The sequence below is a fragment of the Nicotiana tabacum genome, chromosome 22, assembly GCF_000715075.1.
Source record: "Nicotiana tabacum cultivar K326 chromosome 22, ASM71507v2, whole genome shotgun sequence".
Classification (NCBI taxonomy): Eukaryota; Viridiplantae; Streptophyta; class Magnoliopsida; order Solanales; family Solanaceae; genus Nicotiana; species Nicotiana tabacum.
Genome location: NC_134101.1, coordinates 68519064 through 68591152, shown reverse-complemented (window position 1 = coordinate 68591152; position 72089 = coordinate 68519064). Strand labels below are relative to the sequence as shown.

The following is a 72089-nucleotide window of genomic DNA, read 5'->3' as shown; positions in this document are numbered from 1 at the left end:
CTCCACTATGCTGCAACAGAATTGGTATATTTTCCATAATTATACAGATCTGAAGTTATAACTACTTTTATGTACAAAATCAAATCTCTACAGTGCAAATTTCAACAGTGTTGACGTTAATTACTGAATTTCAACAGAATATTTTTCGAACTCAAATCAGCTGTTATGATTCAAACCTCCCGATCTCCAAGTCTTCAAACTGAGAACAGAATTTTGAGCAGAATTTTGAGAACTCAAAATTCAGAAGTTTGAGCGCTAAGTTTCTGTAATCTGCGAAATCAAAATCGGAACAATACGATGCGAATTTGAGCATCAAAAGTTTCAGCATCTTCGAAAGTCAAATCAGTTACTAAAATTCTAACAGATTGATACTACTGCAAAATTTAAGCAGAAAAAGTCGAATTTGAAAGAGAAATCAGTATCTTAGCTTTGTTTTTCACGCTTGCGATCTTCACGATTCTGTGATGCTGGTGGAAATCAGCATTTTCACGATTCTGTGATGCTGGCTAATTTTTGTGAAATTCTGCCAAATTTGAGCAGCTTTTTCGTTTTTATAGGTAGGATATTAGCGTAGGTAGTTATTTTGAGATACTTTATTTGTTTATTAAATGGGTAGGGGATTGTAATTATTTAATGGGTAGAATTCTTTTATGGGTAGAGCAGGATAAATATTTTTATTTTTATGGGTAGTCCTATCTTTTTTCCCCTCGAGAAATAGAATATGTATTAATCAAACCCAGTAGTCAACGACTTAGCGGTACATAGTCCAATGAAGCCTCATTGATAATCCACACAGGAAACTTGTCAAACCAAGAAATTTCATTATGTAGTGACAAAAAAAAACTTAGCTAACTTATAACTACAAGTAATAAACCGCCTACTGATCCATACAACATTATTCACCTCCCATGAAGGACCTATATATGCTTCCATTTAACATTTGAACCATTGTTGAAAGATCTATTATTACACATGCAACTGACACAATTCTTAATTCGCCCTTGTTAAAAGAAATTTTAAGTTTATCCATTGATGTGTAAAAGGTTTTTAATTAATGCTCACTGTGATTTGGTGAATTCAAACAGGTTTTATCATTTTTTCTAAATTATCAATCTTTGTTTAGTGTAAATATTTGCGTGCAATCGCCTTTTATTTAACTGATTTGTTTTTAGTCACATGGCCTAGTTGACCAAAAGAAAGGAGCACACGAGAAGTGTAAAAATTTTCATAAAAATTGTTTTCCTTCGTACCAAACACACCCACAGTCTTTCTTTGTCGTTTTACATGTAACATGAACCACCTTACTTAGTTGCCCACCTTACTGAGAAATATCTTTAATATATTATACATGAATAATTTCCTTACACTAGAATAGTCATACAACCACTAAATTCCATGCAAGTATATCATGAATATGTATACATGCTATTAGAAAAAAGAGGATAAGAGGAAAAAAAAAGAAAGTCAAAACTGCTATAAATATTTTAGAAGTATATACAAAAATAAATTCATAAGATGGTCATACATTATCGGATTGGTTTTATTTTTAATTTTTAATACCAAATCAATGAAATCCAATTAATTCATATTTTATGATGAATCACCGTATAGATGAAGACTATAAATTACGACTTTATAAAATTGAATAAAACCAAAGTACATACTCGTTGATTAGGTATTAATTTTTAGATTTTTGCTGAACGCCCCCAACAAATGACACATTATCTATGTAAGTTGGGCAACAACCCAGGTTGATTTAAATGGGGTTTTCATAATTAGTCATTTTTAAAATTCGCCCCTTAAAAAATTACATTATGTACGTTATACACTTTCGAGGTATATAATTCACATTTTGTATACCTTAATGGCATCCAACTGTAAGAATAATTAAATCACGCTATTATACCATTAAGTTATACAACATGTGAATTGCATACTTTATAAATATTTTTTCCTAAATAGTTATGGTGTTATAAAACAATAAAAGAAGAAGAAGAGTATTGCAGAGAAAAGTAAAGAAACGTCATTTTTATTGATTTGGAATGAATTACAATGGAATAGAACCCCTCTATTTATAGGAAAAAAGTGACTTAGCTAGTCACCAAGTAATAAACCCTAAAATCTCTCTAAAATATAGACATTCACCTTAAATACAATTCTATTTATAATACTCCCCCTTGAATGTCTATTTTGGCTATAACATAGTGTCACGACCCAAGCCGATGGGCCGCGACGGGCACCCGGTACCTTACTCAACCGAGTACCAACGTAACGTATCTTTCTTATTACATCATCATATACACGTGATATACTGTGATGACCCAAAAGGTCATCTTATGTTTTAGAACTCGAATCTGCGCTTTAAGCCTTAAAAATCTCATTTTTACCCTTCTCGATTTACGTGCGCAGTCCGGACATGTTTCCAGAAAGCTTTTATGTTGAAAACTAATGAAAATAAGAATTTTTGCCTTAAAAGTTAATTTTAGTTGATTTCGGTCAATATTTTTGGTAAACAGGCCCGGATCCATATTTTGACGGTCTCAGTGGGTCTGCATCGAATTATGGGACCTGGGCGTATGCCCGGAATCAAATTCAGAGGTCCCTAGCTTGAGTTATGAATTTTTGATGAAAATTAAAAGTCTGAAAATTAATTATTTTTAAGAATTGATTGATGTTTGGCATTATGAGTACCGGGTCCGTATTTTAATTCCGGAGCCCGATACATATTCATTATGATATTTAAGACTTGTATGTAAAATTTGGTGAGAAACGGAGTTGATTTGACATGATTCGGACCTTCGGTTGAGAAAATAGTAACTTTAAAGTGTTCTCGAGAAATTCATTTGATTTGGTGCTAAATTTAGAGTTCTAAGTGTTATTTTAGCGATTTGATCGCGCGAGCAGGTCTGTATGATATTTTTAGACTTATGTGCATGTTTGGTTTGGAGCCCCGAGGGCTCGGGTGAGTTTCAGATAGGCCACGGGATGTTTTGGACTTGGGAAAAATCTGATTTTTTGCAGATTCTGGTGTCTGGCATATCCTTCTTCGCGTTCGCGAAGAGTAAACTGATGAGGCCGGGATTTCTTCTTCGTGAACGCGAAGCGATGGGGGCGTTACCCTTCGCGAACACGACAAGCCCATCGCGAACGCGTAGTGTTAGGCACTGGGGAGGGGGAGTCAGCCTTTTCTTCATCGCGAACGCGAACACTGTCTCGCGAACGCGAAGACCAAGGAAGGGTAGCTGACACGAACACGATCACTGTCTCGCGAACGCGAAGGCTTGGTAGCCTATACTCTTCGCGAATGCGACAGTGCTCTCGCGAACGCGATGAACACTATCGCCCAGCAATTAATAGAATCCAAACACGATATTTAGCCAAAAATTCATTTTTCTCAAAAACCAAACGGTGTGAGGCGATTTTTCAAGAGTCATTTCTTCCCTAAAGTATTGATAAGTGATTCTAAACTATTTTTTTTCAATTACCCATTACATTTCTTGAATTATCAACCTAAAATCTAGAGTTTTCATGGTAGATTTAGGGGTTAGGTTAAAAACTAGGGGTTTCGGGAATTTAGAGATTTAGACCTCGATTTGAGGTCGGATTCCAAAATAAAATATATATTCGGGCTCGGGGGTGAATGGGTAAATAGATTTTGGTCCGAACCTCGGGTTTTAACCAAGCGGGCCTGGGGTCAATTTTTGACTTTTTGGAGGAAAATTTGAAAAATTTAATTTTTGCAATATAATTAATTCCTTTAGCAATATTTGATATTATTGAGTCATTTTTGAATAGATACGAGTGATTTGGAGATGAATTCTAAAGGAAAAGCTGTGATTGAAAATTACGTGGCTTTCGGAGCGAGGTAAGTGTCGTGTCTAACTTTGGCTTGAGGAAATAGGTATTATGTGTTCATTTGCTACGTGTTTGGTTGTTAAATACGATATATAGGTGAGGTGACGAGCATCTATGCGTCGTTGTCGAGTCATAACATGCGAGTAAAATTTTATTCTTATCTATTTTGTAGCCTTAAATTCTACTATCCATGCTTAGCGGGTTATTTGAAATGTTGGGTTATATCTGGTTTCACTGAGATTTGGTAACTTTCAAATATTGATTCAAGGTTGAGGTTACATTGTGCTATTGATTATGGGTAAAATACTGATTTCTTTGTGATACTCCTATCTATCCGTTGTTATTGATTCTGTGATTTGTGAGGAGGAGTGTAAAGCACGAAGGGTGATATCGTGAATGCATTATTTATATTGTGAGAAAAAGTGTAAAAGCACGAAGGGTGATACCGTGTATATTATGAGAGGTTTAATGCACGAAGGGTAATGTCGTGTCGTTCTATTTATTTATTCGGTGAGGTTGAGAGTAAACGCACGAAGGGTAATGTCGTGCAGTTTTCCTTTGCTATTTTATTTGCTCAATTCGTTTAAGGATTTTCGGTTTAATTCTGTCTTTTTATTATTCTCACTCTTTATATTGTATTCCCCCACTGTATGTCCCCTTCCCATTATTTCTGCGTTATTTCTTTATTTACTGTTATTGCCACTAGCATGATTATACTGTTCTGGTTATATGTGGGTGTCTTGTCCTAGCCTCGTCACTACTTTACCGAGGTTAGACTCGATACTTACCAGTACATGGGGTCGGTTGTACTGATGCTGCACTCTGCACTTTTTGTGCAGATTTTGGTACCGGCTCAGGTTGATTGAGATTTTGCTATTGGTCCGCTGTTCGGAGACTCAAGGTAGATCTTTCGGTGTTCACAGACCTTGAAGTCCCAGTCTATCTTTTATGTCCTATTGTTTTCTTTATTCAGACAGTTGTATTTCTTTCAGACTATTACTTGTAGTAAATTCTAGAATGCTCGTGAATTGTGACTCCATATCCAGGTGGTAGTAATTAATACAGTTTTATAATATTCATCACTTATTATATTTTATCTTAGTTAATTATTGTTATTTACTGAATGGAAATAAGGAATTGGTTTAATGATTCTCTAACATTGGCTTGCCTAGCAAGTAAAATGTTAGGCGCCATCACGGTCCCGTCGGTGGTAAATTTTGGGTCGTGACAGTTGGTATTAGAGCACTAGGTTGCCTAAGTCTCACGGTTCACGAGCAAGCTTAGTAGAGTCTGGAGGATCGGTGCGTAGACGTCCGTGCTTATCTTCCAAAGGCTATGAAGTTAAGGAACAAGTTTCACTTCTATTCTTCTCTGTCGTGCAATTTTGCTTTCTCAATACTGATTGAAATCTTCTACTCTTATTCTCTCACAGATGGAGAGAACATGTACCGCTTCCTCAGCTGAGCAGCAGCCAGAACCTCCAGTGGCAGCTCCTACGCGGGGCAGAAGTCGAGGTCGAGGCCGTGCCAGAGGCCGAGGCAGGAGCAGGAGCAGCCCCAGCAGTGGAGCCTCAGATAGAGCTTGACGAGGAGGTTCCAGCCCAGACTGTTCCTGCCGGACCAGCTCAGGTTCCGGAGGGGTTCATTGCTACCCCAGTACTTCAAGACGCTTTGGTCCGTTTGGCGGGCCTTATGGAGAGTGTGGCCCAGACTGGCGCATTTCTCATGGCACCAGCAGTCTCTCAGGCTGGAAGAGGAGCCTAGACTCCCACCACTCCTGCTCCTGAGCAGATAGCTCCCCAGTATCAGGCTCCAGCAGCTCAGCCAGTCGGATTAGTTCAGCCGGTTATTACGGCACATGTTGGAGATGGGCGAGCTATGTCTTCTGAGGATTTATGGAGATTGGATAGGTTTATCAAGCTCTTTCCTATTCACTTCAGTGGTGCTCCTTCAGAGGATCCCCAAGAGTATCTTGACAGCTGTCGCGAGGTTTTACGGAACATGGGTATAGTGGAGACCAATGGGGTCGATTTTGCTGCATTTCAGATGACTGGTTCCGCCAAGAAATGATGGAGAGATTACTTGTTGACTAGACCAGTTGGGTCGCCTGCTCTTACTTGGGACCAGTTCTCTCAGCTCTTCATAGAGAAGTTTCTGCCTATCACATTGAGAGAGGAGCATCACCGTCAGTTTGAGCGTCTTCAGCAGGGCAGTATGACTATTACTCAGTATGAGGCCCGTTTTGTGGATTTGGCCTGTTATGCTATTCTTTTGCTTCCCACTGAGAGAGAGAGGGTGAGGAGGTTTATTGATGGACTTGCTCAGCCTATCAGATTGCAGATGGCTAAGGAGACTGAGAGTGAGATTTCTTTTCAGGCGGCTGCTAATGTCACCAGAAGAGTCGAAATAGTTCTTACTCAGGGAGGTCAGGGGTCTGACAAGAGACCTCGTCATTCCGGTGAGTTCAGCGTTGCCTCATCTAGAGGCAGGAGTACTTTTGGTAGAGCCATCCTCCCAGGCCGTTTCATTCAGCGCTCCAGGCATCCCACGGTGCCTCAGGTGGTCGTGGCCCTCAGATGCATTATTTCGACCAGTTAGCCTACAGTGCACCACCAGCCCCTATTAGTGCACCTCCACTCCAGAGTCATCAGGGTGGTTATTCAGGTCGACAGGGTTAGTTTTAGGGTCAGCAATCACAACAGCCGAGGTTATTTATACTTATGGTGATCCGAGGCACGTTGCTAGATTTTGCCCTCGGGTAACGGGCAATTCACAGCATCAGAGTTCTCGTGCCATGGTTCCGGCACCAGTTGCTGCACCACCTACTCAGCCAGCCAGAGGCAGGGGTAAGGCAGCCAGAGGTAGAGGCCTGACTGTTAGAGGTGGAGGTCAGGCCGTTAGAGGTGGAGACCATCCAGTTAGAGGCCATCCCAGGGACGTAGATCAGGGTGGTAGGCCCCAGCCCCGGTGTTATGCTTTCCCAGCCAGGCCTGAGGCTGAGTCATCTGATGTTGTTATCATAGGTACTGTTTCAGTTTGCAGTAGAGATGCTTCAATTCTATTTGATCCGGGATCTACTTACTCCTATGTGTCATCCTATTTTACTTCCTATTTAGTTGTGCCCCGTGATTCTTTGAGTGCTCCTATGTATGTGTCCACACCAGTGGGAGATGCTATTATTGTAGATCGTGTTTATCGTTCGTGTGTGGTCACTATTGGGAGTCTTGAGACTCGTGTAGATCTTTTACTTCTCGACATGGTTGATTTTGATGTCATACTGGGTATGGTTGGCTGTCACCTTATCATGCTATATTAGATTGTCACACCAAGACGGTGACCTTAGCCTTGCAGGGGTTGCCTCGATTAGAGTGGAGAGGGAATCTTGGCCATTCTGCCAGCAGGGTTATCTCTTATGTGAAGGCTCGGCATATGGTCGAGAAGGGGTGTCTAGCTTATTTGGCTTATGTCCACGATTCTAGTGCGGGGGTTCCTTCCATGGATTCAGTGCCGGTTGTTCGTGAGTTTCCAGAGGTGTTTCCTGCAGACCTACCGGGGATACCACCCGACAGGGATATTGATCTCTGCATTGATTTGGCTCCGGGCACTCAACCCATTTCCATTCCTCCATACCGCATGGCCCCGTCGGAGTTGAAAGAATTAAAGGAGCAGTTGCAAGATTTGCTTGATAAGGGCTTCATTAGACCTAGTGTCTTGCCCTGGGGTGCACCTCTGTTGTTTGTGAAGAAGAAAGATGGATCGATAAGGATGTGTATAGATTATCCGCAGTTGAATAAAGTCACTATCAAAAACAAGTATCTAATGCCGAGGATTGGTGATTTATTTGATCAGCTTCAGGGTGCCCAGGTGTTTTCGAAGATTGATTTGAGATCTGACTACCATCAGTTGAGGATTAGGGCATCCGATGTCCCTAAGACAGCTTTTGGGACTCGGTACGGGCATTTCAAGTTTCTAGTGATGTCATTTGGGCTGAGAAATGCCCCAGCAGCATTCATGGATTTGATGAACCGGGTGTTCAAGCCCTACTTGGATTCCTTTGTGGTTGTGTTTATTGATGATATCTTGATCTATCTCACAGTCGAGAGGAGCATGAGCAGCACCTTCAGATCATTCTTCAGACTCTGAGAGACAACCAGTTATATGCTAAGTTCTCAAAATGCAAGTTTTGGTTGAGTTCAGTTGCTTTCTTGGGTCACGTTGTATCAATAGAGGGTATTCAGGTGGATCCTAAGAAGATTGAGGAAGTTCAGAACTGGCCTAGACCCACATCAGCTACAGAGATCCGTACTTTCCTGGGTTTGGCGGGCTATTACCCTCGATTTGTTGAGGGGTTTTCATCTATAGCAGCCCCGTTGACCAGATTAACCCAGAAGGGTGCCCCGTTCAGGTGGTTAGACGAGTGTGAAGTGAGCTTTCAGAAGCTCAAGACAGCTTTGACTAAGGCACCGGTATTGGTGTTACCCACAGGTTCAGGATCTTATACAGTATATTATGACGCATCTCGTATTGGTCTGGGTGCGGTGTTGATGCAGGGTGGCAAGGTTATTGCATATGCTTCGCGGCAGCTGAAGGTTCACGAGAAGAATTACCCTGTTCATGATCTAGAGCTGGAAGCCATTGTTCACGCACTGAAGATTTGGAGGCACTATCTTTACGGCGTGCCATATGAGGTATTCACTGATTATCGGAGCTTGCAGTATTTGTTCAAGCAGAAGGAACTCAATTTGAGGCAGAGGAGGTGGCTGGAGCTATTGAAAGACTATGATATCACTATATTGTTCCATCCGGGAAAGGCCAATGTGGTGGCCGATGCATTGAGTAGAAAAGCAGTGAGTATGGGCAGCCTTGCTTATATTCCAGTTGGTGAGAGACCACTAGCATTGGAGGTTCAGGCCCTGGCCAACCAATTCGTGAAGGTTAGATTTTTCTGAGCCTAGCCGGGTCTTAGCTTGTACAGTTGCTCGGTCTTCTTTGTTTGAGCGCATCAGAGATCGGCAGGATGACGATCCTCATTTACTTGTCCTTAGAGACACAGTGTGGCACGGTGGTGCCAAGCAGGTTACTGTTGGAGATGACAGAGTTTTGAGGATGCAGGGTCATATTTGTGTGCCTAATGTGGATGGACTTCGTGAGGGACTAGGCTTACTTGTTGAGGATTATAGCTTACTGCGGCTCAGACTTTTTGGGTTGAACAATGCATAGGCAAGTAAAGAAAAAAAATTTCCGAAAAAGTGCGTTTATACGGTCCATTATGCGACCGCATAATCACTCTACGGGCCGCATAATGGTCGCAGAAGTGAGCAAGAAAGGGGCCATTCTGGAAGCAGCTATGCGATCGACTATGCGATCGCATAACTGTTATGCGGTGCATTATGCGACCGCATAATAGTTATGCGGACCGCATAGTGACCGCATACACAGACAGTTCTTTTGGCTATTTTGTAACCAATTATACGACCACTATGCGGTCCGCATATCCATTATGCGGTCGAATATGCGACCACAGAACCGTTCCGGAGCTTCATTTTTGGGTTTTTAAAACCCGACCTTATTTCATTAAATACACCCTTTGGGCTATTTTTGAGACATAATTTGATATTTTAGAGTGTGAGAGAGTACCCTAGAGTGAGAAGGTATTCTTCAATAATTGTTCTTCAACTCTTGCTCAAGGTTTGGAAGATTAAGAAGGGAAACTCACTAGGTCTTCATCCTAGAGGTAAGATTCTACACCCTAAACCCTAATTTCAAAATTTTCTGAAAATGGGTAATTAGCAAGATAATTTTTGGGCATAAGAGTTGATTGTTTTACATGCATGTGTTATCAAAGGGTGTAGGAAGATTGTTGAGCTAAATATGGTAAAGATTGGGTTGTGGGATGATGGAATCCTTCATAAAAAGGACATTGAAATCTTATGCACACCTACTGTTTGATAAAATGCCCAAGTGAGCTAAAACCATGATCATCTTCCTAATTTTGATTAAATTTGTTATATTTCTACAATAGATTAAAGTTGCTAAGAATTCCGAAATATTTTAGAGTTTAAGGAAGCTCAATTGAGGTATGTTGGCTAAACTCTTCTCTTAGAATTGAATCACATGATATTCATGAAAAACATGTAAGTCCCGAGAGGCTCATTATAAAATTGGTTGTTGTAAGTCCAGAGCGGTTCATTATAAAATTAGCTATTCCGAGTAAGATTGGGTTGAACGATATATATATATTCGACAAGTATCTCAAATGCTTTATTCATGTTATGTTATCAATTGAGGATGTGTTAAAATATGGTTGTGCATTAATAATGTTTCGACTTCAAGTCAAGTTCAAACGAAGGCTATTATGCCAAATTTTGTGAAATATCTCTATGTGCCTTAGACTCTAAATTGCTCACATGTGTACTACATACCTTGATTTGAATTGTATTTGTTGTTGTTGTTGATGATGATGATATTTGAAATTGAAAAGGTGAGAAGGAAATACTGAATATGGCCAACGTGCCAAGATTGATCTTATAATTATGGCCATTATTGCTACTGAAATGAAAAGATATGAAAGTAATATGAAATGCGATGATTGATATAAAAAGGTTGATGTCTCGATTAAGACAACCTAGCCGATCGGGTCGTGATCGGACACCATGCCGCACACATGGTGGTGATTGTGCTGGAAATTATAATTGAAATGGTAATTGTGGTTGATGTCTTAGATGAGATAGCCTAGCCGATCGGGTCGTGATTGGACTCCATGTTAAGAGTACGGTGGTACTGGTTTTTATGAATATTGGTTTGTGAATAATGGTATTATGGACAATGGTATATCGATACTAAAAATCTCCCAATGTGAGATATGGAAATTTATTTGAACAGTGTCTTGATCCTAAATTGAGGTTTGATGTTGATTAAATCTTCCTTTGATATTATGATAATCTTGTTTGTATTATTTATCATTCTATTGAAAGGATGTTTAGTTATATATATTAGTGCTATTCGACAGTACTAACGTTCCTTTTGCCGGGGGCGCTACATCTTTCAATGGATGCAGGTGGTTCCACAGCAAGAGATATTGGTCAGTGATAACAGTGCACCTTCTTCCCAGTTGACTTGGTGAGCCCTACTTCATTTCGGGGTCATGAATCTTTTGTACTTTGTGTATTCTGTTTGAGGTATAGCCGGGGTCTTGTTGCCGGCATTATCATTGTACTCTTCTTTATCTATAGAGGCTCCGTGGACATAGTATGGATTGTGTATTGGTGCTGGGAAAGTCAAATATATTATGTTATGGTTGTATTACTTATCCCATTTGAGACTTTAAAATGATGGAAACTATTGGTAATGAATTGGTATTGTGGACATGATCACGTTTTGTTTAATTAATGAAAATATGTATTATCTTCATTCGTGGATGAGTTTAGGTAGAAGAAAATCTAACAGGCTTGCTCGGTCGGGTTCACTCAGTTGAGCGTCGATCGCGCTCCTCGATTTTGGGGCGTGATATTACTGTTGGAGATGACGGAGTTTTGAGGATGCATGGTCGTATTTGTGTGCCTAATGTGGATGGGCTTCGTGAGTTAATCCTTGAGGAGGCTCACAGTTCTCGGTATTCTATTCACCCGGGCACTGCCAAGATGTATCAGGACTTGCGGTAGCATCATTGGTGGGGGAGGATGAAGAAAGATATAGTTGCTTACGTGGCTCGGTGCTTGAATTGTCAGCAGGTGAAATATGAGCATCAGAAACCCGGTGGTTTGCTTCAGCAGATGGAGATTCCTGAGTGGAAGTGGGAGCGTATCACTATGGACATTGTTGTTGGACTCCCACAGACTCAGAGGAAGTTCGACGCCGTGTGGGTTATTGTGGACAGACTGACTAAGTCAGCGCATTTCATTCTTGTGGCAGTTACCTATTCCTCGGAGCAGTTGGCATAGATTTACATTCGTGAGATCGTTCGTCTTCACGGTGTGCCCGTGTCTATTATTTCTGATCGAGGTACGCAGTTTACCTTGCACTTTTGGAGGGCAGTTCAACGTGAGTTGGGTACGCGAGTTGAGTTGATCACAACATTTCATCCTCAGACGGACGGGCAATCCGAGCGTACTATTCAGATCTTGGAGGATATGCTCTGCGCTTGCGTTATAGACTTCGGGGGATCGTGGGATCAATTCTTGCCCCTTGCAGAGTTCGCCTACAACAACAGCTATCATTCGAGCATTCAGATGGCTCCCTATGAGGCATTATATAGTAGGCAGTGTCGGTCGCCAATTGGGTGGTTCGAGCCGGGAGAGGCTCGATTGTTGGGCAAATACTTAGTACAGGATGCGTTGGATAAGGTCAAGATTATTCAAGATCGACTTCGCACAGCTCAGTCCAGGCAGAAGAATTATACCGACCGTAGAGTTCGTGATGTTTTATTCACGGTCGGAGAGAGAGTGTTACTTCGGGTATCACCCATGAAGGGTATAATGAGGTTCGGGAAGAAGGGCAAGTTGAACCCTAGGTATATCGGACCTTTTGAGATTCTGGAGAGAGTGGGAGAGGTGGCTTACAGGCTTGTGTTGCCACCTAGTTTAGCAACTGTTCATCTGGTATTCCATGTGTCCATGCTTCGAAAGTATCACGGTGATCCGTCCCATGTGTTAGATTTCAGCTCTGTCCAGTTGGACAAGGATTTGACTTACGAGGAGGAGCTGGTGGCAATTCTAGCCCGGCAAGTTCGCCAGTTGAGATCAAAGAGTTACCCTTCAGTTCGATTGTAGTGGAGAGGTCAGCCTATTGAGGAAGCTACTTGGGAGTCCGAGTCCGATATGTGGAGTAGATATCCCCACCTTTTCACCAGCTCAGGTACTTTTCTATGTCTGTTCGAGGACGAACGGTTGTTTTAGAGGTGGAGAATGTGATGACCTAAAAGGTCATCTTATGTTTTAGAACTCGAATATGCGCTCTTAAGCCTTAAAAATCTGATTTTTACCCTCCTCGGTTTACGTGTGCAGTCCGGGCATGTTTCCAGAAAGCTTTTATGTTGAAAACTAACGAAAATAAGAATTTTTGCCTTAAAAATTGATTTTAGTTAACTTCGATCAACATTTTTGGTAAACAGGCTCGGATCCATGTTTTGACGATCCCGGTGGGTCCGTATCGAATTATAGGACCTGGGCATATGCCCGGAATCGAATTCGGAGGTCCCTAACTTGAGTTATGAATTTTTGATGAAAATTAAAAGTCTAAAAATTAATTGTTTTTAAGAATTGATTGATGTTTGGAATTGTGAGTACCGGATCCGTATTTTGGTTCCGGAGCCCGGTACAGGTTCATTATGATATTTAAGACTTGTCTGTAAAATTTGGTGAGAAACGGAGTTGATTTGACGTGATTCGGACCTTCTGTTGAGAAAAAAATAACTTTAAAGTGTTCTCGAGAATTTCATTTGATTTGGTGCTAAATTTAGAGTTCTAGGTGTTATTTTGGTGATTTGATCGTGTGAGCAGGTCCGTATGATATTTTTAGACTTGTGGGCATGTTTGGTTTGGAGCCCCGAGGGCTCGGGAGAGTTTCGGATAAGCCATAAGATGTTTTGGACTTGGGAAAAAACTGGTTTTCTGTAGATTCTGGTGCCTGGCATATCCTTCTTCGCGTTCGCAAAGAGTAAATTGATGAGGCCGGGATTTCTTCTTCGCGAACGCGAAGGCTTGGTCGCGAACACAAAGCGATGGGGGCGTTACCCTTCGCGAACGCGTAGTGTTAGGCACTGGGGAGGGGGAGTCAACCTTTTCTTCATCGCGAACGCGAAGACCAGGGAAGGGTAGCCTACGCGAACGTGATCACTGTCTCGCGAACGCGAAGTCTTGGCAGCCTATACTCTTCGCGAACGCGACAGTGCTCTCGCGAGCGCGATGAACACTGTCGCCCAGCACTTAACAGAATCCAAACACGGGATTTAGCCAAAAATTCATTTTTCTCAAAAACCAAATGGTGTGAGGTGATTTTTCAAGAGTCATTTCTTCCCCAAAGTATTGGTAAGTGATTCTAAACCATTTTCTTTCAATTACCTATTACATTTCTTGAATTATCAACCTAAAATCTAGAGTTTTGATGGTAGAATTAGGGGTTAGGGTAAAAACTGGGGATTTCGGGAATTTGGAGATTTAGACCTCGATTTGAGGTCGGATTCCAAAATAAAATACATATTCGAGCTCGGGGGTGAATGGGTAAATGGATTTTAGTCCAAACTTCGGGTTTTGACCAAGCAGGCCCGAGGTCAATTTTTGACTTTTTGGAGGAAAATTTGGGAAATTTAATTTATGCAATATAATTGATTCCTTTAGCAATATTTGATATTATTGAGTCATTTTTGAATAGATACGAGTAATTTGGAGGTGAATTCCAAAGAAAAAGCTGTGATTGAGCATTAAGTGGCATTCAGAGCGAGGTAAGTGTCGTGTCTAACTTTGGCTTGAGGGAATAGGTATTATGTGTTCATTTGCTACGTGTTTGTTTGTTAAATACGATGTATAGGTGAGGTGACGAGCATCTATGCGTCGTTATCGGGTCATACCATGCGAGTGAAATTCTATTCTTATCTATTTTGTAGCCTTAAATTCTACTATCCATGCTTAGTGGGTTATTTGAAATGTTGGGTGACTTATATCTGGTTTCACTGAGATTTGGTAACTTTCGAATATTGATTCAAGGTTAAGGTTACATTGTGCTATTGATTATGGGTAAAATACTGGTTTCTTTGTGATACTCATATCTATCTGTTGTTATTGATTATGTGATTTGTGAGGAGTGTAAAGCACGAAGGGTGATGCCGTGTATGCATTATTTATATTGTGAGGAAGAGTGTAAAAGCACGAATGGTGATGCCGTGTATATTATGAGAGGTTTAACGCATGAAGGGTGATGTCGTGCCGTTCTATTTATTTATTTGGTGAGGCTGAGAGTAAAAGCAAGAAGGGTGATGCCGTGCCGTTGTAATTATTTATTTGGTAAGGCTGAGAGTAAAAGCACGAAGGGTGATGCTGTGCCGTTCTATTTATTTATTCGGTGAGGTTGAGAGTAAAAGCATGAAGGGTGATGCCGTACAGTTTTCCTTTGCTGTTTTATTTGCTCAATTCGTTTAAGGATTTTCAGTTTAATTCTGTCTTTTCATTATTTTCACTCTTTATATTGTATTCCCCCACTGTATGTCTCATTCCCATTATTTCTGCGCTATTTCTTTATTTACTGTTATTGCCACTAGCATGATTATACTGTTCAGGTTATATGTGGGTGTCTTGTCCTAGCCTCATCACTACTTCGCCGAGGTTAGGCTCGACACTTACCAGTACATGGGGTCAGTTGTACTGATGCTGCACTCTGCACTTTCTGTGTAGATTTTGTTACCGGCTCAGGTTGATCGATATTTTTCTATTGGTCCGCTGTCCGGAGACTCAAGGTAGATCTGTCGGCGTTCACATACATTGAAGTCCCTGTCTATCTTTTATGTCCTACTATTTTATTTCATTCAGACAGTTATATTTCTTTCAGACTATTACTTGTAGTAAATTCTAAAATGCTCGTGAATTGTGACTCCAGATCCGGGTGGTAGTAATTAATACAGTTTTATAATATTCCGCACTTATTATATTTCATCATAGTTAATTATTGTTATGTACTGAATAGAAATAAGAAATTGGTTTAATGATTCACTAACGTTGGGTAGCCTAGCAAGTGAAATGTTAGTCGCTATCACGGCCCCGTCGGTGGGAAATTTCGGGTCGTGACACATACGGGCCTAATAGTCCAACATTATCATTTATAAACTCAAAACATAGGCCGACAAGGCCGTACAATCTTTCACGTACACGACATATGTCTACAAGCCTCTAAGAGTACATAAATGTCATAAAGGTCGGAACAGAGCCCCGCCATACTAATCATTACATGTCCTAATCATACTAACCACATCAGCAATTCCGGAACAAATGGAGTGCATCAACATCTTCCGATGAGCTGATCGCCTACTTAGAGGACTCCCGACCTGTCTATCGAGACCTGCGGGCATGAAACGCAGCGTCCCCAAGCAAAAGGGATGTCAGTACAAATAATGTACCGAGTATGTAAGGCACATAAATAAGTACATAACAGACCTGGAAGAAATATAGAGTAAATAACTCAACCTGTAAGTCTGGATAACTCTGTAAATCATGAAATACTCATAGTGTCATGCATATGCGTGTGAATGCCATGTCGTGCATAGGTACATATTTCATAACATCATCAAGCCTTTGAGGGCATCCCAATATATCATCTCGGCCACTGTGGGCAAAATCATCAATGTATACCAGCTGATCAGGTGGTGGTGCGTATATAACGCTGTAACCTTTTCCCATATCCCATATAGATAAAATAATTATATATGCATATATAACGCTATCTGGTCATGGGCCAATGTACATATATAAATGCATGAAATGCATAAGAAATATGTTAATAAGATTTCTCAGAATGTCATAAAAATCAATATGCCTTTCGGATAAACTTTATCAAATATGTATTTTTCTGAGACTCATGAACAGACGATAGAACAATGAGACATATGGGAATTCAAGAACATAGGCATCTCTAATACTTTTATGAATAGAGTCATTTATGATAATTGTGCATTTGCTCATTTCGTTTGTGTCGTATAGATCATGCCAAAAAGAAAGAAGGGATAGCCTTAACATACCTGGAGTAGGAAAAATCTGTATAATATTCTTGGAAAAGGTTTCACCATACTCTTTTAGAACCACAAAATTTTTACGATGTTAAGCTTCTAATAATTCTCGTTAGAATTATTTGGTGTAGGAATTTGTTGAAGAATCAAAATCACGTTGCTAATGTTTTGTAGGAATTTCCACAAAATTGGTAACAATTTCTAACAAAGTCACTTTGCTAATCTCCAAACCTCACGTCTGATGTGTGTTTGAGAATGAAAAGTGTTGCTTTTTATTTAAGATCCTAGAATTTAGGTGTCTTGAAATTGATAAGTTAGGTTGCCACCTAATGTAATGACTTAAAGAGCCATACATATGATTTAAGGGGTGCTGCCACGTGAATCCCCCCTTACTTATCCAATTATCCACCTCTTTTTATTAATTAGTTCATTAATTCCCCCACTAGTCCAATAATTAACCAATTACCGACATAATTAAGAATTATCCCAAATTACATAAAATACTACTCACTTTTAATGTACTTTATAAACCTTACTATCATAGCCATATGATACCTTGTATGGAAGTCCATAAATACCAGGTATTTTAGCTCGTACCGTATTTTATCGCAAGATGTCAAACTTCGACGAAATTCATTTCCTTCGATTCTCTTGCCCTCTTACCTTTACGAATTTATTTATCACTTGTTTGAAATAGCGTAATACTTATAATCTCGAAACAATCTCATTCCCCAGCTTACGTCGATTAACTTACGACGAAACTTTAACGTACGAAGATACGGGATGTAATATCTCATTTTCGAGCTTATATAAACTTACTTATGGCGTACTTCCATGTACGAAAACATGGGGTGTAACATCATTCCCCCTTTTGGAACATTCGTCCTCGAATGTTGACTGATGCACTTATCATTCTCATAACCCATAGCTCTTGCGAATACTTTAATACTCTTCTTGCCATTTAGGCAACTGTTCTTTGAATAAATCCAAATGCCAAGGCATTCCCCCCCCCCCCCCCCCAGGCCTCTTTCTTGTACCACGGTCTGTGGTCGAAATTCTTCCAATCTCGTAATTCTTGCTAGCTTCTGTCATGCAGCCTGTACGACTTTTTCCTTGTATGTGTGCCTATGTGACTCTTCTCTCCTCTTTCCTCCGGCTTTTAGCCAATCTCTAGGCCTCATTTCGCAAACATATACAGAGCTTGATAAAATGTCCCTCTAGGCATCTGTAGGTATACTGAAGTTCTTCGCTCGGTACTTTGTCGAACTTACGAATATTGTTATACCTTATTTCATAGATCCGTTTATCCATTCGTATGACTTTACTGCATCTAGGTAGGTCATACTATACCATAACTCTTACTTTGATTTATCGTTACTGAGGTCTGCTACCGAACTCCAGGTTACTTTCGTTACTTATCCCAATATGACTCATCTTACATGGGTATTTTAATCCCGTACAATTCATGAAATCCTCTTCAAGTCATTACTCCATCGAAGGCACATTCTCATCTCAATATTCCGCGTAATCTTTCTTGGGTTATTTCCTTTGCCTTAACTTACGTCTCGCACTGGCTCCTTATTTATTAATAACAGCTCGGGCAAGAACCCTTACTTCCTCTCCTTGACGTCGTGCTTGCACAATATTCTGGAATCATAGCATATCTATAGGATTTGGATAAGTGCCATCTCATTCCTTTTTTTATTTTTATCGCATTCTTCCTTTACCATTCCATAGTCACTAGAACCACTTAATTCCGACTTAATGTCACATCACTCTATATTTCCCCCTTTAGGGGAGTACTAAGAGCTGAAGCCCCGAGGATCTACCTATAGATGTTTTACCTCTTCATCTTTGGCATCGTTTCACAACATCAATGTCCCTTACTCGCCGTGTGGCAATCCTTCTGTACCAAGGATAACAAATTCTCTTACTCGTAATGGTGACACTTAGTGCATCTGGCATATACAATCCCTTAAGCTTAACTTTGTTCATATTGCTTGTTTTTAGGGAAGCGTCTTCCTGAATGACCATTCTCTGAATTTCTCATGAATCGTCTTCTGTTGTCCATACTATTATCGCCGCAACGCAAATCTGAAATTTTCATGATGCTGACTATTATCAAGTCACTCAGTCCCTAATTCATGTTTAGTTTATCTTGTTCACCAGCCCATACTGATTTCTATTATTCTGGGGTCTAACTTTTCCTTCTGGTAGTTACGTCGGAGTCACGAACTTATTTTTCCAAGTGAGGATATGACTTTATGGCCTATACTCTTTTGTTGTCCCAAGACCTGTCATCTCTCGTTTTTCCCTTCACTTGACTATAGACTCTGTAATACTATCATTTTTTTGATCTACCATTGTCATCCATGTACCACATTTTACTGATACTGCTCCATTAACCCTCTTCTTATTTTCCTGCTAACATTTCTGTCTATCACTTTATTCTAAAAACTCGAACAAAATATTCTTTTGCTTTTAGCCCCTCTTGCTCCATCTATTGGCTTCTCGAATTGCCTAACATTCTCTTTCTTTCAGAGATGGGAGCCACACTAAGGTAATGTTTATCCCTTTTAGGCTTCCAGTGCTTATCTTTGTAGTACTCATATCTAGCTGTACTATTTTAGGGTGCACCATCGAGGTGTCTCACAAGGAGATCCATTACCACGTTTGCACTATCCTTCGGAAATATCAACTAACTTTACCAATCCATCCACTATTTTGGGTTACTCTATCTCCAGTCGTATCCTGATAACTCGTCCTTCTCTTAAACTATGTCTGTTAGCTCCCATATGACATAACTGAGATCAGTGTGGCCGAATGTACATACATCTGTCACTGTTGAAAGTAACTCAAAATGCTTATATCTCCCTCCATGAATGGTAGATAATGATAATCTTTATTAACTGGGTACCTCGTACCCTTCTTCATCTTGCTTCTTTTACTTCTTGAAACTTGTATTTATCTTCTCAATCTCTTATTGTCTTTCACCATAAAGGTGGATAAATATTCTTGCCTTAAAGTTCCTTATCAAGAGGCTTACACGTCTTAGTATACATATGATCTGCTGAATACCTCATATTTATCCATCATAAGCATGATGCAAAAATTGAGTTCCTCTGACTCAACTCTTCCATAGCTATATCTCTTACCAACCGTTTTTCTGGATGTGGGCATCGTTGTATTACGAATAAGATAGAAGCTCAGAACTTGAATTCTTATAAATGAGCTCTACCACACGATCTAGAGTAAGAAGAAAGAGTGACAGTCTTAAATGCCCTGTAGCCTCCTGCTTATAAGTGTGGTGCACGACACACCCATAAACAAGACTCTACTAGACACGGCTTATAGACTCCCTAGGACAGAACTGCTCTGATACCACTTTTGTCACTACCCAAGCCGATGGGCCGCGACGGGCACCCGGTTCCTTACTCAACCGAGTACCAACGTAACGTATCTTTCTTATTACATCATCATATACACGTGACATACGGGCCTAATAGGCCAACATCATCATTTATAAACTCAAAACATAGGCCGACAAGGCCATACAATCTTTCACATACACGACATATATCTACAAGCCTCTAAGAGTACATAAATGTCATAAAGGTCGGTACAGGGGGCCGCCATACTAATCAGTACATGTCCTAATCATACTGACCACATAAGCAATTCCGGAACAAATGGAGTGCACCAACATCTTCCGCTGAGCTGATCGCCTACTTAGAGGACTCTCGACCTGTCTATCGAGATCTACGGGCATGAAACGTAGCGTCCCCAGGAAATAGGGACGTCAGTACGAATAGTGTACCGAGTATGTAAGGCACATAAATAAGTACATAACAGACCTGGAAGAAATATAGAGTAAATGAATCAACCTGTAAGTCTGGATAACTCTGTAAATCATGAAATACTCATAGTGTCATGCATATGCGTATGAATATCATGTCGTGCATAGTTACATATTTCATAACATCATCAGGCCTCTGAGGGCATCACATCATATTATCTCGGCCACTGTGGGCAAATCATCAATGTATACCAGCTGATCAGGTGGTGGTGCGTATATAACGCCGTAACCTTTTCCCATATCCCATATACATATAATATACATATATACGCATATATAACGTAATCTGGTCATGTGTCAATGTACATGAATGCAATGCATGAGAAATACGTCAATGAAAATATATAAATGTATGAAATGCATAAGAAAAACGTTAATAAGATTTCTCGGAATGTCATAAAAATCAATATGCCTTTCGGATAAACTTTATCAAATACGTATTTTTCTGAGACCCATGAACAGACGATAGAACAATGAGACATATGGGAATTCAAGAACATAGGCATCTCTAATACTTTTATGAATAGAGTCATATATGAGAATTGTGCATTTGCTCGTTTCGTTTGTGTCATATAGATCATGCCAAAAAGAAAGAAGGGATAGCCTTAACATACCTGGAGTAGGAAAAAATTTGTATGATATTCTTGAAAAAGGTTGCACCGTACTCTTTTAGAAACGCAATTTTTTACGTTGTTAAGCTTCTAATAATTCTCGTTGAAATTATTTGGTGTAGGAATTGGTTGAAGAATCAAAATCATGTTGCTAATGTTTTGTAGGAATTTCCACGAAATTTGTAACAATTTGTAACAAAGTCACTTTGCTAATCTCCAAACCTCACGTCTGATGTGTGTTTGAGAATGAAAAGTGTTGCTTTTTATTTAAGATCCTAGAATTTAGGTGTCTTGAAATTGATAAGTTACGTTGCCACCTAATATAGTGACTTAAATAGTCATACATATGATTTAAGGGGTGCTGCCACGTGAACCCCCCTTACTTATCCAATTATCCACCTTTTTTTCTTAATTAATTCATTAATTCCCCCACTAGTTTAATAATTAATCAATTACCCACATAATTAAGAATTATCCCAAATTACATAAAATACTGCTCACTTTTAATATACTTTATAAACCTTACTATCATAGCTATATGGTACCTTGTATGGCACTAGTCCATAAATACCGAGTATTTTAGCTCGGACCGTATTTTATCCCAAAATGTCAAACTTCGACGAAATTCATTTCCTTCGATTCTCTTACCCTCTTACCTTTACGAATTTATTTATCACTTGTTTGAAATAGCGCAATACTTATAATCTCGAAACAATCTCATTCCCCAGCTTACGTCGATTAACTTACGACGAAACTTTAACGTACGAAAATGCGGGATGTAACATCTCATTTCCGAGCTTATATCAACTTACTTATGGCGTACTTTCATGTACAAAAACATGGGGTGTAACAGTTAAAACCTTAACTAAAATAAAACCTAGTGGGGAAAAAAATTTAGAGAAGGAAAAAGAGTACACATATCTAACAATACGCCTTTTGGCTGCCTCGTTAAAAACTTTGCAAGGAAAATCCAGTGGGACTAAACCTTGTAAGAAAAAAAGAGTACAACGTGTATTAACTCCCCCTGATAAGAACATCAATTCACATCCTTGAGCCTTCGCATTCCAATCTTGTGCACCATCTTCAAAAGATCATTGGTAGATATTTGTTAAACAAATCAGCCATATTAACTTGAATGAATATGTTTCACCTTGAAATCATCATTCTTGATATATATGTAATGTCTTCATATAATGTCTTGGAATGACTTTTTCAATATCTCCATCGAGGTAAAAATTCTCGCTATTACATTATCATGCTTATAGTTATAGCAAGATATATATGCGCACAAATTGCACTTAGGGTATGGTACTTCAGGACCAAGAATTGTATATGCTTTAAGCGGTTTAAATCCTTCGGAGATAGTCATATAAGTTAAGTCGTAAAAGCCATATAGATAGACGTTCGATGCATATCAAGTTTTTATGTCATGTTAGACATATAAGATCGATAAAAGTGATTGCACACTCTATTGACTTTATACTTTCAAGTGTTTGAACTACAAGTCTAAAACTTCATGTCTTTCATATGAAACAAATTCTATTCGAATTGTGTCTCTTTCATTTGGCCAATATTTTTGTGTCTGTTTTCGACAGACTTAAGATCCCCATCTATACTTAGTGTTATCATAGATGTCGTTGACGAACATTTTATATCGGTTCCAATATTTTTTTATAAAGATATAACATAGAGATCTCTTCATTCATATTTTAAGGTACCTGAACCTCTCCTGAAATTTTATAAAGTATTATGTCATGTGATCTTCTATATCACTTGCCTCCTTATTATGATCATTTGTTCATTTTCTTTATTAAGAATTTTATTTGAAATCGATTTGTCTATACGCTTTAAGCGTACCATAGACTTTGTCCTTCTAGGATTTATTCTAATAGGAGCATTTGTAGTGAGAATATAGTTACTTTATTTGGGTCAGGAAATGCGTTTGGCATGCTTTGCAATATATTGCAGATGAATTATCTTTTTATGAACTTCAAGTTCATATTATCTTATTCGAATATCAAGATATACAAATGATAATTCATTCCATGTAACTTTTTCTCAATTATTTATTCTGTCTCCCCCTTATGTTAGAAAAACTAACTTGCTTCCTCAATTTTGAAAATTCACATGTGTGCGTTATGGTGTTAATCAAAATATACACCGCACATCAATAATAATAAGATATAATTATTTGGTTCCTCAACCTGAACCACTTGTGAGGGGAGAATGTAATATACTTTCATATATAATCTATATCAAACTGATGTAGATAAACTTTGTTCTCATACTATACTTTTGTATATAATGTATATCAAACAGATATAGATAACTTTGTTCTCATAAGAAATAGTTTAGCTATTAAGTGGAGGCACTCAATAGATCATTTTGCTAAACTAACAGTGATATAAACTAACTTATCAAGATGAATTGTCTTGGATAGAAAATTTGAAAATTATGCTCTAAATTAAATTATTGAGCAAGAAACCTAGCATTCAAGTTGCGGGTTGATAATAAACGCACATGTAACCATCTCATAGATGCATCTTATATTATATACATGCAGGTGAATGAGCCCATATTCACTTTTGATATTTCCGTATTCATGGGATTCAATTCCAATTTTAGTTGGTCTATTAATTAATGAGAACAAGCAATGTAAGAGAATTCGTAAAGAACTTTCTAGTTCTTTAATATTTACCAATGTGAATTCTCTTTTATTTTTGCACATCATAATTAAATTAATATGGCTAAACCAATTGTGTCAACTGAATAAATTATTAATATTGATAAACTTCAGGTTTACACTATGACGTGTGGAATTATAAAAATACTCCAAGTTTATTATGATATGAGTTTTTATATCAATAAATATCTACTTTTTTGTGCTATTCTTTTATTTGTGTAGTACAAACTAGAGAATAAAGCGGGTAGCTTTTCACATACATATTACCCGTTACAAGTTGTAGTAATAAAATAAATTAAATCTTTCCTTTATTTATAGTCTCAATTTAACCAACCGTTTTCGCGAATACTTTAGAAACTAAATAAGTTTCTTTGCTAATCAATTTTATTTATCCAAAATAGTATAATTGGCTCTTTCAGAGCTTTCAATTGATTTTGTACTACCACATATTTATCAACATCCATATGGTGAATATTTCTTTCAAGGAGAAAGTTATACCATTATGGTCATGGTCAACATTATTATAGGTAAGATATGTTGCGTCTATTACTTTTGCCCTGTAATAATCACATTGCCATAATATTTTGGTATAATTACAATAGGTACATGATCAATGACCATTATTCTTTCTAGAGGTTAGTGTGATATATCCACTACCACTAGCATGTTCATATTCTTTCAAGAATGAATATGTATTCATAAATCACATGTTGTCACATTCACATCATGAATGGATCACAATTATCTATATGTGCTTTACAAAATCTCATGTCAAATCGATGACAAATATTACTTTCACAGAGTGAAGGATTATTTTGAGAATCCTTATTGTTCTCATTACCACAATGATGACGATTATAATTTCGTCTATTGCCACGACCACATCCATTAATACCTTTGCGGCAGTAATTTTGTCTTCTTTCAGACTTATTATATATTACTACCATATTCTCTTAAGGGAACGAGAATGAAGCAAATTCAATGGGACGGATTTCCACTTATTGTCCTCATAATCATACATGAATTTGATCATGGCAAGACATAGAAATTTTGCCACTTTGAATGGTTATAATTTCTTACAAACTCTATTAGAATTATAATCAAAATTTATTGTCTTTACTTGTATTTTAAATCAAATTATAGAATCTCAAGAATTTAAAAGAGAAAATTTATGCAAAATACTTACCTTAAATCCAGAATTTATTCATGAAGAAAGTTCTTGTATCAATCGACAATCATTATGCTCAATATTATATACAAGTTGAGCATCACACATGTATCCAAAAGCCCGGTGATCAAAGTAGATGCTTAGTATAGGAATATCAATGCATTCACGCAAATTCCTATATCTTCTCTCCGCGGGTGGTTTAATTTCTCAAACATTAGACAACTAATTAATAGTATATCTACAAATTAAACACAACCGCCCTCTACTCAATTGATTAGAGTCTCGTGCTGATAACGCGTTATAAAATAATAAAAGAAGAAGAATATTGCATAGAAAAGTAGAGAGACAAAATTTTTATTGGTTTGGTATGAATTGTAATGGAATATAACCCCTCTATTTATAGGAAAAAATTGGCTTAGCCACCAAGTAATAAACCCTAAAATCTCTCTAAAATATAGACATTCACCTTAAATACAATTCAATTTATAACATGGAGTGTAATGGAGTATTATTTAAATGGACATTTACGCGTAATTGTTTTGGCCGCCTAAGCATACTGTATAAATGTCCCTTGATTTAACTTTGAGAGTGTGTTTGAACTTTGAACTTTGAAGAGGGGGGAAGGGGGAACTCGAGAGAGTGAGAGTTCTCCGTTGGGCCTAAGAATTTCACATAACCCGACCCGTAGTCTTTTCCCAAGCCCAACATAACATTAGCAAATCTTCTTGCCTCTTTTGTTTTTCGCAGACTGTCGCTTGCTCGCTCAACCGTCGCGCATAAAGACGACATACGCCAATTGTAGCTTCTGCTTTCTGTACTCTCTCTTGAAAGCAGACATGTTTTTTCACATAGTATTGGAGAGAAACATGCAGCTGCATCCTCGTCACTTTGGCCGTGACCTTCGGGAAAAGCTCGTCTCAAAACTCATGAAAGATGTCGAAGGAACTTGCAGGTTTGATTAAACCCTAATTTATTCTCAAATCAATATTATTTTTGTGCATGGTAGGGTCCAACCTTTGACATCAGGTGCAAGTGCACTGCTTTCAACTTAGATCTCTGTATATATGAAAGGGAAAAGGGTAAAATCTGCCCCTGAAATTGAGCAACTTTGGCATCGGTTAAGTTTTTGTTCTAATTGTCACGCCCCAAACCTTTCAAAACATTATACATAGATTCATGTTTACCATGACTATATTCTATACATCAATACATGACCCACAATGTACACGGAGCTTCTATGACAAGGATTACTTAAATGCATAAATCAACTAGACTCTAATATACCCACTAGGAAAGTAGCGGGCTCACCATGAGCTAGAGAAGTGAGGGAGTTGCTTAACAATGATCTACACCGTCCAAAAGTATCAATACCTGCATCCGGCCAGAGTAAGTACATACTGAAAAGTACTGTTACGCATCATCAATTCCCTCACATAAAAATAGGACAAGAACATACAACGGGAACATGAAGAGGTACTATGCATTTAAAAGAATAATTAATTTCATCAATATTTTCATTAAGATCCATATGCAATTGAAATCATTTCATAATCCATAATTAAGTTTGAATCTATAAACAAACTTATAACTTTTGGTGGCAGTTCATTAGTACTGACATTTCGTTAAACCACCATGTGTACGATATGGAGTCCGATCTCGGCCCAATCGGCTAAGCCATCTCATCACAATGTTGTGTGGATCGATTTTAGTTTGCTAGCAATTTCAGTCGCCCAGTCCAAGCCACCGTACGACCATAGTATCTGACCGTCCAGTCCAAGCCACGGTACAACCAGAGTTTTACACCGGAACGTGTAGTTTCGGGTGTTGGATTTACTTACCAATACCTTCTCGGCTCTCTAAATATACTCCCAAAATATTTTTATATTATTCCTTTGGCCCTTTCATAAAAGTATTGGCCCTTCATAAAAGTATTGGCACCTTTGGCCTTTTCACTGTAGTCGGCACCCTTTGGCCCTTAGTCATAATCTATAAATTATGCTCAATAGGCACAAGCATTCTCTTTTTATTTCGTAGTCATTGCATTCATCTTTTGAAAGCTAAAGTCATATTCATATTCATGGAAAGCTTTAACACCATGTTCCTTTTCATGTAAAACGTGAAACATTCGTAATCATAGTCATTTTTAAAAAAAACCATATTGTCATGTTCATTTGAATCTCGTTAACACATATAGTCACAATACTTTGTGAAACATAACATTTGGGTATTTTTATTTTATAACATATGGATAATGCATGATTAGTTGTCCCATACAATCATACATTTATGTTTTGTGAATAGAAACCGTTAGAGATGTAGACATGCATTGGAAGACATGGAGTTTTGAAGAAACAATTCTTTGTAAAGGTTCGGCTAAACATACCTTGGGTATGCCCTTCTAATAGTTAACATTATCTCCAATTGTCTAAGAACGAGCCGATTGACACAAATGATTTGAATTTACACGTATGAATTCATATTTATCAACATCATATCACAACAACGCCAATTCCATCAACTAAGTGTCCAACACTTATGCTTAATTCCCAAAGATTCTAAGAGATATCCACATTTTTCCTTTGGATGTCAATTCTTGTGTTTTAACTCCAATCCGTTCATTAAATGTCTTATGGAGTCTAGTCGCTTCGTTGGAAACTCAAAACGACACAATTCGGATCAACCCATCACTATTCATCATTTTCTCTACCCAAAAGTCAATTTCCAAGACCCATTAATAGGGTTCCAATAATCTCTATTTTAAACTCCAATTTCATTCTATAAACATGTTCTATAAGCTTATTAGAACACAATATATAACAATGTAGTAGCTGGATTACCTTGTTTTAATCAAATCTTGAAATTTCCCAACTTTGGAGATTCTTGAGGAGGATGAAGTTTCTAGAAAGAATCCACATTTGGATGTTAAGATTCATGTTAGCAAACATAATCTATCATAAATCAACCATTCCATCTAACCTTTATGTTTGGAATGAGACTTAAGGTGAAAAACCTCTTAAGGAACCGTGCCCTAGTTTTGAAAATGAAGGGTGGCCGAAATGACCCTTTTGTAGAACAACCTTGAATACTGCAATATTCGATTTTTGGATGCTGCAGCATTGCCTAAAAAATATTTGTATAAAGTGCTGCAACATTTGATTCTTGATGCTGCAACATTACCGTAAAATTTTCTTTGTTCTCTTTCTGTTATCCTGTGCTCAAGCGACTTATTTTCAAATATCGTTATACACTTCAAATCATGCGCGTATAATATTTTCCTCGTCCGTGGTTAGCCTTGGCAAGCAAAACGTTATCTTCAATTGTCGTTGGCGTACGGAAAGTTTTAAAACCTTATGAACTTTTATGGTGCTTTACACTAATTTAATCCTTGCCGCTATGAAGAAATCTATTTTTGCCCCTGACTCCTGTCGGAGCTCCTACCTGGGAATAATTTAGAATCATTCAAAAAAGTTGAGGGGTAAACTTGGACCTTTCTTCTTGAAAATTTGACATGTGGAGCACATCCATTACAGTGGAGCAGACAATTTGCTAATGACAAGGCATAAATGGACCAAAACTGTAATGGAAGAAAAAATTGAACAATCTAGGGTAGACCTTTTCCCTATATGAAAGTGTGTGTGTGTATATAAAAGCACGAAGGCCCTTAGCAAAATGCCGTTCGTCTTTTTTACCCTTTAAAACTAGCTTTCACGCTGGACAAATTAGTAATTTAAATTATTTTCCTAAATGGTAGGAATATTCATTTAATTTTTTCCCTTATATTTAGGAACAATCTCTTAATTATTTCCGTAATACTTAAGACTTTGTTCTAGAAAATCATGTTATTTAATTGGAGTCTTTCATATAAACTCTATTTAGATTTAAGGTATTGAATTCCAAGTATTTCACGAGTAATTTTTTACTGGTTTACGAGTATTTTTTTCTTCTTCTTGTTATAAAAGTTTAGGTTTAGTAGTCCTTATTTTCCTTTTCTTGGTTTAGGAGTCCTTATTTTCTTTTTTCTTCCCCGTTTTTGGAGTCCTTTTTCAAGGTTTACAAGTATTTCTTTTAAATAACAAAAAATAGTCATTCAATTATTTTTCTTATATTTAAAATTTTGATATCAATTAAACTTTTTGTTATTAAATCATGCTTGGGAGTAAGAAGAAATATCTAGCAAGCACAACCATAGTAATCTCAAACGTTAATCAATTCCATTTTTTTTTTTTGAAATTCTAGTATCAAGCTTAACTAAGAAAATATTTTAATTTTAAGAATATAAAAGAAAGCGAAGTGTTGGTAAGATTCAATAATACTAATGGTTGTACTAACTTAAAAATCCAAAAGTGATATGTCATAGCGAATTTTTTTTATTATTCTGCACATTAGTATTCTTATTGGATAAAAATTATAATTATACTTAAATGTTTAAAACTTGGGATGAGCGAAATATTAAGATTTGGATCAACAAAAATAAATTTTCTCTTTAACGCTAAGAACAAATAATTAAGTCCTTAAGTTAATTAACTAAAAAAAGTCTTTGAATTAACTTATTTGCTAAAAAAACAAGTCATCCTTTTCAACATTCATCATATAAATGAGTTATAGTATAGAAGAGTCAAATTGTTAAAAATGCAAACGTTAAACAATAAGGATGAAATATTAGAAGACAAAATATATTCTAAGTAAGTTGTGATTAATTATTTTTCTTTCTTTTGGTATTCATTTAAGCAAATGACAACTCCGTATGCTTTTCTATGTACTAAGTTAGTTATTGTAAAGTATTAACTTAATGTAAACATTTTAAAACCTAGCATTTGATAACTTAATTTACATGTTCTTTTTGTACACATATTTTATAGATTGACGCTAGGCACACGTGCAATGCATGTATACTAAAGAAAATAGATTTGTGTGCATTGCACGTACACACACACATATATATATGTATGTGTGTGTGTGTGTTTATTTATTTATTAAACTTTATACATTTGTAAATGTTGAAATACGCTCTGCACCAATTTTGCAAAGTAGTAGGGGATGCGGCACTTTTTGGCATCCACGAACTTAATTTCTCTTTTGTGTTCAGCTTAGTTTTTGTGATATATTGATGTTTTAGCATTTAAAAATATCCTGCGATTTTGGATTCTTCAGCGGTCGGCACGGTTTCATTGTGGCCATCACTGGGATTGAAAGCGTTGGTAAAGGTCTAATTCGTGATGGAACTGGTTTTGTTACTTTCCCGGTGAAGTATCAATGTGTTGTCTTTCGACCTTTCAAAGGTGAGATTTTGGAAGCTGTTGTAACCATGGTTAACAAGGTAAGAGTGTTTTTTTTTCTTAAATTAATGTTAGTTTAACAGATTTTTTCTCTACCTGTAGATATTTTACTATTGTGGATCAGTGCAGATGGGATTTTTTGCTGAAGCAGGGCCTGTGCAGATTTTCGTTTCAAACCATGTGAGTTGGTTTTTATTCTAGAATGTTAAACGCCAGAATATATTGCACTCTTCGCGATTCTTGAGGTCCATTATCTTAGCTTAGCAGAAAACTAGCACATATTCTGCTCCATTCATGGTTTAAATTATGTGTGTGGCTCATATTTCTTTTACAAAACATTATTTTGCTAATTTTTGTCACGCATCAGTTAAAATTTGAAAGGTAAAATGGAGGTTCTTTAATTTATTTTGTTCTACATACTTGTTTCCTTTGTGCTAATTCAGTAAACGAATGGAGGAGTTAATAGTGAAAAAGGACTCGTCTTATCAAATGGTTATTCTAATGTGAATCTCTAGTTTTTTTTTTTTTATTATTGAGTAAAGGGGATCTCTAGTTTGAAGTTGTCTTACTACTGGGAACTAGGAAGTAGTATACCCCCTTTTGCTAATAACCCTTTTGCTAATAACATGACCTATTTACATTTGGTGAGTCGAAAGGTTTTTTTTAATGACTAATTTGATATTTAAATAATTTGAATTGAGGTTGAATATTCATTAGTTTGACTCTTGTACTTTGAATCTTCTCACTTTCGTTGGGACAGTGGATACATGATATTGTATTCTGAACTTTTCACTTTTGTTGGATGGAGAACACAATGTATATATATACACGTAATTACTGACCATGTATTTTGGATTGATTAAAATTTGTGCTAAGCTTTTGAAGGATACTTTCAAAGTTGATTTATCTTATCTTGAGAATAGAATGAGCAGGACGTGGAGCCCAAATACCTTTCCTTTTCTTTTCAGTTGATCATTTTAGATATAAATGAATAAAAATACACTTGAAGTTAATTGAAATGATTGCACAATGCTTCTCTCTATTGTAATTTGGTGGTTGGAAAGCTCTTCTAGTAGTTATGATAGCAGTAGAATGATGTTGAGTCACTATGGTGTGACCTTTGTGGATTTTGGCCCATTTTCTGGGAAGTCTATGCTATTTGACCACTATAGTTGTTTTCTTTGTGTTATATTTCTTGCTTATTAATGGTAGAGTATCTGTGTAGATGATGTATATGTAAAGGGTATAAAGCATCATAAGAATTATTGGAAAGAAACAAATAAAGTTTGGTAGAATGAACAAATGGATAGGGCTGCAGCTTCAACTGAATTATAGGGAAAGAAAAAGCAACTAGTTTTTGTTCTTAATTAGAATGATTCCTGATTAATTAGACGTTAAAATATATTAGTGCCTAATGCGGGAAGGGTTTCTTGTCCCATGCATGGATTCTCGATTTCTTTAATGAATCCTAATTATTACTCCCTCCGTTTCTATTTATATGACACATTTCTCTTATCGAGAGTCAAACTAAATGAATTTTGACCAACATTTTAACAACAACAACCCAGTGTAATCCCACAAGTGAGGTTGACCAACATTTTAAAATGTATTTTAAAAAAAAATCATATTGACATTAGAAAATTGCGACTTATAGTACTTTTCGTATAGTTTTTGTATATATAAATTTTAATTTAAAAAACTGAGTTGAACTAATTCAATTTAGCTTCAAAATTTAGTCAACTTGACTCTCGATAAGCGAAATGTGTCATCTAAATTGAAACAGAGGGAGTACCATTTTCTATTTTGGAGATGTATGCGTAGAAGAAATAGTATATTGATTAAGAAAGTTTTTTCTGATGTCAAAAGGGCGATTAGGTTGAGAAAAATTATGGATCCGTCCTTTTCTCTCTATAATGGCCATATATACAGGCCATTTGATGCATGTAAAAGCTTATACGTTGGCCTTTGTCTATCTCTTTTTGTGTGTGACCCTTGGCTTTCCTGCAGTTGATACCAGATGACATGGAGTTTCAGTCAGGAGATGTACCAAATTATACAACTTCCGATGGCTCCGTATGAAATTTTCACGCTTCACCAAGTTTTCTCTTCATTTTCAGAAATTTTCAGCAGCCTGTGATGTTTAAGTGATTTGATTAATTCATCTTTTTCAGGTCAAAATTCAGAAGGAGAGTGAAGTTAGATTGAAGATAATTGGAACTCGTGTTGATGCCACAGAAATTGTATGTTATTGACTTGCCTTATAACCTTGTGAAATTTCAGAGATCTTCAGTGATGCCCTGAAATTCTGGTTCATCCCTGTGTATATAAAGATGGCCCATTCTATTTTTTTTGGAGGAAGGGGGTGGGATCACTGCCTGCAAGATTTAAACATCTCAAGATGATCCTATGGTTTTCGGCAAATGGCTGTTACAGTCTATCACACAGATCGTTAGTTTTTTAATATCGACTATCGAGTCATGGCCTCTTTTGCTCATAACTTTAAAAATGCATTAAGTACCCTCTTCCAAAGCCCACCCACCCCCAGGATCCTGTATGAGGTATGTGGCTGCAATGCAGAGGTGGTGGTTAGAACATTTCATAGTGTTGTAGTTTTCTTTTTTCGGGGAGGGTGTTGCCAAGTGCCTAGGACAGCATTTATGTGATAAGGAAGGGGACCTCAAGGGCCAATGGAGGAGAAAAGTGATGGTCTGGGTCAACTTAGCTGCTATGAGGATATTAGTGTTATGCCAACTATTTAGTCTGTTCTATTCTGCTTCTTTTTTCCATGGGGGTTGCGTGTGGGTCCCTATTGAATGACAGGTGGCAGGTACAACACTCTTCTGATTGAGAAAGGATGATGAGAAGGTGTGAAGAGTTCTTATGTTTGTTCTTTCGTCAAGGAGAAAGGATCATAGGTCAAATTGACAAAACATTTCCTCTATTTTGTCACTAAGTTATCTAGAATACAGGAATCGGGAAAATGGTTCTTGCTCTATCTCTAAATATACAGAGGTGTTAACTGTAATTATCAAAACCTTTTGGGCAATGTTCTCAGCTTGCAGGCACACTTAATCCAGAAACTAGGTGAATGGTGCTTCGTCTCGTTTAGACAGCACTTCAGTGCAAGTGCTGAGGTGCTAAGGCGTGCCCCTCATCGCCATTGGGACCCCAGTTAGATTGTAGCTTTCCCTGCTTTTATCCATAGAATAATGGTTTTTGTTGATAGTTATTATTCTTAAATTACATATACATTTTTTATTTTTTCTTCGTTTGTGCCTTTTTCGACAAGAGTGAGTTGCTCTAGTGGTAAGCACCCTCCACTTCCAACCAAGAGGTTGTGCGTTCGAGTCACCCCAAGAGCAAGGTGGGGAGTTCTTGGAGGGAGGGGAGCCGAGGGTCTATTGAAAACAGCCTCTCTACCCCAGGGTAGGGGTAAGGTCTGCGTACACACTACCCTCCCCAGACTCCACTAGTGGGATTATACTGGGTTGTTGTTGTTGTTGTTGTTGTTTGTCTTCGTTTGTGCCTTTCTTCATTTGTTTTGTTCTTAAATCCCAAAGAAACCTTGGGATAACACTGTCTTAAGGATTCTGTGTAGTTTTCAGAAATGCTGGAGTGCTGTGCTAAAATTATCCATGTTTAAAGTTGCACTAACATCACCACATACAGGGAAATGATCATGACCAATAGTCCCAAACAAAATAAGACATCTCACTGTTGAGATACAATGTATAAGACATTTAGCATGTTTACATTACATTTACTCATTAAGAGTATCTAGATGCCAAACTGTATTCTGGTTAGTTATGGTTCTCTTGAGACCAAGAGAACTCTGCATGTTGGGGTTTTTCCAAGAAATGAAGCATATATGGATAGTGTGGAAAAAATATTTTTATTACGATTGATGTCTAAGTAACAAGAATGTTGCTGATATAATTAATGCACGAAAGTGAAACTTGACACCAGATGGAGCGGAACCTTAAATGAAGAATTAGGAACGTAATAACTTCAAGCGAAAACAAGGATTTTTGTGAGTTATACATTTAACTTGTGTTACGTCATACATGGACATTTGTTGCCTCCCTCATTTTGTATTGGTTTCCCCTTTTTGCAGTTCTGCATTGGTACAATAAAGGATGATTTCCTCGGAGTGATCAGTGATCCTGGCGCAAATGCTTGATATAAAGCACTTTTGTCTAGCCTTGTAAGTCTATGTTCAGGCAGTAAGCTATAATTTGCGATTCTGCTTCCTGTACTAGCATTTAGAAGAATGGTGTTTGTGGCTGAATTATTGTATTGGAAGCTTCGCATAATTTATTGTTTAAATTTTTAAAAAATTCAGAGCTACTGGCTAAAGTATGTCGCCAAATGCCGGGAAAAGATTTAAGTTTGTTCAGTTGAGGTATATTGCCTAAAATTGATTTTAGTTTGTTCAGAAATTTACCCTAGCTTCTTGGCCAGTTTTTGCTAGATTAAGAGTTTCTTCAGTTGTTTATTTCTACTTATGGAGTAGATCGTTGTACACTGAATTCCTTAAATATCATATACTATTATCATCCATATCGCTCGATCTAATTAATCAAATGATTTTCTTCTATAGTCGTGAACTAATGGAAGTTGTTGCTTAGAGTGGGAAGAAGTACTATGTATTCCAAGTGCTTTGGTTGAAGACTGCAAGATCTTGTTACAGTGTAGCAAAGCCGTGGTGTAACATTTTCTTCAGCTGTGCCGATTATCTGGCGGATCAACGTAATCATATGCACTAATTTTCTTTGTCGACCTGCAGTATGTAATAATTTGATATTCAAATGGACGAGGCAATATGTTTTGCTGGATGAGATTGGATTGGCACTTTCGAATCATTTGCACATGTGCTTGAAACCAGCATTTCTGTAGATTATTGCCATAATTTTCTCTCGGGGGAACAAATGTACAACTTGCTATTGTGTAGGTCCGTGCTGTTGTTTTATTCCATTTGCCATTATAACAAATTGACAAGCAAAAGTTTGGGGCGAGGGATTAAGGAGAAATTGTCCTGCAGGCCCAGTCTCTGATTACGTGCTCATTAACTTTCTATTCTATATGTTAACATTTTAGGCATCATTTTAAATTGAACTTTGACTTACATATTATACAAAATTATGATAGAAAAAATAATTAAAAACAAAAAAAAAGTTAAAAACATCATATCAAAACTTAATTTTGATTATTTATATATGTTTGAATATTTCTTTTTAGAAATTTCAGAAAATTGTATATACAAGTAAAGTGATACTTTTTGGATCCCGTTTATGCTATTATATATTTGAGGAGTGAAACAGATCATTCTTTAATAATCGAGTTTCAACTACTTTTGAACATTTTTTTTATCGAAGGTTTTTATTATTCACACAAAAAGGTTTTTATTATTGATACGCTCATTGTCAATTTTTAAATAGGTATATTTTCTTTATAAAAACATTTGAAGAAGTGACGTTTGCAGTTCCACAAAAACTAGTATTTTTGTCAGTCGCGAGCTCCATTGTTCCTTTTTGAGAATGAAGCAATGAATTAAATAATACTTATAAATTTTTTCAGTTATTCTAAAATAAAATAAAAATGTTAGCTCTGTCTTATTTTTCAATTGCACCTAAAGGTATGGCTTAATGTTAATGAAGTGAGAAAAAATTATAAGGTTTTAGGTTTAAATTCCAACAAATACAAAAAATATTAGGTAATTGAAGTGTTGGTGAATAAAGTCATTTGATAATTTGATACAGAAAAGATGATGACTGAAAACGAAAACCAAGCTGTTCCGATGGCGACTGCCAATGCAACGACAAGCCGAACACCGGCATTGGCACCGGCAGAAAAACCCGGAAAATTTTCCGGGATTGATTTCAAACGCTGGCAGCAGAAGATGTTCTTCTACTTAACTACGTTATGTCTACAGAAGTTCATCAAGGAAGATGTTCCTGATCTGCCGGATAAAACTCCAGATAATGAACGCTTTCTCGTGATTGAAGCGTGGAAGCATTCTGATTTTTTATGCAAGAATTATATTCTTAGCGGACTGGATGATAATCTGTATAATGTATACAGTAGCATGGAGACATCCAAAGAATTGTGGAATGCGCTTGAAAAGAAATATAAGACTGAAGATGCCGGGATGAAGAAATTCGTTGCCGCAAAATTTCTGGACTACAAAATGATAGATAGCAAATCTGTTATTACTCAAGTCCAGGAATTGCAAGTGATTATTCATGATCTACTTGCTGAAGGTCTTGTAATCAACGAAGCATTCCAAGTAGCAGCAATGATTGAGAAGTTGCCTCCGTTGTGGAAGGACTTCAAAAATTATTTGAAACACAAACGAAAGGAAATGTCCCTTGAAGATCTCATTGTTCGGTTGAGAATCGAAGAGGACAATAAAGCTGCTGAAAGGAGAGGCCGTGGAAATTCAACAATAATGGGAGCAAATATTGTTGAAGCTAACAAAAAGAGGAAGAAGGCTTCTGGTCCGAAATACAACCCAAGCAAGAAGCGGTTCAGTGGAAACTGCTACAACTGTGGGAAAACCGGACACAAATCTACGGAGTGTCGTGCTCCGAAGAAAGACAAGAAAAGGGGTCAAGCAAACATGGTAGTAAACCATGATGATGTTGATAACTTGTGTGCCATGCTCTCTGAATGTAACTTGGTGGGAAATCCTAAACTGTGGTGGTTTGATTCAGGAGCCACTCGCCATGTTTGTGCAGTTAGAGAGGCTTTTGCTACCTATGCTCTTGCTGAACCCGGAGAGACAGTTTATATGGGAAATGCTTCAACAGCAAAAGTTGAAGGACATGGGAAGGTATTTCTAAAAATGACTTCTGGCAAGGTCATGACTTTGAACAATGTCCTTCATGTTCCGGAAATGAGAAAGAATTTAGTCTCTACTGGACTTCTTGTTAAGCACGGTTTTAAGCGCGTTTTTGTATCCAACAAGGTTGTAATTAGTAAGAATGAAATATTTGTGGGAAAAGGTTACCTCACCGAGGGCCTTTTCAATCTAAATGTAATGGTTGTTGAAAATAATAATAATATTTCAGCTTCTTCTTACTTACTTGAGTCAAATGATTTATGGCATGTACGTTTGGGTCATGTCAATTATAAAACCTTGCGGAAAATGATTAACTTGGAAGTACTGCCCAAGTTTGAATGCGAAAAATCAAAATGTCAAATATGTGTGGAATCTAAGTATGTTAAACATCCTTATAAGTCAGTTGAAAGGAATTCAAATCCTTTAGACTTAATTCACACAGATATTTGTGACATGAAGTCAATACCATCTCGCGGTGGAAAGAAGTATTTCATAACTTTTATTGACGATGGTACTCGATATTGCTATGTTTACTTACTGAATAGTAAAGATGAAGCAATAGACGCATTCAGGCAATACAAAAATGAAGTTGAAACGCAACTTAACAAGAAAGTAAAAATGATAAGAAGTGATAGGGGTGGTGAATATGAATCTCCTTTTGAAGAAATATGTTTAGAATATGGAATTATTCATCAAACAACAGCCCCTTACACGCGTAATGGGATTGCGGAAAGAAAGAATCGCACATTAAAGGAGATGATGAATGCGTTGTTGATAAGTTCTGGTTTGCCACAGAACTTGTGGGGGGAAGCCATTCTTACGGCTAATCGAATATTAAATCGAGTGCCCCATAGCAAAACACAATCCATTCCTTATGAACAATGGAAAGGAAGGAAGCCCAACTTGAATTATTTTAAAGTGTGGGGGTGTTTGGCAAAAATGCAAGTTCCTAAACCCAAAAGGGTAAAGATAGGACCGAAAACCGTTGATTGTGTTTTCATAGGATATGCGACAAATAGTAAAGCATATCGATTTCTGGTTCATAAATCAGAAAATCCCGACATTCATAATAATACGGTTATAGAAACAGATAATGCTGAGTTTTTTGAAAATATATATCCGTATAAAAAGGAATGTGAGTCGTTTGGTGAAGGATCTAAACGACCTCGGGAAGAAACAAAAGAAAGTACATATAATCAAGAGAATCCAAGACGTAGTAAACGTCAAAGAACGTCTACTTCATTTGGACCAGATTTTGTGACTTTCTTATTGGAGAATGAGCCTCAAACATTTAAAGAAGCTATGACTTCTTCGGAATCATTGTTTTGGAAAGAGGCAGTCAATAGTGAAATAGAATCCATATTGAACAACCATACATGGGAATTGGTTGATCTTCCTCCTGGAAATAAACCTTTGGGTTCTAAATGGATTTTTAAGAGAAAAATCAAAGATGATGGCACTATTGATAAATTCAAGGCAAGGCTCGTAGTCAAAGGGTATAGACAACGAGAAGGTCTAGACTACTTTGATACATACTCTCCAGTTACAAGAATTACGTCCATACGGATGTTAGTAGCATTAGCTGCAGTGTATGGTCTTGAAATTCATCAAATGGATGTTAAGACGGCCTTCTTAAATGGAGAGTTGGAGGAAAAAATTTACATGGAACAACCTGAAGGGTTTGTGGTTCCAGGTAAAGAAAAGAAGGTATGTAGACTTGTTAAGTCTCTTTACGGACTAAAACAAGCACCCAAACAATGGCATGCGAAATTTGACCAAACAATGTTGTCAAATGGTTTTAAGATAAATGAATGTGATAAATGCGTGTACATTAAAAATATTCCAAATCACATAGTCATTGTTTGCCTATATGTGGATGATATGTTGATAATGAGTAATGACATTGCCAACATAAATGCTACTAAGCGTATGCTCAATAGCAAGTTTGATATGAAAGACTTGGGAGTTGCTGATTTAATTCTGGGAATTAAGATCAATAAGACTCCTCAAGGTCTGGCATTGTCACAATCTCATTATATTAAGACAGTACTTGAAAAATTCAAGCACTTGGGCTTTAAAGTTGCAAAGACTCCAATTGACGTGAATCTTGCATTAGCAAAGAACAAAGGCCAAAGCATATCACAATTGGATTATGCTCGTGTATTGGGATGCTTAATGTATATCATGAATTGTACACGACCAGACATAGCTTGTGCTATAAGTAAACTGAGTCGATATACGAGCAATCCAAGCCAATCTCATTGGATGGCAATAAAACGAGTTTTGGGATATTTAGAACATACCCAGAACTTTGAATTGCACTACAGTAATTTCCCTGCGGTGATTGAGGGATACTGTGATGCAAATTGGATCACCGGTTCAACTGATTCTAAGTCCACGAGTGGATATGTATTCACTATTGGTGGAGGAGCGGTATCTTGGAAGTCGTCCAAACAAACATGTATTGCCCGCTCTACAATGGAGGCTGAATTCATAGCCTTAGATAAAGCTGGTGAAGAAGCTGAATGGCTCTGGAATTTCTTGGAAGACATTCCATTTTGGCCCAAACCGTTGGCACCAATATGCATACATTGTGATAGTCAAGCGGCAATTGGAAGGGCTGGGAGCGTCATGTATAACGGTAAATCTCGTCATATACGACGAAGACATAAAAACATTAGGCAATTACTCTCTAGAGGAATTATCACAATTGACTATGTAAAGTCAAGTGATAATGTGTCGGATCCACTTACAAAAGGCCTAACTAGAGAGGTAGTTGAGAAATCATCAAGGGAATGGGGCTATGGCCGAGAACAAGTCATTGTGGCGGTAACTCTACCTAGAAGACTGGAGATCCCAAGATCTAGGTTCAAAGAGATCAAACAAAGTCATTAATGACGGTTCAACATTGTCAAATAAAATTTTAGTCCATTCTCGTGATGAGACAATGTTCAGTACCAAGGATAAAGCATTAAGGCTTTTTAATGATTTCTAAATTTGATACGGGGTATATCAAATAGTGTATCTACAGGATGACACGTTTAGGAATCACCTATTTAAGTGTGAAGTGTGAGCCGCTTCAAGGAGAACTTTGTAAGGCCAGTTCTCTACGCACTTATGAAACCAGGCGGTGTTCATGGCTGAAACGAACACAACAATGAGAACCAAAGACGGTTAAGGGTTGATTGTGTGACTTATGGTTGTCTAGGTATACACCAAAGATCGACGGTTCAAAGATATCAAATCTACCGATTGACCGAGTATATCCGATATAAGTTTACTACGGAAAGTTCAAAGGGAAACCTACTTATCCAGATGCAATTAATCCTTGCTTGTAAATCACACAGTTTTTCATGCATACTTCCGTGATATAGCCATTCCCCATTCATGTGGGGGATTGTTGAGGTTTTATTTTAAGATGTAATATTCTTAAAATGAGGGTGAATGGGAAATGGAGGGAAAATAAAATTTTGAGTAAAATTTTAAGTTTCCCCTCTTAACAATGAGACATTGTCCCATATTGGAAGTGGAAGACATTTTTGGTGGGTATATATATAATTGCTCTTCTTGTAGCTCTTAAAGAGTTAAGAAGAAAGCAAGCCTCGCGCCGTCGTCGTCGCTCGCTCGCTCGGCTTCGGCTTCGGCTACGGCTACGGCTACGGCTACGGCTACGGCTACAGCTACGGCTTCGGCTTCGACTTCGGCTTCGGATTTGGATTTGGATTTGGATTTGGATTTGGTCAAATGATCGATTGATTGATTAATTTTTTGGACCAAATTTATTTGTTAATAGTAAATATTAACGTAAGATTATCCGTATTTGTAAACGGATATTTTCCAATCCGTGTATTGATAATTTGGCAGCCGGATAATGGTCTTCCCACCATGAAGTGCTTGCTCCACACACCATGAAGTGCTTGCTCCACAAACATGTAATGCTTGCTCCACCATGAAGGGTGGACGTTTGGTCTTGCACTCCATCTTGGCTGCTATATATATGAGCAGCAAATGTTGAAGAAAGAAACTCAACTCAACATACAATTCGCTCAACAAATTGGCTATACATTGAACTCCTTCCTCTCAGAACTTCCATACATTTTTCTGAGTATATACTCCTTCGTTCTGCATTGTTTTTAACTTCAAACAAAGCAACTGTAAGTGTGATTTGCTACCGAACTTTGTGTTCGCCGAAACACTGGGGTTTGAAGTGCCGCTACACCAGTGTGTTATTCGTTCTATCCTGGGAGGAAATAATCCATAACCTTGGGTACTAGGAGGGGATTAAATTCCTTAAGGAAACACTGTGAATTCAGTGGGCTCGAATTTATTATTATTGTTTCATTACGTTAACTTATATTTTGCAGAATTAATATTTACAAATACAGCAATATTGACCGGGAATAACAGATAATTGTGGCAAGCTCTCTGAGACAATCCTTCATATGGAAATTATTTCCATGATTTTTGACTAAGAAGCTAAGAAACATTTTTTGTCCATAAGCTAGCACATATCCAAAGCATCACAAATATTACCATTAGTACCAAAGAGTTTCCACATGCTCGTTCATCTTTCTCTCTTAACAGAAATCAAATTTTATATCAAAGTAAGATTTCAAAGCGAAATAATTTATAAAACCAGAAAGTCATTAATTTTCAAAATTAAGAAGGAAAGATCTTGTGAATAATGAAATCGAAATGGATTATGGGAGATTAGATTTTAAATTTCAGAAAGACAAAAAGAAATCAGAAATTTTAATAAGACAGAGTGGGCCAACGTGGCAGAACATGTATTTGGTGGAGCAGTGTAATGTGTGGGCAAGCTGGTTTGAACCCCCGACTTGATTGAGTGGCTGACTAGCGTGCATGTAAAAAGTTTGAAAAGCACATGTGTTTTGTCTTTCTGTATCTCATAGAGAACTAAGCGGCCGTCAGCTGAGATTCCCTCTGACAGTCTGTCTCTTCTCTTATGGACCCGCTTTTCACTCCCTAGTGCGCCCCGCCCCTTTACAACACCTGCCCTATATACTCTCTCTCTCTCTCTCTCTCTCTCACACACACACACACTTTCCATCTCTCTCTCTCTGCGGCTGGCTGGCTAGCCGGAGATCGAGTCAATCCTCATTGTTTGACCATGGCTTCCATGATCGAATCTGCTTGGACGGTAGCACCTCTCTTCTTTTTTACTGCAATTTCAATCTGATAATCAGTGCTAACAATGTACTAGCCCTAAATTGTACTTGTTCCGCTTTTCGTTTAACCGCATTTTGATATGGATCTAACTAATGCGCCAGTTTTGAGAATCTGTCTGTTTGTGCCCGCGGATTTGCATTTGTTTGCTGCATGAGTGGCACAACATTGTTTCTATCGTTAATCTTCATTTCTTCATGCATGATTTGGTTGTTCGGTTGTTGGACTGAAGCACCAATTGTTCTCTGCATTTCTCTATTTCTTAGTAAAGTTTTTGATTTTACTGCAGTTGATTGTTGAAGATATAGCTGCAATTTACAAATGTGATCGAGATTTTGTTGACTTATAGGCGTTTTCGTATAGGCAATGCAACTTTAGGAGAGAGTTAACAAGACTAATTTGCAGTAGGAGATAATAATGAACACATGCTGGACTAGTAGCACACATATTCAACAACTGAATATTTTGCAGTGAGTGAGCGCTATAGAGCACACAAAGATATCTATCAGTACCCAATTTGAAGCAGTTGGAGCTTAAACACCGATAATTCGATAATTTTGTAGTTATTAGGTTTTAGAACCCGCTGAAGTGGGATCAAAGGAAAATGGAATGTTGTAATTCTGTTTGCTTAGGAATTGTGGAAATTGGAGCTAGATCAGGTGAAAAGCATGAAGTAGTAGCTTAAATCCCCCTGAATGTGAATTAGGTTAGTTGGAATATAACTAGTGAAATATACCTAGAAAGTTAATGATAAGCCATCTCATGGGGTTAAGTTTATGGAACTTAGTAATTTGCGGAGGACGCTTTTGGGGTAGTTAACCACACATACCAGTTTGAAGGTTGGAGATGGATAGTCAAATTTTGGTTTGACTATCGGCCTGCACATATCCCACTTGTTGAGGAATTCCCAAACTTCTTCTGGTTTGCATTCATAACCTAGAATTCAAGAGGCTGTGTAATGATCAGTGTTTTAAAAGGCGTGGGCGTAAGGCGAGACGTTGTACATACGCCTCAGCGAGGCGTAAGTCCCATAGGTATTTAATTTTTAATATTTTATAAAATAATATAATGAGTAGATATTTATAAACATGTAAAATTACATAAAAATTGAAGAAAGCTAAAAATTTGTGAAATATATATATGTGCTCCATCCCCACAAAACTTACAAGCACAAGTAACTTGAGTCTAAAATAATAAATTTTTCTACATGGAGGAACAAAAAGGATGATTAACCTACAGCTTAATGCTATGAAGGAGAATGGAGTTCTCTTTGTATTTGTAAAAAATATTAAATATTCGTTGCTTTTGGGAGATATTAGCAGACTAGCGGACAAGATAAAAAATTGGGAAAGACCATGAATTAGGGCTTCAATCAATTACAAAGGTCTTGACTTTTAAATTTAATACTTTAGAGTTCTTTTTTTAAACCTTTTGAGTAATTACCAAACTGACTTTTAAAAATTTGAGTATTATATGAAGGACTTATTCAACAAATTTTGTTTTAATTTGAAAAAGTCTCTGAGGCTTACTTCTCACTAAAAAAACGCGCCCCGAATGCCCGGGCGTACGCCCCGATTCGCCCCATACCATCGCCCCGGGGTGTTTTTAGTACGCCTCGCCCCGGGGCTCACCCCGAAAACGCCTTTTAAACACCGGTAATGATCACAAGCTTGACAAGGCTCGAGCTAAAGCTACAGTTTGGAACTAGAACTTAGGAGGCTATGTAATAGTTGCAAGCTTGACAATGTAAATCGAAGCCTAGCAAGGTTAATTTTTTTCAATTCTTACGTCTAAAAGCTGATTCTCTAGTGTGGAAATGTACCAAGTTTGGAACACAACACCCGAGTCTTACTATCAAATTCTTACTACCAAAAAAGGAAATGAAAAAAAAATCCCTGGATTCCTGGAATGCTATATAGAGAACTATAGCTCCTCTGAATATCTTTTTTCTGTATGGAGAGGGACAGCAGTACAGCACTATATGAAGCAATACAATGAATTAAACATTAGAGGAAGAACTTGAATAGGCTCCATAGTCCAGAAGTCTGCTAGAAAGTTCTGGGGAACTACTATGTTATGCATTATGTGGGATTTGTGGAAAGAGAGGAATGACTGTCATTTTGAAGGGAAATCAAGAACAGTGAATTCTGTCAAAATTTAGCTGCCTTATCAACTCCTTTTTTTTTTTGGATAAGAATTTTCTGGGTATTTGGCTAGGTTCAAAACTCAGGGGAGTATGGGTCCAGCCTCTACCCTGCTCCCACTTATGTACTAGGCTGTAGTCAGTGGCAGAGCTCGAACTGATGATGTGCAGTGACACCACATCCCACGTTGTACTTCATTATCACTTAACAAAAGCGCCCTGGTTGGGGTGGGGGGAAGTTTGGGTGAAGATGTTAATGAAATTTGATAGATTTATGAATTTTTTGAGATCCCCAGAGCTGTAACTCGTTGTACAGATACATAGCACTCACTTGGTGCTCTTTTATGAAGAAATAACCTTATTTATAATAAATGTTAATAATAATCTAGATACCACATTACGGTATGTGGCATGGTGTGACTTGTCAGGCTGGCGTGCTATCTGCGCTCCATGCAAACCCACACCAGTCAATACAGCCGACACAAAGAAATCTGGACTAATGTCTTAGTTCAAATAGTCCTCGTGGGTGTTTGAAGAGTCGTCATGAGCTGTCTTGAGGTTTGGAGAGGGAGAGAACTTTTTGTTTTTTGATGAGGTAAATTAGATGTGAGAGAGAGAGAGAGAGAGAGAGAGAGAGAGAGAGAGAGAGAGAGAGAGAGAGAGAGAGAGAGAGAGAGAGAGAGAGAGAGAGACATGTTAACTTGCAGTTTGGGACAAAAGAAAAAAACAGGGTGAAGAATTGGGGTGTTAAACTACAACTATCTAAGCCTTGTTAGGCGTTTTTCTTTACTCTTTTCCTTTCTTTTCCATTTCCTGGACCACTTCTCGTAGTAATGTTTGATACTAACACAGCCTAACATAAAAGCACATTTTGAAGGTTAAAGTTTATTTTTTCTTGGTTACGAAATAACTATGGATTTTACGTGCAGCGGCTGCTTCCGTATTTGCTCGTTATGTAGTGCTGAACTTGACAAAAATACCATAGTCAAGTTTGCAGTTTGGTGTTGCTCTGTTTCCAGTTAAATGAAATTCAAGTGTCTGTTTTGCATCATTATATGGTAATTATAAAGTGCTAAATACCTAAGCCACTTGTTTTTCTTTTTGATGTTTCAGTATCTGATTACAAATTTTAGTGACTTTCAATTGGCTTGTCTTGGAAGTTTCTTTCTTCATGAAAGTGTCTTCTTCTTGTCTGGACTTCCTTTCATTCTTCTCGAAAGGGCGGGATGGTTGAGCAAATACAAGATTCAGGTATCACCTTTTTACTCTATTAAGTGTCAGATTCGTTATCTGTCTTCATTAAACATTCTCAAGCTGTCTTAGTGTCAATTTTGTGCTGTCTCCACAAAAATGTATATCTGATTTTCTTTCAAAATCGATTAAGCTCTTCAGTTTAACTGTTTTCTTCTGCCTCACAACCCCCCTCCCTTTCAGATTTCTTATTAAGATGCTTTGAGCAGGACAGATCTTAAATAAGATGGAAATTTCTCTTAAATTGATTAATATTTAGAGTGCAAAATATCTTTCTTGTTCATGCATCATAATATGTCTAACATAATGAGACTGGCCTTTCTCGCCAAAGGCCAAGTAGATAGCAGGTAGCGCTTCAGAAAGGAGATTATTGGTTTTACCTAGAAATTTGCCACTTCCTATTTGTTGTATGACAAACAAACTTTTTTCGTCAGTTTTTGCTGTTCTTCCTACACAAAAAGAAATCAACCACTATGTTTTCTATCAACAATTAACAACAATAACAACAACAAACCTATTATCATCCCACAAGTGGGATTTGGGGAGGTAGTGAGTACCCAGACCTTACCCCTACAATGAATGTAGAGAGGCTGTTTCCAGTAGACCCTTGATTATTTCTGACATACATCCAAATTCCTCATAAATGTTTTTCACTTGTTTCTTTCTTTTATCTTTTTCAGATTCTCTCACATTAGAAGCTGGTTATGCTATTTCCAAAGCTAATAGTTAAAATGTCCTTTTCAGATGGATTCAGTGTATTGTTTTGATCTTATCTTACTGAATTTCAATTATAGGGTTCCTGACCTCTCATTTTCTGCAGACAAAAAATAATAGCCCAGCAGCTCAGGAAAAATGCATCACTCGTCTGCTGCTGTATCATTTCTGTGTTAATCTCCCGCTTATGATTGCATCATATCCAGTCTTTAGATTAATGGGGATGCGAAGTACTCTCCCGTTGCCGTCCTGGTACTTTCAGGTTCTTTATGTACTAAAGCCTAGCAATGACCTTGTATATGATTATCTCAAAGTTTGGTGATGGTGACAGATACACAATTTTATCAGCTGCAAATATTGTTTCTTTTGTCTTCTAACCTTTTTTCTTTTTCTGTTTGTGTTCTTTGGGTGGGTGTGGGGTGTGGAAGGTGTTGCTTGGCTGTTTATTGATGTCTTGGGACTGAATTGCGAATATTTTGCTTCTGCAGGAAAGTGATTTCAACACAAGTATTCTTCTACTTTATCCTAGAGGATTTTGTATTCTATTGGGGACATAGGATATTACATACTAAATGGCTCTACAAGCATGTCCACAGCGTCCATCACGAGTCAGTGAAGAGTAGTGTTTTTGAATCAACATTTTGATTTGTGTTTTTTCTGTCCATTCATTTAAAACTGGTGCTTGTTTCATTCACAGGTATGCAACACCATTTGGATTGACTTCTGAATATGCTCACCCTGCTGAAATTCTCTTCCTTGGATTTGCTACAATAGTGGGTCCAGCCATCACTGGGCCCCATTTGATAACATTATGGTTGTGGATGGTACTTAGAGTCCTTGAGACAGTTGAGGCACACTGTGGTTACCATTTCCCCTGGAGCCTCTCAAACTTCTTGCCATTATATGGAGGGTCTGTACAGATATTTACTTTTAGAATAGCTGTTATATTTGTCTACATTTTGCAATGATGTTTGAAACTGCTCCCTTTGGTTCCCAGTGCTGATTTTCATGACTATCATCACCGGCTGCTCTATACGAAGTCTGGAAACTATTCATCAACGTTTGTTTACATGGACTGGTAAGTTTCTACTACTATAATTTAACAATGAGAAAGTCGATTTCTTCTTTGAAATGCTAAAATGCTAAAAGATCATGTTCTGTGGTGGTGTTGAATATATAGCAAAAAACCGAATTTCTATTTTCTTAGCAGAATTAGGTACATTTACCTCATTTCAGGAGGCTGATCCTTGCTATCACACAACTCCTCCATAAAAAAGATGAAAAAAGAAGAAATATATAAGAAAAATGGAAGACTGGCAAAATCTGGTGGCGTTTTAATTTTCTTAGTGCGGTTTCTCTTTTCTTCTACTTTCTACTTGCTGCTGCTCCAAATGGAGCAAGCCCTTTAAGGAATACTATGATTGTTTCTGAAGTAACAGTCATACAGTGTGCCTACAAAACATGACATACTGTTAACTCAAAATCTTATTTAAATCAAAAGGGTTTCTAAAGCATAGTTCATTGCTTGGTATCTTATTTGGGAGGAAGTGGAGAGGAAGCTGTTTCACTTTCGACCAAATGGTCAAAAATGTTTTCATCGCTTTGTAAGTTTGTACAGTAATTTCTCTTGGTTAGAAAATTCTAAACCAGTTTGGTTTAATTCCACACTGGAGCTTAAGCTTGTGCATCCAATTTTGGCCTTTGTACGATCTTCTGCAGCAGTTGCATTAGTTTACCTTTTTTCCTCATGAAAGCAGGGGGGCAATGGCTCAAATTGGATTGGCCTCAGATATTTTGATTCTAAAGTTCTAAAATCAGACCGTCTTAATTAGAATTAGTTTACGTGTTGAGATATGAATCTGTCAAAATGTGATTCTTGTGTACCATAAGTGAAGATTTTGTAACTTCAAAAATAAAATAGCTGAGTGGGTCTCTGGAAATAGAGTTGTCAGGCTTGGCAATCGTGAAGCAGCACTTGATTACCTTGTGCATTCAGAGCAAAATGTAAACCTGTTTTGCAGTTTCAGTTTCTTGAATCCAAAGAGAGCAGATTGTTTAGTGTTGACAGAAACGTGTCCCACCAGGCTAAAAAAAAAGTATCCTAGAGCCGCTTAAGTCTATTAGGAGTTGGCATGAACATATTAACACATTTCAGAAGAAGCCTTGAGCAATAAGAGATCGGAAGTTTACGATATCGATTTCCATGCTCTTTGTTTTTTTTTCTCCAAATTATAAGCTGCTAATGCTTCCATACTCCTCTAACATGTTGACTGCTAATCTATCTCAGTGATAGTATCTAGTAAATTTTTGAAAGTGTTTATTTTTATTTTCGTTGCCTGAAAAATTGAACAAAAAATGTTTGAGTTATAGTGAATGATTTGATGGATCTCTTTCTTTTGTTAGGTTATTTGGTACTGACAAGGGTTACAGAAGATTGAAGGAGCTGAAGAATGATGCATGTGAACTTGAGGGAAAAGAAATGTAAAGCGACGAGAAAAGGGTGCTTTGGCTGGTCTGGCATCACAAGATGGGTTTCTGGTACAAGAGCATTTTGTTGATACCTTGTCATCTTTTGTGCTTGTGTTCAATTGTGGTTTTGACTGAACATTGTGTCTTCTGTAGTATCAGTTAGAACTTAGAAGCTTGTCTTGGAGAATTTTCTCCTTGCAAACGTGCCTGCCTTCATTTGGCACTTTACATGATTGTTGTCCCATTCTTTACCATGTTTGAGATGCTACTCATTGATGGACCTATTTTATTGAAACCAACTTAATCTGAATTTTTGATCTCTATTCTCTAATACAATGCCCGCAATTGATTAATATACTGATCCTTGGAGTTGTCAAAACAAATTGTTTAATGTCCATAGAAAAAGTTGCTCGGCATTTTTATATTATTCCTATTTGGATCCCTATGAAGTACAGTAATTTTTTCGTTGCTATAGTTTTGAGTTAGCAGGAAGCTGAGGCAAAAATTATAATTTCCTGCTTTCCTAGTTAATATGGAAACATAAAGCTGACCTGTCAGAAATCTTGAGATCCACTTTCAATCATTATGATTTGGTTTGCTTGTCCTGCAACAACTTTATTAAACATTATTATGAAGTCGGTTTGCATTTCCAAGTTTAGTTATTTCACCAGTATTTTCACGGCAAGAAAGGGCGAGTAGTTCAAAATTTCTGAACTCAAATGAAAAAAGAAGGATGCGAGTTACAGCTTAATCTTGACAGTTCAACCTCGCGCCAGTTAAGTGTAGGATTCTAATTCGACTGAAGGTCATCCGTACTTTACTGTCATAACAAAAAGTGATTACTAATTATTATGGATAAGTGCCATTGAGTTTTTCCCTTCTCTCATTCTCTTGTTTTTCTTTACCATGTAAGGCGAAGGGCTGATATACATGAGCTACTGCCGGTGTACATTCGAAAAGTAGTCTCCTCAGTAACTAGAAAACCAAAAATCACACAGTATCAGTTGATAAATTAAGGTTTAGCAGAGGTACGCACATTCAACTGTCTTACCATCTCAAAAAAATATGTGGTATATAGCCAAAAGATAAAAAAACAAAAAAAGGAAAGAGCTAAAAAGGAAAAGTTGTGAAGGTAGACTTGTGATAGCTAAGCGTATTAGGTGGATTCAGGAGGTAAACTTTATGAGTTTAGGTTCTTAGTATTGAAATTCTAATTATAAAGTTATGAATTTATATATATAATTTTCTTACAATTTCAATGGTTTTTATATATAAGAGTTTAACCAATGTTTAAAAAGGTGTTTTCGGGGCAAGCCCTGGGGTGAGGCGTACCAAAAACGCCTCGAGGCGATGGTATGGGGCAAAAGTCTCAAGAGGCGTGCGTTCGGGGCATACGCCCGGGCGTTTGAGGTGCGTTTTTGTAGTGAGACGTAAACCTCAGGGACTTTTTCAAATTAAAACAAAATTTGTTGAATAAATCCTTCATATAATACCCAAATTCTCAAAAGTCAGCTTATAATTACTCAAAAGTTTTAAAAAGGAACTGAAATGTATTAAATTTAAAAGTCAAGACCTTTTTTTATTGATTAAAGCCCTAATTTATGGGTTTTCCCAATTCTTTATCTTGTTCGCTAGTCTGCTAATATCTCCCAAAACAATTAATATTCAATTTATTTTTTACAAATACAAAGAGAACTCCATTCTCCTTCATAACAGCAAGTTCAAATTTCAAATTGCAGGTTAGTCATCCTTTTTGTTCCTCCATGTAGGAAATTTTATTCTTTTCGACTCAAGTCACTAGTGCTTGTCATTAGCGTATAATAAATTATTTTGACTAATTTTTTGTGGAGATGGAGCACATCTATATATATATATTTCATATATTTATAGTTTTCTTTAATTTTTATGTAATTTTACCCGTTTATAAATATTTACTGTAATTATATTATTTTATAAAATATTAAAAATTAAATACCCATGTGGCTTACGCCCCGTGCCTTGGGGCTTACGCCTCGCTGAGGCATATGTAAAACGCCTCGCCTTACGCCCACGCCTTTTAAAACACTGAGTTTAACATTTAAGGTTTTTAGTATTGAACTCTTTGTATTTTTAAAATTAGAGATTTATATATATAATTTTCGTACAATTTCAATGGATTTTTACATATAAGTTTATGCTCTATATTGAAAGTATTGGATTCAAATGAATCCGGTATTACTCTGCATCCACCTCTGCTACGTGTAGTGCATGAGTGGAGACGACAACAACAACAACAATCTAGTATAATCCCACTAGTGGGGTCTGAGGAAGGTAGTGTGTACGCAGACCTTACTCCTACCCTGGGGTAGAGAGACTGTTTCCGATAGATCCTCGGCTCTCTCCCTCCAAGAACTCTCCACCTTACTCTTGGGGTGACTCGAACTCAACACTTCTTGGTTGGAAGTGGAGGGTGCTCACCACTAGAACAACCCATTTTTGAATTAGTGCATGAGTGGAGACGTGTAGCCAAAAAGATCAGCGCACTTTGCCGGGCGTAAAGAAAGCAGATTATGTAATATTCTTGATATCATATAAAAGAATTTGACACTGCTGCCAAGTGGAAGTACTTAGAGACTGCAGTTTGTTGAGATTTTTGTACAGAAAGTTATTCTTTGGGAGAACAAATTTGGAGCTTTATTTTGCAATTTTCTTGAGGCGGAGGTGCTTTTTTTTTTTTTTTTTTTTTTAATTTTAAAGTAAAGAAACTTACAGAAGCGGAGCCAAGATTTTAAGTGTATGAGTTCTGAATTTTAAGATATGACCGCGGCCTCGAGTTAATAAACAATAATAACAAGACAAGGAACAAGGACCAATTTTTAATAGTATATATTCAATAAGTAACAAACCATTTAAATACAATATATGAATATAAATATTATCATATAATTAGATTCGATGACTTGTCATATTTTGGAGAACGATAAATAATTGCAGCATATTTTGGCACTTTTAAGTCTTCATACTCTATATAACAAACTAAACAATCATTTAAAAAGTTATCACCCAATGTTAATTATTTTTAATAAATTTCATGAAAAAAAACTCTTTTCATCGTTGCTATTGCGACGGATAATATAAAACTTAAACAAATAAACAAGTCTCCATATCTTGTGCATAATTTTTTAATAGTTCATTGCATATCATAGATGCATAGAAAAGCTTTTTTGCTTTCCTTTATTTTTTCCTTGCTGATATGAGTAAGGTTCTTTTTTTGCTAATATATGGAGAAGGTTATCAGATGATGTAAAGTTTCCTTGCCAGTTTAATGCGAACATTCTTTTCTGGCTTAAAAAAAATATTGCTATACAAAACGAATTTTTTTAATAAAAACTATTTGTAGTCTATCATTGCAAATTGAATATCTCACTATAATTTGATCTTGCACCATAAACAAACAAAAATAAAAAAATATTGAAGATTTAAATTGCTTAATATTTGTCCATTAAACTTGTGAAGCCATGTATATAAAGCTATTAAAATTTATAAAAAATAGAAATAAAAAAGAATAAAATATTTGGTCCCTATCCTCCGATTAATATACAAATCATATTCACATGGCAATTGTGAAAAAAAAAGTAAAAGAATCGGCCTAATATTTTAGGGGAAGCATTGCGCAACAGTAAAAATATAAGGCAAACAAGAAAAAAGAAGAAGAAAGAATATTAGGGATGGTCCTTGAAGAAAAACGTGGGCGGAAGAGTGTGCCTTCTTTGTTGGATATTTTATCTTTTTCTTCTTTGCCTTAATTAATTTTTGGTTCTTTTTCATTTTGGGAATCGAACCCGCATGTGTGGAATTAGAACCCAGAGGCCTTACCGCTGAACCCAAAGCCTCATTATCACTGGGTTTGGCGTTAAATTTTTATTTATCTTCGTTTTAAATTTTCAATACAAATACAAGCTCCGAGCAAAAGTCACTGAATTCGCCCGAACCCACACTCATTACTGTAGCTCCGCCCCTACTTACAATTGGTTCTATAAGATCATAGTTATCAACGGTAATGTTAGAGGGTTAATCAAACAAATAACTGCTTAGTTACCCGAAAGAATGGGTGGGGCGAATGACATTAAATTGTTACAAAATTTATTCAAATTAAGCCTCACATATATCTCGCGCGTCGGGGCAAATCAATTAGTTTTGCCTTCAAGCCTATTTTTTATGTGCATGATGTCACTTCCTTTTACTAGTTCTTTACAAGTACAATTAAAGACAATTTAATATAAAGTAGGGGTGAGAAACAGGCGGGTCGGGTCGGATATGGGCGGGTCAAAAATGAGTAGTGCAAAAATAGATAAATTATCCGACCCAACCCATATTTATAAAGGATAAAAAATGAGTTAATTAACTGACGGATAATATGGTTATCCATATTATCCATGGCTTCTTATATATTATCACTTTTGGGAGAAATTCTAGTCTCCCAAACTTGAGGAACTCCCAATTTGAGGCTTTACAAATATAAAGGTTATACCCATTGGTTACCCATTGATTATTCATTGGTTATCCATTTTCTAAGTGGATAATATGGTTCTTATCCATATTTGACCCGTTTTTTTAAAAGTTCATTATCCAACCTATTTTTATTGAATAATATATGCGGATAACTGTTTTCTTTTAACCATTTTGCCACCACTACAGGAAAAAAAAAAAAAGATAGCTCTTCCTAATCCATATAGAACTCTTTTGTTTCACATAAGATAAAAAAAGAAAGAAAAGGGACTTACCAAAAAATCTTTGACTTTTCATTACCAACCATGATAATAATAGTAACAAAAAATATTGCTAAAAGGTTACGTTAGGCTCTAATGTATAGGCAAAGTGTGAGTTTAAAAAGTGTAACAACTTGAAATAGTTAAGGGACGGGATAATATATGGAGGAAATCGATTTTAATGCACGTCTTTAAGAGCAAAATCTTTTGTTTTCTACATATTATGTTTATGATGTTAGACTAGAGACGTCAAGAAATTATAATTTTGTAAGAATTTATTCCATCGGAGTCGGTTGATTTCAAATCTCTCTTAAGGAAAAAAATCTAATTGATAGACATATCATAAGGATGCAGACTAGAGAATTGAGACACCAAAACTCCACGGCGGATTCAAGATTTTAATTTAATAATTTTAACAATTAAAATTCTTAATACTAACTCATTACAATTTAAAATTATAACTCATATCATAAGGATGCCACCTGTCTTTGAATGTGGCGCGTCACTATGCCCATTGTCAGGGCAAATAAAAAAAGACTGAGGATTGACCCCTAGTGCAACCCCATCACAACTAGAAAGTGATCTGATTCCCCTCTCACTGCCCTCACTCGGGTCTTAAATCCTTCATACATATCCTTAATCACCCTAATATATGCAACAAGTACCCCCAATCTCCAAATACCTCCATAAAACCTCTCGCGACACTTTATCGTAAGTCTTTTCTAGGTCGATGAATACCATATTTAAGTCTATCTTCCTCTCCCTATACTGCTCCATCAATTTCCTAACACGGTAAATCGCTTCTGTAGTAGAATGCCCTGGCATAAATTCGAATTGGTTCTCGAAGATAGACACACTCCTTCTCACCCTCAGCTCCACCACACTATCCCAGACTTTCATAGTGTGGCTTAGTAGCTTGATACCCTGATAGTTATTGTAGTTTTGAATATCACCCTTGTTCTTGTACAATGGGATCATCGTACTCCACCTCCACTCCTCAGGAATTTTCTTTATCCTAAAAATAATATAACTCAGTGAGCCACTCTAAGCCCGCCTTGCTCGCGCTCTTCTAAAATTTCACCGGAATTTAGTTTGGCCCAATCGTGCTACCCCTGCTCATCTTATGCATAGCCACCTAAACCTCCTCAACTTTAATATGCCTACAATACCCAAAGTTTCGCTGACTCTCAGAGTATTCCAAATCCCCCAGCAGAATGTTCATGTTCCGCCTCTTTGTTCAGGAATCTATGGAAGTAAGTTTGCCATCTCTGATGAATATGTGCCTCATCCAACAAAATTTTGTCCTTTTCCTTGATGCACTTCACTTGGTACTAGTCACATGCCTTCCTTTCTCTCACCTTAGCTAGCCGGAACAACTTCTTCTCCCCCCTTTTGCCTTCAAGTTCTTCGTACAAACGACCAAATGCTACAATCTTAGCCGTCGTAATTGCTAGATTTGATTCATTCTTAGCCATCTTATACCACTCCCTATTCGTCCTCTTATCTTCCTCATCCACGCTCTCCAGTAGCTTCAAATACGTTGCTTTCTTGGATTTCACTTTTCCTTGGACCTCTCCATTCCACCACGAGTTCTCATTGTGACCACCAGAGTATCCTTTCAAGATCCCTAATACCTCTCTAGCAGATTCCCTAATGCAATTTGCGGTCGTGGTCCAAAACTCAACATGTCGTGATGACGCCTATCACAGTACTAGGCAAGCCGACAATCACAAGTAACTACATATTTTTAAATTGAAAACAAGATGTAACATGTTTAACAGTAATAACTCTCGTAAATAGTCGATAAGAAATACTGCGACTCAAATATAAAATTTTCCCAAAATTCGGGTGTCACTGAGTACATGAGCTATTAAATATCAACATAGTCAAAACTTCTAATACAACTATTTGGAAAGATAGAACAGTGCTAAATAAAAGGAAAAAAGGAGAGTCGAGATCTGCGGACGCCAAGGCAACTACCTCAAAAGTCTCCAAGTTGAAAGTACTCCAAATCTAGCAACCACCATGCCTAGAAGTACCTGGATCTGCTCATGAAGTGTATAGTGTAGTATGAGTACAACCGACCCAATGTACTCAATAAATAACTGGACTAACCTTGAGCTGAAAGTAGTGACGAGCTCAAATAGGTACAGTCCAAATCCAGGTTATAACAATACATATATGACAAGAAAAATGTAAGTAATAACTCAGAGAAATCCCATAATCAGTTTGTACACAGTATAGACATGTAGACATGCTTTCAAGTTTAATAGTTTAAGTTCAACATGGATAAAATATGCCAAGTGTGATTGATATGAGGAATGTTACATCTCTATATCTACATGTCAAATGTGTATGCCACATGTAATGCATCACAATGATAACCTCATGTACTCGCACTCTCAGAGTACTCAATCTGGCTGTCTCAACTCTCACTCATCACACTCAATCACTCAGCACTGTACGGTACCTGCACTCACTGCTAGTATGTCATACTCCAAAGAGGCGGATCCTATTTAAGCACTAATATAAAGCCAATATGTGCTGTTGCGGCGTGCAAACCGATCCCATAATAATAATATATAAAGCCTATAAGGCGTGCAACGACGTGCAGCTCGATCCATAATAATAATAGTTTATATAAAGCCAAGAAGGTCTGCTGCGGCATGCAGCCCGATCCACACCTCGCTCACAACACAACTCTCAGACCCCAACTCATTCATCAATCTCTCGGGCTCACAAATCTCATTCTAAACATCCCAAAAAATGATACATGATGCAATAATAAATAGCAACTGAGACTGAGATATGATATGTAAATGATGGATGTGATTGAGTACATAATTATAATCAAGCAAATAAATCAACACCAAAAATGAACCCAGTGGGTCCCAATAGAAGAATCATATAGCCTAAACATAATTTCTAACATAGATTGCAGCTCAAATACTCTAACACATAGTGATCATATCAATGGCAATAAGGTTTGATAACTATACAGTACCACAAAATCGACCGGGTCACAAATACCAGTGCACGCCCACACGCCCGTCACCTAGCATGTGCGTCACTTCAACACTAACCACACAACACGTATTTCAAGGATTCATACCCTCAGAACCAAATTTATGTCACGACTCAAAATTTTCCACCGACAGGACCGTGATGGCGCCTAACATTTCACTTGCTAGGCAAGCCAACATTAGAGAATCATTAAACCAATTCCTTATTCCCATTCAGTAATTAACAGTAATTAACTAAGATGAAATATAATAAGTGCGACAGATCTACCTTGAGTCTCCTGACAGCGGACCAATAATAAAATCTCGATCAACCTGAGCCGATATCAAAATCTGCACAGAAAGTGCAGAGTGCAGCATCAGTACAACTGACCCCATGTACTGGTAAGTTTCGAGCCTAACCTCGACGAAGTAGTGATGAGGCTAAGGCAAGGCACCTATAAATCAACTTGTACAATTTAACAGTATATATACAAATAACAGAAATAAAGAACTAAACAGGAATTGTCGGGAGGGGAACATACTGAGGGGAATAAAAGATAAAGAATTACAACAGAATGATCACCAGAGCAGTCAATATACCATGAATCAACAGGAATAGTGAATACAATAAGGAAAAATGCACGGCATCACCCTTCGTGCTTTTACTCTCAATCTCACCATAAAATTAATAGAAACGACACGACATCACCCTTCGTGCATTAACTCTCATATCATGGCACGACATCACCTTTCATGTATTAACTCTCATATCATGGCACGACATCACCCTTCATGCATTAACACTCACAATATGGCACGGCATCACCCTTTGTGCATTAACACTCACAATATGGCACGACATCACCCTTCGTGCATTAACACTCACAATACGGCACGACATCATCCTTCGTGCATTAACACTCACAATATGGCACGGCATCACCCTTCGTGCATTAACACTCTCCCTTACCATAATGTAATGCATAAATAACAACAGGGAGATAGAATAACAAGTACAAACCTTACTTCAACATTTGGTTCCATAATATCAATCTCAACTTGAAATAAAAGCTCAATTATCACCAGAAAGTCTATAACAATAATAAAAATGATATATTGAACAAAACTAATATAACACGTAGCAATTAGGCATAGGAATGAGACAATTCAAGAAAAATAGAGAAACATGAAAAACAGGTAAATTGGCGGCGCATAAGTACTCGTCACCTCACATATATGCCGCTCACATGAATTTAACTTAGCAAGTAATCTAAGGTTCCTAATTCCCTCAAGTCAGGGTTAGACACAACACTTACCTCGCTCCGAAGGCCACTTAATTCTCAATCACAACTTTTCCTTTGGGATTCACCTCCAAACCACTCTTATCTATTAAAAAATGACTCAATAATATCAAATACTGCTAAAGGAATCAATTATATTGCATAAATTAAATTTCCAAAATTTTTCTCCAAAAAGTTAAAAAATCGACCCCGGGCCCGCTTGGTCAAAACCCGAGGTTCGGACCAAAATCCATTTACCCATTCACCCCCGAGCCCGAATGTATAATTGGTTTTGGAATCCGACCTCAAATTGAGGTCTAAATCCCCAAATTTCTGAAATTCCTAGTTTCTACCCTAACCCCTAATTCTACCATGAAAACTCTAGATTTTAGGTTGATAATTCAAGAAATATAATGGGTAATTGAAAGAAAATGGTTTAGAATCACTTACCAACACTTTGGGGAAGAAAATGGCTCTTGAAAATCGCCTCTACCCGTTTGGTTCTTGAAAAATGTTGAAGAAATAGCTTAAACCCGTGTTTGATTCTGTTTTATGCACTGGGTGACAGTGTTCATCGCATTCGCGAGGCCACTGTCGCGTTCGCGAAGGGTACTGGCTGCCAAGACTTCGCGTTCATGAGATCTTGCTCGCGTTCGCGAGGCATTGCTCGCATTCGCGATGAAGGAACGACTGACTCCCCCTCCCCAATGCCAAACACTACGCGTTCGCGATGGGCTTGTCGCGTTCGCGAAGGGTACGCCCCCATCGCTTCGCGTTCACGACCAAGCCTTCGCGTTCGCGAAGAAGAAATCCATGTCTCATCAGTTTACTCTTCGCGTTCGCAAGAGGACCTTCGCGAACGCAAAGAAGGATATGCGAGACACCAGAATCTACAGAAAACCAAATTTTTCCCAAGTCCAAAACATCCCGTGGCCTATCCGAAACTCACCCGAGCCCTCGGGGCTCCAAACCAAACATGCACACAAGTCTAAAAATATCGTACGAACTTGTTCGCGCGACCAAATCGCCAAAATAATACCTAGAACTATGAATTTAGCACCAAATCAAATGAAATTCTCAAGAACACTTTAAAATTTTTATTTTCTCAACTGGACGTCCGAATCACGTCAAATTAACTCCGTTTCTCACCAAATTTCACAGACAGGTCTTAAATATCATAATGAACCTGTACCGGGCTCCGGAACCAAAATACAAACCCGATACTAACAATGCCAAATATCAATCAATTCTTAAAAATAAATAATTTCTAAACTTTTAATTTTTATCAAAAATTCATAACTCAAGCAGGGGAACTCCAAATTCGATTCCGGGTATATGCCCAGGTTTCATAATTCGATACGGACCTACCGGGACCGTCAAAGCGCGGATCCGAGCCCGTTTACCAAAAATATTGACCGAAGTCAACTAAAATTAATTTTAAGGCATAAATTCTTATTTTCATCAATTTTAAACATAAAAGCTTTTCGGAAACATGCCGGACTGTGCACGCAAATCGAGGAAGGTAAAAATGAGATTTTTAAGGCATAAGAGCGTAGATTCGAGTTCTAAAACATTAGATGACCTTTTGGGTCATCACATTTTTCACCTCTAAAACAATCGTTCGTCCTCGAACGGACATAGAAAAGTACCTGGGCTGGTGAAAAAGTGGGGATACCTACTCCGCATATCGGACTCGGGCTCCCAAGTAGCTGCTTCAATAGGCTGACCTCTCCACTACACTCGAACTAAATGGTAACTCTTTGAATCTCAAATGGTGAACTTGCAGGGCTAGAATTGCCACCGGCTCCTCCTCGTAAGTTAAATCCTTGTCCTACTGGATAGAGCTGAAATCTAACACATGGGACGGATCGCCGTGATACTTTCGAAGCATGGATACATGGAATACCGGATGAATAACTGCTAAACTAGGTGGCAACGCAAGCCTGTAAGCTACCTCTCCCACTCTCTCCAGAATCTCAAAAGGTCCGATATACCTAGGGCTCAATTTGCCCTTCTTTCCGAACCTCATTACACCCTTCATGGGTGATACCCGAAGTAACACTCTCTCTCTGACCATGAATGCAACATCACAAACTCTACGGTCAGCATAAATCTTCTGCATGGACTGAGCTGTGCGAAGTTGATCCTGAATAATCTTGACCTTATCCAAGGCATCCTGTACTAAGTCTGTGCCCAACAACCGAACCTCTCCCGACTCAAACCACCCAACTGGAGACCGACACCGCCTACCATATAATGCCTCATAGGGAGCTATCTGAATGCTTCCATGGTAGTTGTTGTTGTAGGCGAACTCTACAAGGAGAAAGAACTGATCCCACGATCCTCCGAAGTCTATAACACAAGCGCGGAGCATATCCTCCAAGATCTGAATAGTACGCTCGGACTGCCCGTCCGTCTGAGGATGAAATGCTGTGCTTAACTCAACCCGCATACCCAACTCACGCTGAACTGCCCTCCAAAAGTGCAAGGTAAACTGCGTACCTCGATCAGAAATGATAGACACGGGCATACCGTGAAGACGGATGATTTCACGAATGTAAATCTCTGCCAACCACTCTGAGGAATGGGTAACTGCCACAGGAACGAAATGCGCTGACTTAGTCAGCCTGTCCACAATAACCCAAACTGCATCGAACTTCCTCTGAGTCCGTGGGAGTCCAACAACAAAATCCATAGTGATACGCTCCCACTTCCACTCAGGAATATCTAACCTCTGAAGTAAACCACCAGGTCTCTGATGCTCACACTTTACCTACTGGCAATTTAGGCACCGAGCTACATAGGCAACTATGTCCTTCTTCATTTGCCTCCACCAATAATGCTGCCTCAAGTACTGATACATTTTGGCGGTGCCCGGATGAATAGAATACCGGGAACTGTGGGACTCCTCAAGGATAAACTCACGAAGTCCATCCACATTAGGCACGCAAATACGGCCCTGCATCCTCAGAACTCCGTCATCTCCAACAGTAACCTGCTTGGCATCACCGTGCCGCACTGTGTCTCTAAGGACAAGTAAATGAGGATCGTCATCCTGCCGATCTCTGATGCGCTCAAACAAAGAAGATCGAGCAACTATACAAGCTAGAACACGGCTGGGCTCAGAAATATCTAACCTCACGAATTGGTTGGCCAAGGCCTGAACATTCAATGCAAGCGGTCTCTCACCAACTGGAATATATGCAAGGCTACCCATACTGACTGACTTTCTACTCAAAGCATCGGCCACCATATTGGCCTTCCCGGGATGATACAATTTGATGTTATCATAGTCTTTCAATAGCTCCAGCCACCTTCTCTGCCTCAAATTGAGTTCCTTCTGCTTGAACAAATACTGCAAGCTTCGATGATCAGTGAATACCTTACATGGCACGCCGTAAAGATAGTGCCTCCAAATTTTCAGCGCGTGAGGTCTAGATCATAAACAAGGTTATTCTTCTCGTGAACCTTCAGCTGCCGTGAAGCATATGCAATAACCTTGCCACCCTACATCAATACCGCACCCAGACCAATACGAGATGCATCACAATATACTGTATAAGATCCTGAACCTGTGGGTAACACCAATACCGGTGCCGTGGTCAAAGCAGTCTTGAGCTTCTGAAAGCTCGCTTCACACTCGTCTGACCACCTGAACGGGGCACCCTTCTGGGTCAATCTGGTCAACGGGGCTGCTATGGATGAAAACCCCTCCACAAATCGACGATAATAGCCCGCCAAACCCAGGAAACTACGGATCTCTGTAGCTGATGTGGGTCTAGGCCAATTCTGGATTGCCTCAATCTTCTTAGGATCCACCTGAATACCCTCTGTTGATACAACGTGACCCAAGAAAGCAACTGAACTCAACCAAAACTCGCATTTTGAGAACTTAGCATATAACTGGCTGTCTTTCAGAGTCTGAAGAACGATCCGAAGGTTCTGCTCATGCTCCTCTCGACTGTGGGAGTAGATCAAGATATCATCAATAAACACAACCACAAAGGAATCCAAGTAAGGTTTGAACACCCGGTTCATCAAATCCATGAATGCTGCTGGGGCATTTGTCAGCCCAAATGACATCACTAGAAACTCATAATGCCCATACCGAGTCCGAAAAGCTGTCTTAGGAACATCGGATGCCCTAATCCTCAGCTGATGGTAGCCAGATCTCAAATCAATCTTTGAAAACACCTTGGTACCCTGAAGCTGATCAAATAAATCATCAATCCTCGGCAATGTATATTTGTTCTTGATGGTGACTTTGTTCAACTGCCGATAATCTATACACATCCTCATCGATCCATCTTTCTTCTTCACAAATAACACAGGTGCACCCCAGGGTGAGACACTAGGTCTAATGAAGCCCTTATTAAGCAAATCTTGCAACTGCTCCTTCAATTCTTTCAACTCTAGCGGGGCCATGCGATATGGAGGAATGGAAATAGGCTGAGTTCCCGGAGCCAAATCAATGTAGAAATCAATATCCCTGTTGGGTGGTATCCCTGGTAGGTCTATAGGAAATACCTCTGGAAACTCACGAACAACCGGCACCGAATCTATGGAAGGAACCTCCGCACTAGAATCACGGACATAAGCCAAATAAGCTAGACACCCCTTCTCGACCATATGCCGAGCCTTCACATAAGAGATAACCCTGCTGGCAGAATGGCCAAGATTCCCTCTCCACTCTAATTGAGGCAACCCCTGCAAGGCTAAGGTCACCGTCTTGGTGTGACAATCTAATATAGCATGGTAAGGTGACATCCAATCCATACCTATTCTGACATCAAAATCAACCATGTCGAGAAGTAGAAGATCTACACGAGTCTCAAGACTCCCAATGGTGACCACACATGAATGATAAACACGATCTACAACAATAGCATCTCCCACTGGTGTGGACACATACATAGGAGCACTCAAAGAATCACAGGGCACAACCAAATAAGAAGCAAAATAGGATGACACATAGGAGTAAGTAGATCACGGATCAAATAGAACTGAAGCATCTCTACAGCAAACTGAAACAGTACCTGTGATAACAGCGTCAGATGACTCAGCCTCAGGCCTGGCTGGGAAAGCATAACACCGGGGCTGGGCCCCACCACCCTGAACTACGTCCCTGGGACGACCTCTAACTGGCTGGTCTCCACCTCTAACAGCCTGACCTCTGCCTCTAACTGTCTGGCCCCTACCTATGGCTGCTTGACCCTTGTCTCTGGCTGGCTGAGCAGGTGGTGCAAAAACTGGTGCCAGTACCATGGCACGAGAACTCTGATGCTGTGAGCTGCACATTTCCCGAGGTCAAAATCTTGCAATGTGCCTCAAATCACCATAAGTATAACATAACCTCGACTGCTGTGACTGCTGACCCTGAAACTGACCCTGTCGACATGAATAACCACCCTGATAACTCTGGAGTGGAGGTGCACTAATAGGAGTTGGTGGTGCATTATAGGCTAGCTGGTCGGAATAATGCATCTGAGGGCCACGACCACCTGAGGCACCATGGATGCATGGAGCACTGAATGAAACGGCCTGGGAGGATGGCGTATACCAAAAGTACTCCTGCATCTAGATGAGGCACCGCTGAACTCACCGGAATGACGAGGTCTCTTGTCAGACCCCTGAGCTCCCTGAGTAAGAACCATTTCGACTCGTCTGGCGATATTAGCAGCCGCCTGAAAAGAAATCTCACTCCCAGTCTCCTTAGCCATCTGCAATCTGATAGGCTGAGCAAGTCCATCAATAAACCTCCACACCCTTTCTCTCTCTCGGTGGGAAGCAGAATAATGGCATGACGGGCCAAATCCACAAAACGGTCTCATACTGAGTAACAATCATACTGCCCTGCTGGAGACGCTCAAACTGACGGCGACGCTCCTCTCTCAATATGATAGGCAGAAACTTCTCTATAAAGAGCTGAGAGAACTGGTCCCAAGTAAGAGCAGGCGACCCAGCTGGTCTGGTCAACAAGTAATCTCTCCACCATTTCTTGGCGGAACCAGTCATCTAAAATGCAGCAAAATCGACCCCATTGGTCTCCACTATACCCATGTTCCGTAGAACCTCGTGACAGCTGTCAAGATACTCCTGGGGATCCTCTAAAGGAGCACCACTGAAGTGAACAGGAAAGAGCTTGGTAAACCTGTCCAGTCTTCATAAAGCCTCAGAAGACATAGCTGGCCCATCTCCAACCTGTGCCGCAATAACCGGATGAACTAATCTGACTGACCGAGCTGCTAGAGCCTGATACCGAGGAGCTATCTGCTTCGGAGCGGGAGTGGTGGGAGTCTGGGCTTCTCCTCCAGCCTGAGAGACTGCTGGTGCCATGGGAAATGCGCCAGTCTGGGCCACACTCTCCATAAGGCCCACCAAACGGACCAAAGCGTCCTGAAGTACTAGGGTAGCAATGAACCCCTCCGGAACCTGAGCTGGTCTAGCAGGAACAGTCTGGGTTGGAACCTCCTCGTCAAGCTCTATCTGAGGCTCCACTGCTGGGGCTGCTGCTCGGGCCCTAGGCTGAGCCCTGCCCCTGCCTCGGCCTCTGGCATGACCTCGGCCTCGACCTCTGCCCCGCGTAGGAGCTAATACTGGAGGCTCTGGCTGCTGCTCAGCTAAGGAAGCGGTACGTGTTATCGCCATCTGTGAGAAAATAAGAGTAAAAGAGTTCAATTAGTATTGAGAAAGCAAAATCGCACGACAGAGAAGAATATAAGTGAAACTTGTTCCTAAACTTCATAGCCTCTGGAAGATAAGCACAAACGTCTCCGTACTGATCCTCCAGGCTCTACTAAGTTTGCTCGTGAATCGTGAGACCTAGGTAACCTAGTGCTCTAATACCAACTGTCACGACCCAAAATTTCCCACCGACGGGACCATGATGGCGCCTAACATTTCACTTGCTAGACAAGCCAACGTTAGAGAATCATTAAACCAATTCCTTATTCCCATTCAGTAATTAACAATAATTAACTAAGATAAAATATAATAAGTGCGGAATATCATAAAACTATATTAATTACTGCCACCCGGATCTGGAGTCACAATTCACAAACATTCTAGAATTTACTATAAGTAATAGTATAAAAGAAATACAACTATCTGAATGAAAGAAATCAGTAGTACATAAAAGTAGACGGGGACTTCAAGGTCTGTGAACGCCGACAGATCTACCTTGAGTCTGCGGACAGTAGACCAATAACAAAATCTCGATCACCCTGAGCCGGTATAGAAATCTGCACAGAAAGTGCAGAGTGCAGCATCAGTACAACCGACCCCATGTACTGGTAAGTGTCGAGCCTAACCTCGACGAAGTAGTGACGAGGATAAGGCAAGGCACCTACAAATCAACCTGTACAATTTAATAGTGTATATACAAATAACAGAAATGAAGAACTAAACAGAAATTGTCGGGAGGGGAACATACTGAGGGGAAAACAAGATAAAGAACTACAACAAAATGATCACCGGAGCAGTCAATATACCATGAATCAACAGGAATAGTGAATACAACAAGGAAAAATGCACGGCATCACCCTTCGTGATTTTACTCTCAATCTCACCATAAAATTAATAGAAACGGCACGACATCACCCTTCGTGCATTAACTCTCATATCATGGCACGTCATCACCCTTCGTTCATTAACACTCACAATATAGCACGGCATCACCCTTCGTGCATTAACACTCACAATATGGCATGACATCACCCTTCATGCATTAACACTCACAATATGGCACGGCATCACCCTTCGTGCATTAACACTCACAATATGGCACGACATCACCCTTCGTGCATTAACACTCACAATATGGCACGGCGTCACCCTTCATGCATTAACACTCTCCCTTACCATAATGCAATGCATAAATAATAACAGGGAGATAGAATAACAAGTACAAACCTTACTTCAACGTTTGGTTCCATAATATCAATCTCAACTTGAAATAAAAACTCAATTATCACCAGAAAGTCCGTAAACATAATAAGAACGATAAATTGAACAACACTAGTATAACACGTAGCAATTAGGCATAGGAATGAGACAATACAAGAAAAATAGAGAAACATGGAAAAAAGGTAAATTGGCAGCGCATAAGTACTCGTCACCTCACATATACGCCGCTCACATGAATTTCACTTAGCAAGTAATCTAAGGTTCCTAATTTCCTCAAGTTAGGATTAGACACAACACTTACCTCGCTCCGAAGGCCGCTTAATTCTCAATCATAGCTTTTCCTTTGGGATTCACCTCCAAACCACTTGTATCTATTAAAAAATGACTCAATAATATCAAATACTGCTAAAGGAATCAATTATATTGAATAAATTAAATTTCCAAAATTCTTCTCCAAAAAGTCAAAAAATCGACCCCGGACCCGCTTGGTCAAAACCCGAGGTTTGGACCAAAATTCATTTATCCATTCACCCCCGAGCCCGAATATATAATTGGTTTTGGAATCCGACCTCTAATTGAGGTCTAAATCCCCAAATTTCCGAAATTCCTAGTTTCTATCTAACCCCTAATTCTACCACAAAAACTCTAGATTTTAGGTTGATAATTCAAGAAATGTAATGGGTAATTGAAAGAAAATAGTTTAGAATCACTTACCAACACTTTGGGCAAGAAAATGGCTCTTGAAAATCGCCTCTACCCATTTGGTTCTTGAAAAATATTGAAGAAATGGCTTAAACCCGTGTTTGATTCTGTTTTATGCACTGGGCGATAGTGTTCATCGCGTTCGCGAGGTCACTGTCGCGTTCGCGAAGGGTACTGGCTGCCAAGACTTCGCGTTCGGGAGATCCTGCTCGCGTTCGCGATGGTTACTCCCCCCGGCCTTCGCGTTCGCGAGGCATTGCTCGCGTTCGCGATGAAGGAAGGGCTGACTCCCCCTCCCCAATGCCTAACACTACACATTCGCGATGGGCTTGTCGCGTTCGCGAAGGGTAACGCCCCCATCGCTTCGCGTTTGCGAAGAAGAAATACATGTCTCATCAGTTTACTCTCCGCGTTCGCGAGACGACCTTCGCGAACGCGAAGAAGGATATGCCAGACACCAGAATCTGCAGAAAACCAGATTTTTCCCAAGTCCAAAACATCCCGTGGCCTATCCGAAATTCACCCGAGCCCTCGGGGCTCCAAACCAAACATGCACACAAGTCTAAAAACATCGTACGAACTTGCTCGCGCGACCAAATCGCCAAAATAACACCTAGAACTATGAATTTAGCACCAAATCAAATGAAATTCTCAAGAACACTTTAAAATTTCTATTTTCTCAACTGGACGTCCGAATCACATCAAATCAACTCCGTTTCTCACCAAATTTCACAGACAGGTCTTAAATATCATAATGAATCGGTACCGAGATCCGGAACAAAAATACGGACCCGATACTAACAATGCCAAATATCAATCAATTCTTAAAAACAAATAATTTCCAAACTTTTAATTTTTATCAAAAATTCATAACTCAAGTTAGGGACCTCCGAATTCGATTCCGGGCATACGCCCAGATCTCATAATTCGATACAGACCTACCGAGACCGTCAAAGCACGACGTCGGCCCCGTTTATAAAAAATATTGACCTAAGTCAACTAAAATCAACTTTTAAGACATAAATTCTTATTTTTATCAATTTTCAACATAAAAGCTTTTCGAAAACATGCCCGTACTACGCACGCAAATTGAGGAGGGTAAAAATGAGATTTTTAAGGCTTAAGAGCGCAGATTCAAGTTCTAAAATATAAGATGACCTTTTGGGTCATCACATTCTCTACCTCTAAAACAACCGTTCGTCCTCTAACGGACATAGAAAAGTACCTGGGCTGGTGAAAATTTGGGGATATCTACTCCGCATATTGGACTCGGACTCCCAAGTAGCTGTCTCAATAGGCTGACCTCTCCACTGCAGTCGAACTAAAGGGTAACTCTTTTATCTCAACTAGCGAACTTGCCGGGCTAGAATTGCCACTGGCTCCTCCTCGTAAGTTAAATCCTTGTCCAACTGGACAGAGCTGAAATCTAACACATGGGACGGATCGCCGTGATACTTTCGAAGCATGGACACATGAAATACCGGATGAACACTCTTGCCCTTTTGATTTCGAGCTGAAATCAAAAGGTTCGATATGCCTAGGGCTCAACTTGCCCTTCTTTCCGAACCTCATTACACCCTTCATGGGTGATACCCGAAGTAACACTCTCTCTCCGACCATGAATGCAACATCACGAACTCTACGGTCATCATAACTCTTCTGCCTGGACTGAGCTGTGCGAAGTCGATCCTGAATAATCTTGACCTTATCCAAGGCATCATGTACTAAGTCTGTGCCCAACAACCGAGCCTCTCCTGGCTCGAACCACCCAACTGGCGACCGACACCGCCTACCATATAATGCCTCATAGGGAGCCATCTGAATGCACGACTGGTAGCTGTTGTTGTAGGCGAACTCTACAAGGGGCAAGAACTGATCCCACGATCCTCCGAAGTCTATAACACAAGCGCGGAGCATATCCTCCAAGATCTGAATAGTACGCTCGGACTGCCCGTCCGTCTGAGGATGAAATGCTGTGCTTAACTCAACCCGCATACCCAACTCACGCTGAACTGCCCTCCAAAAGTGCGAGGTAAACTGCGTACCTCGATCAGAAATGATAGACACGGGCATACCGTGAAGACGGATGATTTCACGAATGTAAATCTCTGCCAACCGCTCTGAGGAATGGGTAACTGCCACAGGAACGAAATGCGCTGACTTAGTCAGCCTGTCCACAATAACCCAAACTGCATCGAACTTCCTCTGAGTCCGTGGGAGTCCAACAACAAAATCCATAGTGATACGCTCCCACTTCCACTCAGGAATATCTAACCTCTGAAGTAAACCACCAGGTCTCTGATGCTCACACTTTACCTACTGGCAATTTAGGCACCGAGCTACATAGGCAACTATGTCCTTCTTTATTTGCCTCCACCAATAATGCTGCCTCAAGTCCTGATACATCTTGGCGGCGCCCGGATGAATAGAGTACCGGGAACTGTGGGACTCCTCAAGGATCAACTCACGAAGTCCATCCACATTAGGCACGCAAATACGACCCTGCATCCTAAAAACTCCGTCATCTCCAACAGTAACCTGCTTGGCATCACCGTGCCTCACTGTGTCTCTAAGGACAAGTAAATGAGGATCGTCATCCTGCCGATATCTGATGCGCTCAAACAAAGAAGACCGAGCAGCTGTACAAGCTAGAATACGGCTGGGCTCAGAAACATCTAATCTCATGAACTGGTTGGCCAAGGCCTGAATATCCAATGCAAGCGGTCTCTTACCAACTGGAATATATGCAAGGCTACCCATACTGACTGACTTTCTACTCAAAGCATCGGCCACCACATTGGCCTTCCCGGGATGATACAATATGGTGATATCATAGTCTTTCAATAGCTCCAGCCACCTCCTCTGCCTTAAATTGAGTTCCTTCTTCTTGAACAAATACTGCAAGCTCCAATGATCAGTGAATACCTCACATGGCACGCCGTAAAGATAGTGCCTCCAAATCTTCAGCACGTGAACAATGGCTGCCAGCTCTAGATCATGAACATGGTAATTCTTCTCGTGAACCTTCAGCTGCCGTGAAGCATATGCAATAACCTTGCCACCCTGCATCAATACTGTACCCAGACCAATACGAGATGCGTCACAATATACTGTATAAGATCCTGAACCTGTGGGTAATACCAATACCGGTGCCGTAGTCAAAGTAGTCTTGAGCTTCTGAAAGCTCGCTTCACATTCGTCTGACCACCTGAACGGGGCACCCTTCTGGGTCAATCTGGTCAACGGGGCTGCTATGGATGAAAAACCCCCTCCACAAATCGACGGAAATAACCCGCCAAACCCAGAAAACTACGGATCTCTGTAGCTGATGTGGGTCTAGGTCGATTCTGGACTGCCTCAATCTTCTTAGGATCCACCTGAAAACCCTCTGCTGATACAACTTGACCCAAAAATGTAACTGAACTCAACTAAAACTCGCATTTTGAGAACGTAGCATATAACTAGCTGTCTTTCAAAGTCTGAAGAACGATCCGAAAGTGCTGCTCATGCTCCTCTCGACTGTGGGAGTAGATCAAGATATCATCAATAAACACAACCACAAAGGAATCCAAGTAGGGTTTGAACACCCGGTTCATCAAATCCATGAATGCTGCTGGGGCATTTGTCAGCCCAATTGACATCACTAGAAACTCATAATTCCCATACCGAGTCCGAAAAGCTGTCTTAGGAACATCGGATGCCCTAATCCTCAACTGATGGTAGCCAGATCTCAAATCAATCTTCGAAAACACCTTGGTACCCTGAAGCTGATCAAATAAATCATCAATCCTCGGCAATGGATATTTTTTCTTGATGGTGACTTTGTTCAACTGCCGATAATCTATACACATCCTCATCGATCCATCTTTCTTCTTCACAAACAACACAGGTGCACCCCAGTGCGAGACAAAATTAATAAAATCCGAACACCCATTCAACAACGAGTCCAACCATACCAAAATTACTCAATCCCTATCTCAACTCGACCTTCAAATCTTCAAATTATAGTTTACGAAATTTCTACAATTTTTTTCAATTTGTCCTACCTAAAACACTAATTAAATGGTAAAAACAATGATAGATTCATGTATAACAGTTGCACCCTATTTTGCACTAGTCAATACATGATTCAACTTGTGGTTTCTCTGTTATTGATGAAAGAGAGTCAGCCACCTAATATTTAAAGGTATACTAGAGTACCTATTTAATTGCTAAGTCATGTTCCTTATAGGTTTGCGAACCTGTGAGACTATGGGTAAGGGTTCTTATTCTTCTAAGGGGAAGGTGTTAGGCACCTCTTAATATCTACCTGAGGTAACTCCATAGGACCTAGACTAACTTTTTAGGAACCAGTTATTTATACTATGCTTAATTACTATTAGGGCATGACTTGATATATATATATATATATATATATATATATATATATATATATATATATATATATATATATATATATATATATATATTATTATTATTATTATTATTATTATTATTATTATTATAAAAGCATGAATACAATGTTGGTTTACAAAAATAACCTTATAATATTAAGCATAATAACTCACAATATAAGGATATAACCGAGATTCTAGACATTAGCCTTGTAATCAAATTAGTTTTAGGACATAATACTATACGTTAGGAATCCTACATGACAAGGTTCCAATGCAACATCTACGAATACAATGTTAGTGGACCAAAATATCCTTAAGATATCTTCCGATAAATAATTCTACGTTGGATAAAATTGTCAAAAGCTAAAATTTTAGAATTTGAAATTAACAGAGATTTCAAGTCTAAAATAAAGCGTGGTTGAGGAATCATCGTTTGCACGGGAAATCGTTCGCTAATGTCTCAACTTGAATAGGAGTTCATAGCAGTGTTTTTTTATTCTTTTTCTATATTTTATAAAATACTATCCCCACGAACTCTTCAAGATACCCAAATGCAGAAAAGATATAATTACCTTCGGGCGCAGACATATAATATATGTTAGCGTATAAACATAATACCTTTAGGAACACGTTACATTTCCTATTAATATAATTACTTTCGGGATAGAGACATATATTTAGCCGTGAATCCTATTACTTTTTGGATATACTACTTTCTATTACTAATTTAATTTGAAAATATTGTATTGTCCTATTACTAATTTAATTTGAGAATGTATAAGCACGAATACAATATTGATACACCAAAATAACCCTAAAACGTTAAACAAATGAACTCATAGGGAAATGACTAATTGTAATAACCTATATTTTGGACTAAATACCTTTTATGTTAATTGTTTTAAATATTTAAAATTTTGAAATTAATAAAATTTTATCTATTAAATTCTTATTAAAAATATGTAGGAAGGTTTAATAAAAATTATTTTTATAAGAATCCTCCGTATTAGCAATACATTACCACTCCATAATGTCCAAACTAAGAAAAAATAAAAGTAATGTTAAATGGACTGCATAATATATTTTTATATTATAATTGAACTCCTTTCCTATTCAAATAATATTTTTTTAATTAATTTTTTATGTAATATTAAAAATATACTCAATTATTAAAGAACAAGTAAGAAAATACTTAAGAATATAGATGTGTGAGAAAGAGAAAGAAAAAAGGTTGGTAAGAGTCAATGCCACTTATGATTCTGCAAGCATAAGATCTAAAAGTGGAATATCACA

At 38.4% G+C, this 72089-nt stretch overlaps 2 protein-coding genes across 3 annotated transcripts; both read left to right on the top strand.

The window, feature by feature from the left end:
- The first annotated feature begins 25609 nt into the window (after nt 1-25609).
- On the top strand, nt 25610-35090 carry LOC107803663 (DNA-directed RNA polymerase II subunit RPB7). Of its 2 annotated transcripts, none has more exons than XM_016627432.2 (7): nt 25610-25833; nt 30033-30198; nt 30287-30337; nt 32165-32230; nt 32329-32397; nt 34272-34361; nt 34786-35090. In XM_016627432.2, exons 1-6 carry the CDS (start codon nt 25718-25720, stop codon nt 34335-34337), a joined length of 534 nt encoding a protein of 177 aa, XP_016482918.1. In that variant the 5' UTR covers nt 25610-25717; the 3' UTR covers nt 34338-34361; nt 34786-35090. The 2 variants fall into 2 exon arrangements, with proteins under 2 accessions (XP_016482918.1, XP_016482917.1); XM_016627431.2 differs by having other exon boundaries at nt 25611-25833; nt 34758-35090.
- A 6911-nt stretch (nt 35091-42001) lies between these two features.
- LOC107803664 (methylsterol monooxygenase 2-2) lies at nt 42002-49072 on the top strand. Its single transcript, XM_016627433.2, has 7 exons — nt 42002-42159; nt 45442-45579; nt 46400-46545; nt 46782-46901; nt 46991-47203; nt 47291-47371; nt 48697-49072. The coding sequence occupies exons 1-7, from the start codon at nt 42130-42132 to the stop codon at nt 48776-48778; spliced, it is 810 nt and encodes a 269-aa protein (XP_016482919.1). The 5' UTR covers nt 42002-42129; the 3' UTR covers nt 48779-49072.
- The last annotated feature ends 23017 nt before the right edge of the window (nt 49073-72089 follow it).

Bases quoted from the DNA above. Each gene is read 5' to 3' on its own strand.
- LOC107803663 (XM_016627432.2), top strand. From the start codon at position 25,718: ATGTTTTTTCACATAGTATTGGAGAGAAACATGCAGCTGCATCCTCGT. The intron at 25,834-30,032 runs GTTTGATTAAAC...TGGATTCTTCAG, and splicing joins GATGTCGAAGGAACTTGCAG to CGGTCGGCACGGTTTCATTG. The intron at 30,338-32,164 runs GTGAGTTGGTTT...GCTTTCCTGCAG, and splicing joins AGATTTTCGTTTCAAACCAT to TTGATACCAGATGACATGGA.
- LOC107803664 (XM_016627433.2), top strand. From the start codon at position 42,130: ATGGCTTCCATGATCGAATCTGCTTGGACG. The intron at 46,546-46,781 runs GTACTTTCAGGT...TTGCTTCTGCAG, and splicing joins ACTCTCCCGTTGCCGTCCTG to GAAAGTGATTTCAACACAAG. The intron at 47,372-48,696 runs GTAAGTTTCTAC...TTCTTTTGTTAG, and splicing joins ACGTTTGTTTACATGGACTG to GTTATTTGGTACTGACAAGG.